The 60,948-nt window shown below is 54.4% G+C and overlaps 2 protein-coding genes and 1 long non-coding RNA gene across 5 annotated transcripts; 2 read left to right on the forward strand and 1 right to left on the reverse strand.

The window, feature by feature from the left end:
• Positions 1–10,402: 10,402 nt before the first annotated feature.
• SLC25A45 (solute carrier family 25 member 45) lies at positions 10,403–14,326 on the reverse strand. The gene is given in 6 exon segments (XM_061203633.1): positions 10,403–10,776; positions 10,779–10,856; positions 11,009–11,267; positions 13,517–13,702; positions 14,026–14,097; positions 14,287–14,326. Coding segments are annotated over 5 exon segments (717 nt in total). The 5' UTR covers positions 14,053–14,097; positions 14,287–14,326; the 3' UTR covers positions 10,403–10,609.
• Positions 14,327–22,088: 7,762 nt separating this feature from the next.
• FRMD8 (FERM domain containing 8) lies at positions 22,089–44,106 on the forward strand. 2 transcript variants are annotated; one of them, XM_061202016.1, is made up of 11 exons: positions 22,089–22,223; positions 22,528–22,612; positions 24,063–24,230; positions 26,939–27,040; positions 27,394–27,452; positions 27,582–27,748; positions 30,200–30,424; positions 32,271–32,394; positions 33,318–33,461; positions 39,498–39,702; positions 42,366–44,106. In XM_061202016.1, exons 2-11 carry the CDS (start codon positions 22,528–22,530, stop codon positions 42,482–42,484), a joined length of 1,398 nt encoding a protein of 465 aa, XP_061057999.1. In that variant the 5' UTR covers positions 22,089–22,223; the 3' UTR covers positions 42,485–44,106. The 2 variants fall into 2 exon arrangements, with proteins under 2 accessions (XP_061057999.1, XP_061058000.1); XM_061202017.1 differs by having other exon boundaries at positions 24,066–24,230.
• A 12,406-nt stretch (positions 44,107–56,512) lies between these two features.
• LOC133098821 (uncharacterized) lies at positions 56,513–60,365 on the forward strand. 2 transcript variants are annotated; one of them, XR_009702250.1, is made up of 2 exons: positions 56,513–56,859; positions 57,427–60,365. It is a non-coding gene; the product is annotated as an uncharacterized LOC133098821 (long non-coding RNA). The 2 variants fall into 2 exon arrangements; XR_009702251.1 differs by lacking the exon at positions 56,513–56,859 and adding an exon at positions 56,953–56,989.
• The last annotated feature ends 583 nt before the right edge of the window (positions 60,366–60,948 follow it).

Below are 60,948 nucleotides of genomic sequence, written 5' to 3' on the forward strand. Positions count from 1 at the left end.
GACAGAGGAGTGGGAAGGATAGTCCTGGCAAAAGGGCGGCAGGCGAGGAGGCAGCAGTCCCAAGAGAGCACGGGGAGGCCCGGGAAGCAGGAGGCGCCTGTAGCCCACCAAGCCTGGTGGTGGGGCACCCCCAAAGGGTTTCTCTCATGGTGGGGACAGGTCATTTGTGAGGTTCTAGAACACTGAGATGTGGAGGGTGGGTCAAAGACGTGAGACCTAGAGGCAGAGAAACTCCCACTGGTCCCAGTGACAGATGGGGAGGCCTGAGCCAGATCACGCACGGGAGCAGGATGGGAAGAGGATGGCTTACCTGGAAAGGACCAGGACTTTGGACGCAGACAGACTCTGGCTGCTGAGGAGTGCAGCTCCAGGCCAAAATCCTACATGAGGCCTTTCAGGCCGACCGCAGGAATCACAAGCCAGGGCGGTGTGGTTTTCTGGGGAGCATCACAGTCAAGGACTCAGACCAGCCCGGGGACCTCATTATGCGGCCTCAGCTCAGGCGCTTTCTAGGGGCTTCGCCAGCACCTCCTTACTGGGGGCGTGGGCTGAGACCCTTCCTCCTCTTTGATGTAGTACCTTTCACTCCCAGCGCTTCTCTCCCTCCCTTCCCCCACTCCCCACCCCACTCCCACAGTCCATAAAGAGGCAGGAGACCGTGTCATCTGACGCTCCCCGGTGCTGTTCCATTGGGGAAAATGGACCCCTGGGGAGCTGGTGCCTCTTTCTGCCTCTCGGACAGTAGCGGTCAGTGAGGTCAGTGAATAAAGACTGACCGTTCTTTCAGGTTGGCTCATCGTCCTCACTGACCACCTCAACACCTGGCAGCCCGACAGTGAGACAAAGGTGTGTCATTGTCCACTCACTTTTAAACAGTTCTGAAGCTGCCTGCTGGCTTTCCATTTCTGCCTAAGGTCCCAAATCATTCAGCCTTTCCTCACAGATTCTGCTTTCCTACCTGTATTCTTTTTCTTTTTTTTTTTTTTGGCTGTGCTGGGTCTTCGCTGTGGGCTTCTTTAGTTGTGGCGCACGGGCTGCAGAGCTCACAGGCTCTGTAGTTGCAGTGTGCGGGCTTAGTTGCCCCGAGGGCTGTGGGATCTTAGTTTCCCGACCAGGGCTCAAACCTGCATCCCCTGCATTGGAAGGCGGATTCTTAACCACTGGACCACCAGGGAAGTCCCACGTGTATTCATTCAAATTGTCCTTTTTCTGAAGTCATTCCAGTTCTGACATATCTCTTTTTAAATGTTGAAGCCAAAAGTTACATGATCTCTAAAGGCCTGACCAAAGCAACCGAAGGGCAGATAAGCAATCTGGTCTCAGGTGTCGTATTCCTGTTGGAGAAGCCGGATAAAGCAAAGGGTTTTCCTTCTGACTTCTTTCCAGAGCTTGTTTTTTAAAGCCACCAGTCCCCCCAAAAAAGGGAATTCCCTGGCAGTCCAATGGTTAGGACTCGGCGCTCTCTCAGCCTGGGCCCCAGGTTCGATCACTGATCAGGGAACTACGATCCCGCAAGCCGTGCAGCGCGGCCATAAAGAAAAAGCCACCAGTCATCTCTTCTTTTCTTGCATTGATATTGCGTATCGTACTTACCTTTTGGTGGGTGGCTCCATGGGCTCATTCAAGCTGTATTTACTGAACACTTTGCTTGTGGAGCAGGTCCTGTTCTGGGACCTGAAGCTAGTGTCTGAACAAGACAGAGAGGATCCTCCTCGCTAAACCCTTCCTTTCTGGTAGAGGGGATAAAGAAAAGACAAGTAAAGAAATAAACATGGTGATTTTGGACAGCAATAAGTGCCAAGATGAAAATAAAACAACCATGTCCTAGAGAGTGACTGGGAGAGGGGAATCAGGGAAATGTTGGGGGGAGTTGTGACTGGTAAGAAGGGAACACCCATTCTTCCAAAGGAAGAGTGTTTTCTGCAAAGGGAACAGCAGGTACAAATATCTAAGGTTAGAAACCGCTTGACAGGTTTAAGAAACAGAAAATGAGAGAAGACCAAGCAGAGGAGGAGGAGGGCAGAGAAGTGGGCAGGGGCCTCTGAGCTGGCAACACTTACATTTCATTGGAAGTGAGACAGGAAGATTCTTTTTTTTGGGGGGGGGGGAGAGTGGGGAGATTTAGACAAAGGAGGAACATGATATGTTTTATGTTTGAAAAAATCTAATTCTAGTTGCTGCGTGAAGAATACATGGCGAGGTAGGGAGCAAAAGTAGAAACCGGAAAACCAAGTAAGTTAGGAAGCTACTGCGGTTGGTGGGACTTCCTCATGCACTGGGCATAAGGTGTAAGGAGCCAGAGGAGGAGAAGAGGACTTCGGCTATTCCCAACAGACCTAATTTTTTTTATCAAGGTCAGGCAGTCCTATCCAATTTTGCAGGTGTTGCCACATGCAAAATGGGGGACAAAGAAATTATGTGCATTATTTCAGTTGATTTATAAGTTTCTATGTTCAGAAGGCATTCAAGGCTCCAGGGCAGCAAAGATGCATAAGACACAGTCCCTGTTCCTAAGAGGCAGAAATAATATGGGTCAGTCATGAGAATTAAACAAATTAATATTTATAAAATGTTTACTACTTGCCAGGCACTATTTTAAGCACTATATATAGGTTAGATATTATTGTTATTATTATTATTATATTCATCAGCAGCATCAGTCTTGAGAAGATGATGAACGGGATCCAGAGAGCCCCAAAGCAGAAAGATTGGTTCCCCATCTTCTTTTACCTCTGCATTGCACTCTAATTTCTCCCAATCTACCTCCCAATTCTCTTCAGCTGTGACAATTCTTTTTCTTTTTTTTTTTTTTAAATATACATAATCAGGGAATTCCCTGGTGTTCCAGTGGTTAGGACTTGGCGCTTTCACTGCTGTGGCTCGGGTTTAATCCCTGGTTAGGGAACTAAGATCCCGCAAGCTGTGCAGCACAGCCAAAAAAAAAAAAAGAAAAAAAGAAAAAAAAAATATATATAGTCATTTTTATACTGTCTTGTTTCTTCTCTTTTAATTCTTTTATATATTTAGATCTTCTGTGCACGGTTATTTTACATTCTGTATCTGATAAATCTAACATCTGAAATCTTTGGGGAGATAAATCTGTTGCTTTTGTTTCTCCTGAATTCATGGTGGCTCTTTTTTCCTTGTGGCTCTGGTCGCTTTTTTGTCGTGGGAATTTTTTTATTGGTTGCATTTAATCCCTGGAAAACCTGAAGATCCTGATTTGGGGGCGCTCCTTTAGAAAAGCCTGTAGTTACTCCTTCCAGACACAAGGTGGCACTACCATCATGATAAATTAATTTCTGGCGGGGGAAGGTGTCCCAGAGCTGAAGGACAGTGTGGTAGCAGGTACAGTGGTTCACAGGAGCCCATCTTATTCTTAATTTTTTCCCACCACAGGGAGAGGCAGTTTTCTTTGTAGGTTCCCTTTACTGGTGGGTGGAGGTTTTCTGGTCTACTCTTTCACTAAAGGTATAGCCCCTTCCAGGATCTTGACTTAATTTATGAATCTTGGGTTCAGCTACCTTAATGTCTGGGCCAAAGTCTAGTCTTCTGTGTGTTTCTTTAATCTTCAAGGTTGCAGTGTTAGCATTTGCCCCAAGGGCCGCACAGTTCCAACATGCGGTTTACACTCACTTCCTTGTTTTGAAGGGGTCTTTGGGAAGTTCCCTTACTTCTTGCAAAGTTAGCAATGGTTTTAAAATCATGTTATAATGGTTTGGAATCTAGTTGCTTTAGACACATGTAGCCCTCGTATCACTATACATGTAAATTAGTCTCCTGCAATTTCTCCTACTGTGATCGGTGCTGTAAAAATAAGTATAACATTCGATGACACGAATCCAATGAGACACTATTTAACATGTTTGCTCAAGTTATAAACCCTTTACGTGGGACTTCCCTGGTGGTGCAGTGGTTAAGAATCCGCCTGCCAACTCAGGGGACACTGGGTTGAGCCCTGGTCCGGGAAGATCCCACATAACGTGGAGCAACTAAGCCCATGTGCGCCACAACTACTGAGCCTGCGCTCTAGAGCCCACGAGCCACAACTACTGAGCCCGCATGCCACAACTACTGAAGCCCTCGTGCCTAGAGCCTGTGCTCCACAACAAACAGAAGCCACCACAATGAGAAGCCCCCACACGGCAACAAAGAGTAGCCCCCGCTCACTGCAACTAGAGAAAGTCCGTGCACAGCAACAAAGACCCAACACAGCCAATAAATAAATAAATAAATAAATGTATTAAAAAAAAAAAAACCTTTACGTGTGACCCTCAGACACCACCTCCATTTTCAACCTCAAAGCAGGTTCATTTACTATTTCCTAGCTCTCAGGGACTCCTCTCTGAGTCTCAAATAATGATGACCTCTAATAACATCTGTTAATTCCTTAAGGAATTTAACAGGCGTATTCTGAGACCCTGCTGATGTAAAAACATCTGGCTTTTTAAAATATCTTCGGCCATTTCCTGCGTGATCTTTGTTTGTCTTTCCATCCTCCTTTCCAAGAGGAGTGAGTTGTCTTCTCACTAATCATGCCACGCTTAACCCTCACCTCACTGCAGCACTGTTCTCCGGGCCCAACTAGCAGCCCTTGCCATAGGCCAGCGGAAGCAACTCAGGCCTGGGACTGCACGGCCCGAGGGGTGCCAGCCATTCTCTCTGGTTCTAATGAGGTACATAAAGAAAAGGAGCTCCAGCCCCTGCACAGATGCCTCTGGACAGAACCAGAGAGAGGAGACAGAAACCCATGCCCAGCAGTGCAAAGGCAAGCTTACAGGCGTCATTTCTGCCCCCAAAAGGATTTAATTAAAACAAAATCAAGGGCTTCCCTGGTGGCTCAGTGGTTGAGAATCTGCCTGCTAATGCAGGGAACATGGGTTCGAGCCCTGGTCTGGGAAGATCCCACATGCCGCAAAGCAACTAGGCCCGTGAGCCACAACTACTGAGCCTGCGCGTCTGGAGCCTGTGCTCCGCAACAAGAGAGGCCACGATAGTGAAGAGGCCCGTGCACCGTGATGAAGAGTGGCCCCCGCTTGCCACAACTAGAGAAAGCCCTTGCACAGAAACAAAGACCCAACACAGCCAAAAATAAAAATATTTTATAAATAAATAAATAAATAAAAGATTACTATTAAAAAAAACAAAAAAACAAAATCAAAAAAGGATTTTTAAATGTTATTCTCTTGCTAACTGGTAATGTGGTGAGAAATGACAAACTACAGAGGACCACTCTGACCTCCTGATCCCTCCTTGCCCCGTTTCTAAGAGCCACCTTCTGTTTCACATGCATACTGTTTGCTCACTTTGAACCAGCCACCAACTCCCCCGAGATGTTCCAGTAACTGCTCCCCAGCACTGCTACGTCCGGCCTAAAATCCCTGACACCATGGTGGTCCTGGACTGGCCACTGGGGCCCAAAGATGGACCAGTTGGAAGGGATCTCAGAGGAAAATGGGGCACAGAAAGGGCAGTGACTGTCTCAGACAGACCCTGTTCTTTCACACCAGGAACATAGGCTTCCTGGATCTGTGCAGGAGTGGAGGCCACCAGAACTGGAGTCTGAGTCACTTCCATCAGACTCATAACTTCCTCAGCTAGAATGGGCAGTGTATTTCTTCTATTAGAAGCATCCAGGGACTTTCCTGGTGGTCCAGTGGGTAAGACTCCGTGCTCCCAATGCAGGGGGCCCGTGTTTGATCCCTGGTGGGAGAACTAGACCCTGCATGCCGCAACTAAGAGTCTGCATACTGGAACTAAGAAGTTCACATGCCTCAATGAAGCTCCCGCGTGCTGCAACTAAGACCCAGCGCAGCCAAAATAAATAAATAAAATAAATAATAAATATTTTTTAAAAAGAAGCATCCAGAACACCATTTCTTTTTTTTTTCTTTAACATCTTTATTGGAGTATAATTGCTTTACAATGGTGTGTTAGTTTCTGCTTTATAACAAAGTGAATCAGCTATACGTATACATATATCCCTGTATCTCCTCCCTCTTGCGTCTCCCTCCTACCCTCCCTATCCCACCCCTCTAGGTGGTCACAAAGCACCGAGCTGATCTCCCTGTGCTATGCGGCTGCTTCCCACTAGCTATCTATTTTACAGTTGGTAGTATATATAAGCCCATGCCACTCTCACATCGTCCCAGCTTACCCTTCCTCCTCCCCGTGTCCTCAAGTCCATTCTCTACATCTTTATTCTCTGAATCTTTATTCCTGTCCTGCCCCTAGGTTCTTCATAACCAATTTTTTTTTTTTTTTTTAGATTCCATATATACGTGTTAGCATACGGTAATTGTTTTTCTCTTTCTGACTTACTTCACTCTGTATGACAGACTCTAGGTCTATCCACCTCACTACAAATAACTCAATTTCGTTTCTTTTTATGACTGGGTAATATTCCATTGTATATATGTGCCACATCTTCTTTATCCATTCACCTGTCGATGGACACTTAGGTTGTTTCCATGTCCTGGCTATTGTAAATAGAGCTGCAATGAACATTGTGGTACGTGACTCTTTTTGCATTATGGTTTTCTCAGGGTATATGCCCAGTAGTGGGATTGCTGGGTTGTATGGTAGTTCTATTTTTAGTTTTTTAAGGAACCTCCATACTGTTCTCCATAGTGGCTGTATCAATCTACATTCCCACCCACAGTGCAAGAAGGTTCCCTTTTCTCCACACCCTCTCCAGCATCTATTGTTTGTAGATTTTTTTTCTTTCTTTTTTTTGGCTACGTTGGGTCTTTTTTTGTTGCTGCGCGTAGGCTTTCTCTAGTTGCGGTGAGCAGGGGCTACTCTTTGTTGCGGTGCCTGGGCTTCTCATTGCGGTGGCTTCTCTTGTTGCGGAGTGCAGGCTCTAGGCGTGAGGGCTTCAGTAGTTGTGGCACACGGGCTCAGTAGTCGTGGCTCGCGGGCTCTAGAGTGCAGGCTCAGCAGTTGTGGCTCACGGGCTTAGTTGCTCCGCAGCGTGTGGGATCTTCCCAGACCAGGGCCCGAACCCGTGTCCCCTGCATTGGCAGGTGGATTCTTAACCACTGTGCCACCAGGGAAGTCCTGTTTGTAGATTTTTTGATGATGGCCATTCTGACTGGTGTGAGGTGATACCTCCTTGTAGTTTTAATTTTCATCTCTCTAATGATTAGTGATGTTGAGCATTCTTTCATGTGTTTATTGGCAAACTGTATATCTTCTTTGGAGAAATGTCTATTTAGGTCTTCTGCCCATTTTTGGATTGGGTTGTTTGTTTTTCTGATATTGAGCTACATGAGCTACTTGTAAATTTTGGAGATTAATCCTTTGTCAGTTCCTTCATTTGCAAATATTTTCTCCCATTCTGAGGGTTGTCTTTTCGTCTTGTTTATGGTTTCCTTTGCTGTGCAAAAGCTTTTAAGTTTCATTAGGTCCCATTTGTTTATTTTTGTTTTTATTTCCATTTCTCTAGGAGGTGGGTCAAAAAGGATCTTGCTGTGATTTATGTCATAGAGTGCAGAACACCATTTCTTAAACTTTAACGTGTGTAAAAGTCACAGGGAGAGCTTTGTACAATGCAGATTCCTGGGCCCCAACCTCGGAGATTCTGATTCTGTCAATCCAGGGTGGGGCCTGGGATTCTGCATTACTAACCCCCCCCCCAGGAAGTCCTCATGCTACTGCTCCATGGACCACGCTGGGATCACCCCTGACCTCGAAATGGGCAGACCCTTACCTACTGTGTTAGTTCGGGTGAAGGCTACAGAGACGTCAGAAGGCAGCAGCCCAGGGTGGACAGTCAGCTGTGCTCCCAGAGTCCCTGGGTTCCAGGCGCCTCCTGTATCCTCAGCAGTGGCCCCCAGGGGTCGCCATTTCCAGCCAACAGTCAGGAATCTCCTTTTAAGCAAGCCATGGGCAATTTGCAAGCGTCACTTTTTTTTTTTTTTAACATCTTTATTGGAATATAATTGCTTTACAATGGTGTGTTAGCTTCTGCTTTATAACAAAGTGAATCAGTTATACATATACATATGTTCCCATATCTCTTCCCTCTTGCGTCTCCCTCCCTCCCACCCTCCCTATCCCACCCCTCTAGGTGGTCACAAAGCACCGAGCTGATCTCCCTGTGCTATGCGGCTGCTTCCCACTAGCTATCTATTTTACATTTGGTAGTGTATATATGTCCATGCCACTCTTTCACTTTGTCACAGCTTACCCTTCCCCTTCCCCATGTCCTCAAGTCCATTCTCTAGTAGGTCTGTGTCTTTATTCCCGTCTTACCCCTAGGTTCTTCATGACCTTTTTTTTTTTTTTCTTAGATTCCATATATATGTGTTAGCATACAGTGTTTCTTTTTCTTTTTCTGACTTACTTCACTCTGTATGACACACTCTAGGTCCATCCACCTCACTACAAATATCTCAATTTCGTTTCTTTTTATGGCTGAGTAATATTGCATTGTACATATGTGCCACATCTTCTTTATCCATTCATCCGATGATGGACACTTAGGTTGCTTCCATGTCCTGGCTATTGTAAATAGAGCTGCAATGAACATTTTGGTATATGACTCTTTTTGCATTATGGTTTTCTCAGGGTATATGCCCAGTAGTGGGATTGCTGGGTCGTATGGTAGTTCTATTTTTAGTTTTTTAAGGAACCTCCATACTGTTCTCCATAGTGGCTGTATCAACTTACATTCCCACCAACAGTGCAAGAGTGTTCCCTTTTCTCCACACCCTCTCCAGCATTTATTGTTTCTAGATTTTTTGATGATGGCCATTCTGACCAGTGTGAGACGATATCTCATTGTAGTTTTGATTTGCATTTCTCTAATGATTAATGATGTTGAGCGTTCTTTCATGTGTTTGTTGGCAATCTGTATATCTTCTTTGGAGAAATGTCTATTTAGGTCTTCTGCCCATTTTTGGATTGGGTTGTTTTTTTGTTATTGAGCTGCATGAGCTGGCAAGCGTCACTTTTGCTCACATTTCTCTAGCAAGACCCCAAGCACAAGTTCCCACTGAGGGGAACGTAGCCTCGCTCTGCAGCCACACGCCCTGCGGCCACGCTATGACGATGGAAGAAGGGAAGAATGCCACCGTCTGTGACACACGATCCAGTAAACAAGAGCTCCGAGGAGTACGTGGGGAGGCTGATGCTGTACGTCGAGCCCGCGTGAAATTGAACTTAGGTGACTCGTGGGGGACTGTCACAAGCCCCAGGTAGAGCAGGGTAGCAGAGCAACGAGGCTCTGGAGGTGGAGGCTCAGATGCATCCAGGCGAGCTGTGTGACATACCAGCCGTGCGACCTGGGGTGGGTTACATACTGTCCCTGAGCCAAGGCCACCTCCTGCGTAAACTGTGATGATAACACTGTGATGGTTTTTATACGGAGTCCCAGTAAATGGCAGGAATTCCAGGCATTCAGGTCACCATGAGGGGGGCCCAGTTTGATCTCAGACCACATCAGGACATGAGTGGGTACAAACTCTGCTCACTTTATTGCCAATTAAGTGAACAATTTCAGCCAGTTTTTAATTCCCATTTAGCAGTTAAGACGGGTAAAGAAAACAAGTGCCATTGATGGGCAAGGCAGACACTACTGCACTGGAGACCCCGAGAGGGGCCCGGACAGGCAAACCTCTCAATGGAGACAGGGTGATTGGATTCGGGGCCAGAGGTCGGGAGTGCACTTCATTTAACAAGCACTTACTGGGCTGCTTCAAGCACTGGGCTCCGTGCTGGGAAACTTTCAGAAGTATGACCCCTGACCTCAGGGAGCACCCAGTCTAATTGGGAAGCTGAGAAGTAAACCCACAACCATAATAAAGCACAGGCGAAGGCTATGATCAAGGCATGGGGGCGAGCAGAGAGGTCTGCAAACCCCAGAGTCAGCTCTGGGCAGGAGGAGGCGAGCAGAGGAAGGGCTCCAGGAGACAGTGCTCAGCCTGGGTTGGAGCCACTCAGCCCCAGGGATGGGGGAGTCACCCTGCAGGCACTGCCCACTGCTGGCCCAGAGGGAACGGACCTTCTAGGTGGGAGGCGAGGGCACAGCTTGTTCAGGGACCTCAAGCAGGACTGGGCTGCCTGAGAACAGAGGGAGAAGCAAGCTGGGGGGAAGGGGAGGCCAGGAGGAGGGGGAGTTTGGGCTTTTTCCTGAGGGTGACGAGCCACTGAAGGATTCTGGACTAGAGGAGACCGGGCTACCCTCAAGTCATGCGGGGAGAGGCTTGAAAGGAAGTGAAGGGAGAGGCAGGTGAGGATGTGTCACCAGAATCCAGGGAGCTAGGCGGTCAGCACCAGGCAGCCAAGCAGAAGTTCTGCGAGTGTGTGGGCTGGAATGTCACCAGCGCCACTGGCTGTGAGTTTACTTCACAGACTCAGGAAGCAAAGGAGTCAAGGCACGTGCTGCTGGGAGGCCCACACCAGCCTTGGAATCTGGGTGGAGTCCAGGTCCCCAGGCCTCCTGCTCCCCGAGGCCTCTCCCCGGCCCCCTCCGCGTGCTGGAGGTGCCTTGATAAAGAGGGGCTCAGTCTCTCGCATCAGAATCACTAGCTGGTGCTTTCAACTTGGCCTCCAATCTGGGCAGGTGGGCGGTGGTCTCACTGGGGAGCTCGTCACCCAGCCAGGCTCATCCCCGGGAGTAGGTACTCGTAGCGTTGACAGGAAAGGCACGGGCACTGTTGATGCTGAGCCCCCGGAAGAAGACCCCCAGCCCTTCCCGCCGGGCGCTGCTCACCATGCAGTCCAGCAGCCCCCGGTGCAACCTTTGCCTCAGCCCCGCCATCTGCTTCCGGGCTTGATCACGTCTAAGGGGGTGGCTGTGACCCAAGAGGTGACGCCAGCAAAGCCCCCTGCCACCAGCACTGTGCCCGAGCCTGGGGTAGAGGAACTGGGGGGGAGGGGGGTCAGACTGAGGAACGAAGCATCCTCCCGCATCCGCAGGCTCCCTCCCCATCCTCCAGGGCTCAGTCCAGCTCCCCTCCCCCACTCCTCAGTGTCCTCCACCCTCTCATGCCACTTCGCTTACTGGGGTTCTGGCCATCCGGCGTGAATTGGCGACACAGCCATTCATAGGTGACGAAATAGATTCCTAGGGTGGGGTTGTCCCGCAGCATCAGGGCCCAGGCTCCCCGGAACAGCCCCCGGGGCCCCTCGGCCTGGAAGATGGAGGCCGCGCAGTGCACGGGCCCCCGGTACTGGGGTGGGGGGCTCCCTGACTTCCCCTTGGGCTCTGTCTGGTTTTGCAACCAGACTTTGATGAGGTCAAAAGGGGCCAAGCAGTAGGCCTGTAAGGAAAGAAGCATGAAGGGCCTGGGTGGAGTTTTGGACGGGAACAGTCCCTCCCTCTGATCTTAACGGGGGGAAGGCAGTGGGCAGCCAGGGCAGCATCTTCCTTCAGAATCTCGCCCGCTCTCAGCCTCTCCCACGCGCAGTGGGGGATGGGCCAGAGCCCCCTCCCTTAGCATCAGGCCCCTGACAGCAAGGGACACTGCCCCTCCCCTTGGCCGAACTTGCTAGCATGCACGCGGTGCTTAAGAAAGGGAGTTCCCTGGCAGTCCAGTGGTTAGGACTCGGCGCTTTCACTGCAGTGGCTCAGGTTCAAAAAAAAAAAAAAAGGATTCAGTCTTTCAGTCTGTGCCCACGAAACAGCAGGGGACTGACCCCTCCCCAGGGTTAAGGAGGGCACCTCAACTTCATAGATTCCCCCTTCCCCACCTCCTGCAGGACACCTCTCAGAGGCCCCTGGGTGGAGAAGTGCCTCTCGCAAACCCCCAAGCGCTAGTGTCCCAACAGAAGGTGGGTGACAGGGTGGGATCTGCGGGTCCTTGAATTTTATCACCTGGCTGGGGCAGACAGGACACAGATTCGGGGTCATGTTGGTGCTGGGGGCGTGGAGGGAGGTTGTGGGGAGGGGCCGAGGTGTGGGTCAGGGATGCAACTAGGTCAAGATCAGCTGTGAAAGTTCAGGTGAGAACTGAGGTCCAAGCTGAGGTTAGCATATCATTTATGGACTTACGTGGTTTTTGTTTTTTTTCTTTCGTGGAAGGTACACAAGTTCAGTTCCTCAGCCCTGGAGGTGGCTGATGGCGGTGGAGGCTGGCAGTTGGCTCCGGTGATCTTTAGAGGGTGGCAGTTTGCTTATTTCCTCCCCTGCAGGAAGGGCAGGGGGTTGGGGTCCCCCATGTGAGATGGTGCCCTGATGGCACCCTCCCAGCAGAGCCTGCGGGCAGTGCTGAGCTGAGGGCTGCTCCAGGGGGGTAAGCTCCTGGGGGTGAGAAAATGGCTGGGCAGGCTACGGCCCCTCCCCTCCCCATCCTGTGCCCACAGGGGCAGTGGGGACATCAGACGTTGCTGCTCTGTACAACGGTGTCAGCCTTAGCCGAGTCAGAAGCAACTTTTGTACACAAAAGAGGTTGTCATTCCCTGCCCCGTGCTACAGAGTCTTCCTCGCCACCTCCACGTGAAAATACATTTTCCGTTCCAAGACGCTGTTAACCAGAGCCGTGCGCTTGGTGGCAAACGGGGCTCCAGCTGGTCCCTGGACCCCATCCCCATCAGTGACCCGACAGGCCCCAGTTCTGCCATCTGTTCTGCTTTCCGAGGAGCCAGAGGGGAGGAGGACGGAGGAGCTGGGCCCGGCTGAGCCTAACTCAGGCCACTTAGCCTGGGGGCTCCTTCTCTTCGTTGTTTTTGTGGGGTGCAGGTCTCAGGGCTTGGGAAATATGCAGGCATGAGCCCCACACAAGGGGCAGAAGCAAAGCCAGGGCCTTTTGGGTCTCATGAATGATTAATTCATTTAATGAGCTCCTAACTCTGTCCTTTGTCCTTGCTCTCTGCCTTGGGACGTGTACAGGAGCATCAGGGCAGGTGTCGAGTAGAGGGTGACCTAGGGCCCTGGCTGGATTGTGGGATGGAGCCGGGCGCACGCCCTCTCCCTCTGAGCTCAGGCCCCCACTTAGCTGGGGATCCCCCTGCTGCCTGGAGGCCCCTCTTCCCTCCACCCCACCCCTCGAAAGCCCAGTCCTTAAGCGCTGAGAACAAAGACCAGAACCAAATGATTAGAGTCACTTAATGATTATAACACCCTGAGCCTCTCCCAGCGAGATCTGTGGACAGGCCCCGGGTGAGGCTCACAGATGGAAGCAGACCCCTCCAGAGGTGGGCAAGCCCTGCCAGCCTCAGAGGGTGGCATCAACTGCTTCTCCATCATGTCCTCTTGGCACTGTCTCCCCCCCACCCCAGCTCTCTCTACCTTTTGCCCCCTCTGTTCTCCATGACCCTCCCCTCCAGACCTGCAGCCTGGAAGGCCACAGCTCAGCCAGTCAGGGTCATGGGGAGCAGCCAGGAGCAGGCCATTCTCCCACAGCAACTCGTGTTCCCCTCGGGAAGGCCTGGGGTCTGCAGCCGTGGGTCGCCAGAGGGGGCTGGGAGGGAAAGGAGTGAACTGGCCGTCACTGTGCCTGTGCCTGTGCCTGTGACCACGAGCGCGCGCGCTTGCCCCGTGTGCGCACGTGCCCCCATGCCTCCCCCTCACCTGCAGGAACCCCCCTGCGCAGCCGGCTAGGAAGACGTGCGTATAGCTGGGCGGCTGGGCCCGCCGCTCCTGGTGGGAGGCGGCCGTCAGTGCCAGCAGGGCGTTGCTGTAGACCCCGAACAGGACAGAGCTGACCACAGCCATGCTGGCGATGGGGAAGCTCATTCCCTTGAAGAAGCCCAGGAGCTGCAGAGAGACACGGGATGCTAGCTGGGTGGGTGCTGTGGGAGCCTCACCCTTGCCCTTTCTGGGCCTGGCAGGGCCTGCTCTGGCTGGAAAGTGCTCCTGGGCCCGGCCACGGGGAGGCGGAAGCAGGCGAAGGCTGGGGGGGGCCTCGGCTCCACTTTGGGGGCATTAAGCTACTGCTCAGCTCCCCAGGGGCCCCAGATTTGGGTCTTCTTTCTCTCTTCCATGGTCAGAGTTCTGTGGGCGGGGAGGGGAGAAGGAAGCTGGCACCGACTACCCAGAGGTCTCCTGCCCCAAAGCCCCCCAAAAAGCCAGCCACCCACCGACTCGTGGCGGTAAGTCTTGACCATACAATCAACGATGCCCCGGTATGTGGTCTGGGTCTGCAGCCGCACCTGGACAGGGAGGACAGAGCAGGTGGGCAGGCTGGGCATCCTGCCCAGCTCATCCCTCGGCCCCTCTGAGCGGGATGCCAGCAGGGCAGGAGAAGCAGGAGAGAGCCTCCGTCAGCCAGGCCCTGCTCTCTCCCTGATGTCTGGTTCAGGCGACGTCTTTCATTCCTCGGGTGCCTCCCCTAGACTCACCTTTACAGTGTGAAAGGGGTGTCCCAGGACCAAGCCCAGAGCTCCTGTGGTGACAAGTAGGTGCTATGAGTGAGGACCCTCGGGCCAGGCCGAGGAAGCAAGTTTGTACCCAGAGGGGAGCGGGATTCAGGCAGCAGGAAGCGGGGCAGGGCTTGCCTGCCAGACTCCAAAGAAACACCAGCTGCCCCTTGCACCCTTCCCCACTCCAGGCACTGGGCTAGGAAGGTGTGGGGACAGGGGACAGCGGAGAGGACCCTGGTCCTGCCTGGAGGGCGCACAGGCAGAGGGGAGGAGCCAACCCCAGACGCCCAGTGTCCTCGCCCAGACCTGACACCCGAGCATCTTGCTGACTTATCTAACTGGGGGACTCCGGGGCTCCTGCCTCGCTGCCAGCTCTGCTCCCTCCTTCTGCTGTCCAGGGCAGGGCCTTGATGCCGGACCGGCCCTCCCAGCGCTCTGCCCTGCAGCCGGCAGTGCAGAGCTGGGGGCCCTTAGAGAAGTCTATTTTTTTTTTAATTAATTTTTTTTTTAATTAATTTTTTTTTTTTTTTGGCTGTGTTGGGTCTTTGTTGCTGTGAGCGGGCTTTCTCTAGTTGCGGCGAGCGGGAGCTACTCTTCCTTGCCGTGCGCAGGCTTCTCACTGTGGTGGCTTCTCTTGTTGCGGAGCACAGGCTCTACGCGTGCGGGCTTCAGTAGTTGTGGTGCACAGGCTCAGTAGTTGTTGCTCGCAAGCTCTAGAGTGCAGGCTCAGCAGTTGTGGCGCATAGGCTGAGTTGCTCCGCGGCATGTGGGATCTTCCCGGACCAGGGCTCGAACTCGTGTCCCCTGCATTGGCAGGCGGATTCTCAACCACTGAGCCACCAGGGAGGCCCCCTTAGAGGAGTCTTACTGGCACCAGGGGAGGAGGGCCCAGCCCCCAGCGTCTCCCCACCTCCTGGTCCTGCCCTACATAGCGGACGCTGGTCCCTGAGCTTTCGGTGAGGTCACAGCCCCGGGAGGCAGGTTCAGATGTCTCTTTCTGCAGAGAGAAATGTCACCCAGACGCTGGACTGGGTCCACAGCACAGCTGGCCTCAGGGTACGTTGCCAGGTAGGGCAGAGGCCCAAAGGGGAATGCAGGACAGCAGGTGAGGTCAAAGGTGAACTTCCTTTCTGAGCCCTGGAGAGTGGCTCCGGCGGTGCAGGTGCGTCTGGGAGAGCGCTCAGCATGGCACCTGGGCACTTGGCAGGTATCCAGGTTGTTGGGGCAGCCTGGGGACTGGGCAGCAACACCCGCCCACCTGCGCCTTCCTCTCCTCTCCCCTCCAGCAACTCCCAGGAGGCTCCAGGACGGCTGGCTCTGGGTGCTCCAAGGCCACCAGGACTTTGGCTTCAGCTCCTCCTATGTCACCCACCTTCCCCAGGAAATGACCCGTAATTGGGGTTACTATGACAGAAGGAAGAAAAGTGTCTCACCAGAAATCCAGCCGGCCACAAACCTCCACGGGCATTGTCTGGCAGGCGCGGGCACTGGTGGCTCCAGCAGAGGGGACGCTGGTGAAAGTGTAATTCCACCCTCCCCCTGACCCTGTACTGATAATCTGCTACTAATGTTTAACCCTGGGTGAGGGCCCAGTGCCAAGACCAGGACGGGAAGGGAGCCAACGCAGGCGGCCTGGTGGCCTGGAGCTGTGCAGAGCTTGAAATCTCACAGGGCAGGGAGGATGGCCCACGGTGGCCGGACCCGCCTTGCCGGCCAGCAATGGCCTCGCAGTGTGACTAGGCCTGGCAGCTGGGTTCAGGCGCTGGTGGGGCCCCTCCAGGGCTGCCTCAGTTAGCCAGGGTTTAAGAAGCCAGCCCGGCCCGGCCCAAGCAAGGCCCGAGGCGGTGGGGCTTGGCCACGGGGAGGCAGGCCCAGCAGGGAGGAGTGACTCACCGGGGCCCAAAGCCGCCTTCTCCAGGGGTTGTTTACGACTGACTCCCTTGCGTGTGTCAGAAACAGCCTCCCTTGCCTTCCCCCTCCCCATGCCTCTTCCCGGGGGAAGGCTGGGGACTCGGTGTATAAAGGGTAGTGTGTCTCTCTGCCTGGGGGTGACCGGGCTATGACTTCCCACTTCTCTTCGGACAACAACCCAAACTGACAGGACAGGGACCTGAATCCCTCCCTTCCTCTCTGCTTCCTTAGACCAACTTCCTCTGTCGCCAGTTCATTAAACAAGTGCTATAGCATGAATGATTTTTTTAAAATAAATTTATTTATTTATTTATTTATTTTTGGCTGCGTTGGATCTTCGTTGCTGCGCGCGGGCTTTCCCTAGTTGCGGTGAGCGGGGGCTACTCTTCGTTGCAGTGCACGGGCTTATTGCGGTGGCTTCTCTTGTTACAGAACATGGGCTCTAGGCGCGCAGGCTTCAGTAGTTGTGGCACACAGGCTCAGTAGTTGTGGCTCATGGGCTCTAGAGCACAGGCTCAGTAGTTGTGGCGCACGGGCTTAGTTCCTCTGCGGCATGTGGGATCTTCCCGGACCAGCGCGCTCGAACCCGTGTCCCCTGCATTGGCAGGCGGATTCTTAACCACTGTGCCACCAGGGAAGTCCCAGCATGAATGATTATTCCACTCACCTTCTTGCTCTGTTATGAACTGAGTATGGTTAAATACAGTTACTCTTTGTTTTGAAAATGCTATTTTGTATCATTTAAACATTTGTTGCCACTTTGCTGTACCCCAGAAACTAACACAACATTGTAAATCAACTATACTTCAATTAAGAAAAAATTCGTTGCCTCTTTTTATAAATCAGATGATTGCTCACCTGTTGTGTTTTCCGCTAAGTGTCTGGTACTTTTACTTTTCCTACTCTGTCATCTTTCTCTGCCCCAGAAGGGGGGCAGTGTACATGGAGTGGAAGCAGCACAGGCTTTGGCCTCTTCTAAACCGGGTTCCAGCCTCAGCCGCCCCGGGCAGCCGGGTGATCTGTGGCCAGGCACACACTTTGAGGTTCTCTGCTCCCATGTCATTTGGGAGGCTTGGGAGGTCATTAAAGGGGGTTTCCAGGTGTTAGTGTTGTCGACGAAAATAATCAATACACAATCTATAACAGGAATTGAAAAGAGTTTTATTTGAGCCAAACTGAGGACTATAGCCCAGAAGACAGCCTCTCAGATAACTCTGAGGGACTGCTCCGGAGAAGCATGGTTTTCAGCACAGTTTTATGTCTTGTCAGAACAAAGAACATCAAACAAGTCAGGGATACATTCCTCATGGTTTCAAAAAAACAGATCAGCACATACACAGAGAGTCAGTATGGCCTTGGCGCCTGGGAAGTGAGACTTATCATCGAAGGAGCACCAGCATTGGCGTCCCAGGAAGAGAGGCACTTAATCTTCTATTTATTATTTATTTCTTTATTTGGCTGTGCTAGGTCTTAGTTGCAGCCTGCAGCATTTTTAGTTGCAGCATGTGAACTCTTAACTGCGGCATGCGAGATTTAGTTCCCTGACCAGGGATCGAACCCGGGCCCCCTGCATGGGGAGCGTGGAGTCTTAGCCACTGGACCACCAGGGAAGTCCCTAATCTTTATTTTTAATGTGGACATTCTTTACTTCTGGTCAATGTACCCTTTTCTCTAATAATTAAAGCAGATGTACAGTGTATGTTTGATAGGCCACAAACAGGCTGTTCTAGTTAGCATCAAATTCAAGTTAACTCAGGTATAAGCCAGCATGACTTCCCCACACCTCAATATGTGAGCATTTCTTTTGTTAGTGTCCATGTTCAGGACCACATCATCCAGGGTCATGTTCCTGACTTTCTCTGGCAACTTCACATCGATTCCTATGACGTAAGGCCCGGGAGACAGCAGTGGTGGGCATGTGGTGGCAGGGTGGGATGCACACGTGCTACCGGAACATGGGGCAGGACAAGGGGGCAGACCCGTGGATGCAGGCAAGGTGCTGACTGCAGGTTTGGCTGCAAATGCGGAGAGAATGGTGCCGTACAGACGTAACACGTTCTTCACATCAACAGCCATAAAATATTCCGTCAGATTTCTGTTCTCAGAAATGTTGGGAAGTTGGGGCCTGGGGTGGGATTGAGGAGGAGGGGGTCTTCTCTCAAGGGCACGGAGATCCAGGGCTCAGGCACCACTGCCCAGAGAAAGCTATGAAGTCCCCAAACGTGTCACCAACCCCTGGAGTTGCCTTGACCCCTCCCTTTCTCTCAAGCTCACCACCATTCCGTGAGGAAACTGCATTCATATTACCTTCCAAACAGATCCCGAATCCAACCCCTCCTCACCTCCTCCACTGCTACTGCCCTGGCCCACAGCCATCATCACCTCCACTTGGATTCCTGTCCATAGCTGGCCTCCCTGCCCCCACCCTGTCCCTCCCACCCACCCACTTCCCCTTCCAGTCTGTCCTCCACAGCACTCAGATGACACAGTTGAAACTGAAGTAGACCGTGTCTCCCCCCTGCTCCACACCCTGCAATGTCCCCATCCTGCTCAGAGTCAAAACCAAAGCCTTCCAGGGACTTCCCTGGTGGTCCAGTGGTTAAGACTCCACGCTTCCACTGCAGGGGGCATGGGTTCCATCCCCGCTTGGGGAACTAAGATCCCGCAAGCCACGCGTCACCATCAAAAAAACCCCCAAAAAACAAAAAACCAAAGCCTTCCTAGGCTCCAGGTGCCCTCGAGGTGCCACCCCTACTCTCTGACTTCCTCCGGCCACCCTGGCTTCCTTCTCCTCTTCCAACAGGCTCCCGCCCCCCGGCCTTCACACGGGCTGCTCCCTCCTCCAGTCGGCCTCCTCTTGCCTGGGCTCAGACTCACCTGCGCAGCGAGCCCGCCCTAACTGGGCTGAATGCTGCCATCTGCCCCACCTGCTCAGCATTCCAGGTGTCCCTTCCCTGGTCCAACCTTTTCTTTCACTCATCACCTTCTGACACACTATGCAATTAACTTGTTGTCTGTCTGAGCAGGGATCTCTGGCTGTTTTGTCCACTAATGTTATCTTAAAGGCTTAGAACTATGTGTGGCACAGCGTAGGCAATGAAGGAGAAATGAATGAGTGGACAAGTGAGGGAACAGCATTAGTGGGCTGCCCTGCAGCCAGCCCTGGGTCTCCAATTCTCTGTCCCCATCTCCAACGGGCCCCAAAGAATGTAAAGTCCTCCAAATACCCCCAACCTGCCCCTGCAGATCTCTTACAGCTCTTAGTTTCCCATCAAATGCCCAAGGACCAGTCCTGCTGATGCGTCTCCTCTCCCACTGCTGCCAAAGCAGAACACATCCACCCCCACCACATTCTCGCGGGTGAACAGGTTCTAGGAAGCAGGGTTCCGTCTCTGACCCCTCCCCCTGGGGCTGCCCCCAAAGCCCTTCCCGAGTACTGGTCTCTCACGGAAGCTGGGCTGTTATCCTAGTTCTGCAGCTCATTGTCTCCTGAGTGATGCTGGGCAATCCCTCTGTGGGCCTTTACTGTTTGCAAAAGTAAAGGACCACCCAGCAGATTGCTAAGTCTAAGGCCTCTTGGCTCTAAAGGCCTTCAGGCTGCCCTGTCACTTCAGAATGGGTCCCACTCTCTTCTCTAATCCCACCACACCTCCCCAGCTCAAAGGAGACCCATTGTCACTCCCCAGAGGCTGGCAGAAGGGCAGCCCCACCCCTGACTAGCTCTTCTCCAATCCTCCAGCAAGTTCCACCAGCTTGACCCTCTGTCTGCCGGAGCAGAGCTCTGATCTTGACATTCTGTAGCTCACGACCTCCAAAATGGCCTCACTGGCTGCTAAACCCACCACAGCCCTACCCCTGGTGTTCATGCCCCAACCCCCAGGTGCAACCCCACCTTCCCACCTGCTGTGCTCTGATGGCCCAGGGCTTCCCTGGTGTCCTAACCATGCTCCCACACCTCCCGCTACCTGGAATGCCTTCAGGAATCTCTTCCAGCGCCGCTCCTCGCTGGATCTGGGTTCCAGTCTCCTCACCACCACCACACGTACTGCCAGACGTCAGCTTTGTTACTGAACCTTTCTGATCCTGTTTTCTCATAAAATGGAAATATAATACTCACCTCTTAACTTAGTGTGTTATAAAGATTAAAGCACTTAGAAAAGGGTCCGGCACATTGTATATGCTCCGCAAATGGCAGCTACTAGTGTTCTCATCTCCACTCCCAAGGTCCATGAGGATGACGTGAGGAAACACACGGGAAAGTACAGTAGGTGCTCAGGAATTGAGGACGCTGCTCTTCCTGCTTGTGACATTTTATAGCTCTTAAGGCAACTCTGTCATCTTATGTAGCTTTAAACATGCATCTCTCAGGACTTCCCTGGTGGTCCAGTGGTTAAGACTCTGCGCTCCCAATGCAGGGGGCCCTTGTTCCACCCCTGGCCAAGGAACTAGATCCTGCATGCCTCACGGTGCAGCCAAATAAATAAATATTTAATTAAATAAATAAACATGCATCTCTCCTGGGCTTCTTTCTCTCTCCTCTCTCCCTCCACTCCCCAGTGAAACCCCTGAGGGCAGGGGCCACGTCTCACCCAGGTCTCCATCCTCTGCCCCAGCCCAGGCCGCACACCCAGTAAGCACTCAACACACCGAACTGTGTTCACACTTCAGTCCAGCTGGTTTAGGGAGGCCACCAGGCCACTGTGGCCTGTCCCAGAGCTGAGAACCTGGAGGGAGATGCCGATTCCCACTACTCATATCTGAGCTTCCTCGAGTCCTTAGATCATGCTGGGAAGGAAAACATGATGTAATGGGCCAATCGTGGGGCAGTGTGGGTCCCGCAGGGCAGGCAAAGAGCTGTTTCAAATACTGAGGAAACTTGGACTGGGTTAGGAGCTGGAGCTGCCTTCCAATGCGCTGGAATCAGGGCAGGGCGAGCCCTCTACCTCCCACCCCCCCACCCTCCTGATCCCCCAGCCCATTGTTGTCACTTAGAACAAACAACCTCTGGCTACTCTGGCTTAGGAAGGCGCCGTATGGACCTGTTTTTCTCTCTGAGGCACCTCTACACCTCAGGCACACATGCTGGCCTTGCCAGGACATACATGTTAGTGACATGACCCTGGGGATAAGTGGTTTCACACCTGTTTCTTCGGGGCCCCAATGCCTCTCCCAGCCTGCGAACGACGCAAGGTGTCCCAGGCTGTGTGTCCAAGGTAGTGAAGGTTCACGTGACTGCTCCCTGGAATAACAGGTGTGCCCAGCCTGGATTTCTGACATGTAATCTGAGGATCTCTGGAGGTCATCGAGTACAACCTCTTCATTTTACAGAGGAGGGAACTGAGGCCTGGAGGCGAAGGGGCTTGTCCAGGATGAGCCGGGACAGGGACCCTGTCTCCTGACCACCGCGGAGAGCCTATCACCCCTCACGGCCTCGAGGCGCTGCAGTACAGGCGGCGGCTTGCGTCACCTTTACCCAACGCCCAGCACAGTGTGGCTCCATGATACGCACCCACGAAGCATCTCCCTTTTACAGGTGAGGGGACCGGCCCAAAGTCACACGCGTTTGAGCACCAGAGCTCGCGCCCCCATTCCCGATTTCCTTGAACCTTCGCCACACCCTGTTACCGGCCAACAGACGGGACCCGTGTGTGTGGGCCACTGGCCCCCCAAGTCACTCGGGTAGGTGGCGAGGCAGTTTCGCAACGCAGCCACAGGAAGCTGGAGGCGTGAGGCCGCGATAGCCGCGAGCGGGCAAGGGGCGTGAGCGCGTGGGCGGTAGACAGGGCGCGTGCGCGGCGGCTCCGAGCTCCGATTGGCTCCTGCGGGCCGGAGAGGCGGGGCCGTGTGCGGCGCTTCCTCCGCCTCTGCTTCCGCGTAGCAGCCCCGGGAGCTGGAGCCGAAGCGGGATTCAGAGTGCCGGCCGGCTGTGAGGCCGGGGCAGCAGCTGGCGGCCAGGGTCAGGGCAGGAACCTGGACTGAGGCGGCGGGCGCTGCGTATCTGCGAGGTGAGAGAGCGGCGACGCCCTGCACGGGCCCCCGCCCCGGACAGGGGTGCGCCGTGCCGTGCCTGGGCACCCCGGCGAACCGAACTTAACCCGTCTTCTGACCACCACGGCCCCGACCCCTTCCACCTGCCCCGACCTCCAGTTGGCTGAGGACTCCCACCCCTCACCCCGCTAGTCAGCACACCAGTGCCTCCAGCCCTGGTTGTTCACCTTCGTAGATCAGTTCGGGACCCCTTCCTTACTCAGTGAGAGCTTGAAGGGCTCCGGACTCTCCAGTAGCTGCTTTTTCTCTTTTCCTCTGCAGATGGACGGGACAGAAGACAATGCTGGGCAACCCGGCCTCGCTGATCGGTCCCATCGAAGCAGCGTGTCCTCCGTGGGAGCCCGAGGTGGGTCCCTGTCCCCAGTCTTCTCCCCGCTGTACCCTCCTAGGGCCCCAGCCCTGAGGAAGTGGCCCTGGCTTGTTATCTCTTTCATTGAAGAGAATCTTATTTATTAATTAACAAATAAGGTCTGTTGAGGGGTGGAAAAGTGACAAGTCAGTCCGGGGACCTGGGCTCTGTCACTGGGCTACTGGCTGAGTTGGGTACCTTTCTTGAATCTCTGTTTCCTCACTTGTAAAATCTTAGGTAGCCATGAAATTCAAACGAAATCTCATGAATGAAAAATGACATATTCACTTTCTTTGTTTGGTAAATAGCCTTTTGAAAGCAAAGATCATTATCTACATTTTATAGGAAGGAAATTGGGCCCTAGAGAGGTTAAGTGACAGGATACTGGAGCCTTCACTGTCCCAGATTTCCCTTTGAATTTCAGGCTCCTGGACATTATTGTATGATCTCTCAAGAGAGTAGCTGTTAGAGCAGGACAGACTGGGGATCCAAAAAGCACCTTCATTTGTGTTAGTGATAAACTGTACCTTTGCGTTTCACAGGCTTCATCTTATTTGATTCACAGAAGCTCGTGGTGGGGGGGCGGGGGGGGTTGGTATTAGCCGTACTTTGCACCTGAGGCATTTGACACACTGACTTACTGAAATCAGTCAACTAGCCAGAGGCCAGGCAGGATTGGAACCCGAGTATATTGGCCTCGAAGCTGAGTGCTTCTTCAATGGTACCTGTGGTTCCAGTGATGGAGATTTGAACCTGGCTGCTCTTTCAAGGGTCTCCTTTTGGGTCCAGGCTCCAAATAGGCATCCCACAGGCTGTCACAAGGGAACACTCAACTTTTTGGATTGTACTTCTGTTTAACACTGAAAGGCCATCGTGTTGAGTCCTGAGTCTTAAAGAGTCCTAAGGAAGCTGAGCCCTGGAACTTGCTTTACCCTGGGGTGGCCTTGAGAATCCTCTGTCCCCATCTTAGCTTGGGCCAGAGGGAGATAGTGATTGGCTTAAGGATAATAGCTGTCTCCCTCCCTGCTTGATTTACTAACTACTGTAACCTCAGGATGGGTTCAATCTATCTCTGCCTCAGTTCCACCTGTAGAATGTTCTCCTTCAGGGAAAAAGCACACCAGAGTCCTTGGGGCTGCCAGGGGAGTGTGTGTGGGTGCAGCAGCCAGCCCTAATTTGAACTTTTGGGGGTTACGGTGGGTCTGCGCTGGTCCCTGGGCTGGAATTGCTGGGTTTCTGGGTGGTTTGAGGGTCTTCAGTAAGTCCTAACAGACAGCACTCTTCACGGGGTCCTTTGGGGATGCTGGGGCTCTGCCTCTGGAATGTAGCCTTGGTCACCCCAAGGGGTGCAGGGTGGGGGCTGCAGCCCCAGGGCGGGGAGTGGAGGGTGCCTGGTTGGCATGCCTGGGCAGTGGGCCCAGCTGACCCTGCCTGGCCTCCATTGCAGCAGCCGACGTGCTGGTGTACCTGGCGGATGACACAGTGGTGCCCCTGGCCGTGGAGAACCTGCCCTCGCTCACTGCCCACGAGCTGCATCAGACCGTCCGTGAGGTCCTGCAGCTCCCGGATGTTGCCCTGGATGCCTTTGCGCTCTGGCTTGTCTCCCCTCTGCTGGGTAAGACTTGGTTGGCAGTGAGAAGCCCAGGCGGAAGGGCTGGAAGGGCGCTGACCGGTGGGGAAGGAGGGGGCAGCTTCTGGAACCTCTGGCCGCTATACATCAGGGGAAGGTGGGACTTGTTTGTGTCCTGGAGCTAGCCGTGGCTTTCAGGACCCAGAGCCCTGAGAGGTGGCCTGGCTCCTCTGCCCCCGTCTCTCCTTTCTTTGTGCTGGAGGCAGAGGAGGGGCCAAGCCTACCCCTCAGCCTCAGTGCTGCTGGAGCCTGAGCATCAGGAGGGGCGGGGGCGGCAGACAGGGAGGGAGGGGGCGCGTGTTCACCGAGCACGTGGTCTGTGCCACAGCCTGAGCTGGCATTTTGCAAGCAGAGTTTCACCTTATCCTCATGGCCCAGCCTGGTCACGCAGATGAAGAAATTGAGGTTTGGAGCGGTGGGACCAGTGAGTGGTGGGACCAAGATCAGAATGGAAGCCTGGGTGGACCCCAGCCAGCCTCCTTGAGCTGCATCCTGCTCCGTGGAGGCAGGGAGGAAGGTGGGACCCGGCCCAGGAAGCAGCCACCCCTGAGGATGAGACTTTTCCTGAGGGTGGGGAGGATGCGTGGGAACCCAGCTTCTCTGCAGGGGGCCTCCAGCCCTGCCTGGTTTCTGGCCCATGATCACTCTGTCCTGCCCTTTCAGGCTGAGATCCCAAGGCGGGCGGGTGGAGTGGGGATGAGGGCAGTGGGGGCCCTCCAGCCCGCAGGCCTGGGGGACATGAGGTGGGGGGGAGCAGGGAGCTCCCTGGGGCCTCAGAAGAGGGCTGCTAGCCTGCTGGCTTGGTCAGGAGAGGGGCCAGGAGAGGATGCCCCAGCTGGTGCCGGGACCAGGCATGTTTTCTGTGCTCTTTCTCCTCCCTTGTAGAGGAACAGGGGCAAGAAGGGTGTGCCTGGTCCCTGGGCCCCTAGGAGTTTGTGCCTGTGCCCTGGAGGGAGGGTGTGCCCGCTTGGTAGGAGAGGGAGTGCCTGTCTCCCCACCCCCACCCTCTAGTGGCAGCTTCCTGCCCAGCTGTCGCTCTCGCCCACCCTCTTCCTGCTGGTTCGTCTCTTTTGGCCGCTCCCCACCCAGCTCAGCTGCCCCTCCTTCACCCTTCTGGCTGCTGGTCAGGACCGCGGGCCCCTTGGCTTGTGTCTCTGGAAAGCTGGGGGTGGTTTCATGGGGCCCCTGCCCTGCCTCAGACGCCCTGTCCCTGCAGTGGGGCAGCTTATTTCCTCCCCCACTCCCTCGTCGTCGCATTCCTCCTCCCCCATCACCAGAACATGAATGGGCTGCCTGTGTGGCCAGTGGGTCACCCTGGGGCACCGCCCCATCCCAGAGGCCCCAGCACGGAGTCAGCGCCCACTTTGTTCGCAGGCTGGGTTCAGGAAGGCTGAAAGGCCACTTCAGCTTTGACTCGGGCCCTTCAGAGCTCTTGGTCCCCGCACCATGCCCGGAGTGGGTGAGGCGGTGACATAAACCCCAGGGACGGGGTGCTGTCTGCTGGAGCCGCCCTTCAAGCTGGATATTTGGGAGGGTTTGACCTTCTCCATGCCACTGTCACTCTGCATGGAAAAGGGCTCCAGGGACTGTCGGTCTCGTTGGGGTGACAGCCTCCAGGCAGGAAGGCCCCATCTGGAAGCGTGGGAAGGCAGGGTCAGCGCAGGCCTCTTCTGATAACGGGAGTCCTCTGAGCTGCTGGGGCTCAGGGGGTAAGGCTGGCTGGGGACCGTGGACAGTGTCCCGGGGTCCCAGCTAGCCAGTTACCTCATTCGTCTCGCAAGTATGTGCAGAGCAACCCGCCCACCACCTCGTGCCGGGCAGAGAGCTAGATGCTAGGGGTCCGGTGGGGAACAGGAGTGAAAGTGTCCCTGCCCTCAGGGGACTCACCGTCTAAAGTGTGCTGGGAAGGCTTGCCAGGAGCAAGTTGCCAGGAGTGCTTCCTGGTGGAGCCACTGATTCTGGTGGCAGCTGGGTGGCATGGCGTTGAGGCAGGGAGCTTGCAGGATGGAAGATCAGCTGGAGCCCAGAGCGCCCGGGGGAGATGCTGGGGTGGAGGCTGGCCGGGGAGAGGCCCAGGCAGGGCCAGGAGCAGGGGAGAACAGCCCCTTGGGCCTTTGGGCCTCAGTTACCAGCTTTGGGCTCTGCTTCCTAACGGCGGTGCTGGGGCCATCTGTACCACCGGCCCCAGCACCTTCCGTCTGCTACAGCCTCTCGGCTCCAGCCCATCCTGGGCACCGTAGGGAACAGTCAGAGACTGACTCTGCCTGGAACCTGACCCCCTCTCACTTGCTGCGTGGCTTTGTTTTTTTGAGGTCTTTTTTGTTTCTTTGGCTGAGCCATGCGGCATGCGGGATCTTAATTCCCAGACCAGGGATCGAACCCGCGCCCCCTGCAGTGGAAGCGCAGAGTCTTAACCGCTGGACTGCCAGGGAAGTCCCTGTTGTGTGACTTTGGACAAGCACCTTAACTTCTCTGAGCCTCATTTTTCTTCTCTGAGCCTCATTTTCATTGGATGAAATGAGGGTAGGGTTATTGCAGGGCAGTTGCCTTTAACCACTTGAAATGGTTTTGGACACTTCGTACCTACTTCAGTTAATATTGGTCATGACTGCGTCATCTCTGCATTGTTGTTGTTAGTGGGTGGCAGTTGCACTGGTCAGGGCTTCATGGCCACTTCCCCTGTCGTCCTGCAGAGGTGCAGCTGAAGCCCAAGCACCAGCCCTACAAGCTGGGCCGCCAGTGGCAGGATCTGCTGCTGCGATTCACCGATGCCCCGGACGATGACGTGGCCATGGGTCAGTGCTGCTGCCTGTGCGTCCCCGTCTCAGGGGCCCACCGGGGTCTGGAGCACGGACTCCGGGCCCAGCCAGGCCTCCCCTGGCAGGTGGAGCTGCCCTGGCTGAGAGGCAGGGTCGGCATCTCCCCCAGAGGAGGGAGGGGTCCCTGAGAGGAGCCCAGGAGGGGTGGGCTGGGGGGGCAGTGAGCAGCTTGAGATAAGCCACGCCCCCTGTCTCTGCACAGCCCGGGGGTTTTCTCAGTGGTGGTGGAGGAGGCTTGGGGACAGGAGACTGGGCCAGCTGGGGAGAGGGCAGAGCTGGCTGCGTGGGGCGTGGGGCGGCCGGCCGGTGACCCCCTCCTCTCTCCCCAGATGAGCCTTCCCTGCAGTTCCGGAGGAACGTGTTTTTCCCCAAACGGCGGGAGCTCCAGGTGAGGCAGGGATTCCCAGTCGGTACCACCCAGGTCTGGCGCCCTGTGTCCAGCCTCCCCTTGTCATGACCCCTGGACACTGGTGCCCCACCCAGCTGAGCCACCCCTCCCTGCCACACCGGCCTGCAGATCCACGACAAGGAGGTTCTGCGGCTGCTCTACGAGGAGGCCAAGGGCAACGTGCTGGCTGCTCGGTACCCATGTGACGTGGAGGACTGCGAGGCCCTGGGCGCCCTGGTGTGCCGCGTGCAGCTCGGGCCCTACCAGCCTGGCCAGCCCACTGCCTGTGCCCTGAGGTGAGGGCCAGCGTGACCTGAGGCAGGGGCCCGAGGTGGGGAGGGTGACCTCGGAATCCTGGTTACAAGTGGTCTTGCCAGGTCCTGGAGTCAGGAGGCCCTGACGCTGTGTGACCTTGGGTGAGTCACCCCACCTCTCTGAACCTCCTTTTCCTCGTCTGCTCTGGGCTGAGGGGCCTGGGCAGTGGGAGACGGGGGAAGTGACATCCGTGAGAGGACCCCCAGAGGTGTGTGAGGGTGGAGCCCGGCCTCCGTGTGAGGTCAGGGGGAGTTGGGCTTGTTCTTTTTGGGGGTCGCAGCCAGGGAGTGGCCAAATACTGAGTTCCAGTTGTCAGTGACAGTCTCACTTAGTCTCAAACTCCAGGGACGAGGCCCCATTTCCTGGATGCTCCAGTATGCCGGCTCTGTGCTTCCTACCCGTCTCTCTAGAAGCCGTGCTCTTTGCTGTGTGAATTGGCAGGGCTTGGGGTCGTGACGATTGAGTCTACCCTGGAAGCAGACCAGGCTGTCTCTGACCTCTGTGAACAATAATCTTGAGGTTTAGAGATATTTCCAAAGAAGATGAACTTTTTTTTTTTTAAACTGGTAACAGTTATGTAGTCTTTTTTTTCTAATTTTTTAAAAAAATTTATTTATTTTATTTATTTTTGGCTACATTGGGTCTTCGTTGCTGCGCACGGGCTTTCTCTACTTGCGGCGAGCGGGGGCTACTCTTCCTTGCGGTGCACGGGCTTCTCATTGCGGTGGCTTCTCTTGCTGCGGAGCGCTGGCTATAAGGCGCGCGGGCTTCAGTAGTTGTGGCTTGGCTCTAGAGCACAGGCTCAGTAGTTGTGGCGCACGGGCTTAGTTGCCCCACGGCATGTGAGATCTTCCCGGATCAGGGCTCGAACCCGTGTCCCCTGCATTGGCAGGCGGATTCTTGACCACTGCGCCACCAGGGAAGCCCTGAAGATGAACTTTGAACACAGCCTGTCCTAGACCCAGGGCTCCAACCCACACCAGCCCTTCAGGGTACAGTTGTGTTGGGGTGGGAGGATGCACAGAGACAGGGCCCTGTGTCGGGGCCCAGCAGGGGCCACCATGGGCTCAGTGGAGCCTGAGTGATCCCAGCTGAGCTGGCTGGAGGCTGGCAGCCGTAGAAATCCTGGCTCTCGTGATGGGCATGTCTGGTCCTATTGCAAGTGACAGCGAATCCAGCTCAGACTATTTGGACTTGAGGGACTTTGTCAAGAAATGGATGGGTCTGGGGTGATTGAGATGCAGGGGCTCCGGTTGGGTACCCCCAACCCCAAGACCCTGTCCTCACTCTGCTCGCCCAGCCCTGTGTCCTCTGGGCCAGCTCGCACTCAGACAGGCTCTTGCCTCGTGGTGGCCCGATGGCCACAATAGTTGCATGTTGGCAAGGAGAGACCTCGTCCCTCACGTGACCAGAGTCCTAAGACTCATGTGGTGACTGGGCCGAGGTCCACCCAAAGGAGACAGAGTGGCCAGGGTGCTGATTGGCTGAGGCCCAGATCCTCCCTTAGGACCTGCCATGAGCCTGCACAAACCCTGTGGACTGGGAGTGGGAAGGTGAGATTTCCAGTGATGAGTGGGCGCTGTGGCTGGAAGCAGGGATGTCGGGGGACATGATGAAGATGCCCACGGCAGCCCTGAGAAGTGGGGGCAGCCCCCTGGATGCCCCTCCTCATGCCTCTCCGGGCATCAGGGTCTTTCCTTGCGTCAGCCCTGCTGCAGGGCCAGCCATCCCTTCCCATGGCCCGGGGTGTTGGTCCTCCAGAAGCCCCCGCAGGGACCCCTCCCCTCTTCGGTGACAGTGACAACCTCGGCCATATTTGTTTGGCACCCACCACATGCCAGGCACATGCCGGCGCCCGTCCATGTGAGTAGGGATCCGTGTCCTTATTTAAACGTGGAGACATAGGCTTGGAGAGGGCGCTCACTGCTCGTAGGCTGGGCCCCGGCTGCAGTCCACCTGGAAGGGCCAGTGCCTGGCCAGAGTCAGGGGGCTGCCTGAGGGGGAAGAACAGTGCCGTTACGCCAGGATGCTTCCCGACTCTGTGTGTGTGATTGAAAATGCCCTTTCCTTCATGACCCTGTGCTGATGAGTTGTAGGTTGGTGGTTTTTTTACCTCCCTATTTGGCAGAACAGAACGTTGATAGCTCTAGGTCACTTGGACCATTTCTTGGTTGTAAAATCACTAGTTTAGAAATCGAAAACTTCCCCTGGCCACAGTCTGCTTCTGGGGTGGGCCTGGTTTCAGCTCTCATCCCGGTCTCCTGACTTCTCCTTCAGGCCTCTCATGCTGCAGGGATCTCGGCAGTGGGCTTTCTGGGGGTCCGTGTGCAGGGCGCCCCCTGCCCTCCCCACGCCCTGGGAACCTCGGCGCCTCCCCAGCCCGCAGGCACGGAGCCGTCCTCATGCTGGGCCCCGTTTTCCTTCCTCCACAGGGAGAAGCTGGACTCCTTCCTCCCTGCCCACCTCTGTAAGCGGGGCCACGGGCTCTTCGCTGCCCTCCGGGGCCGTGGGACCAAGGCCGGAACTGGCGAGCAGGGCCTGCTGAATGCCTACAGCAGGGTGAAGGAGGTGGCCGGCAGCGAGAGCGAGCACGAGGCCTCCCTCAGCCCCCACTACCGCGCCTACCTCCTCAAGTGCCACGAGCTGCCCTTCTACGGGTGAGCGGCTCCCTGGCCGCGGCCACAGCCCCAGGCCCACTGTCCCTCCCTCGCGGCCCGTGAGCCCATCTCCGTTCCCGCTGAGCTCTGTCCTCACGTGTGTCCGGATGCCAGCACCTTGGGCCCCGCGGGTCCCAGGCTAGACACTCGTCCGCCCCCTTCCCCGTCAGGGGCTAGGACACCGGACAGGTCCTCTCCTTCCTCCTGCCGCAGCCACGTGGTCCACGGACCTGCCCACCTCCCCCTCAGCCAGCCCTCATTCATGCAGGCACGTCTAGCCAATAGCTCCTGTGTGCCTACTGTGCGCCAGCACCCTCTAGGTGCTGGAGACACCTCGGTAAACAAAAGAGGGTCTACACCAGCCCGCCAAAAGGAGGTGTTGAGGAGGAGGGAGTGACCAAGCCTCAGGTGCTGCTGCTTCAAGGTCAAGTTCAACTGGTCCCGAGTGGCTGATAGTTGACCTTGGCTCCAGCATCTTGGGGGTAGCAGTGGGTGGAGGACAATGAGAAGAAGAATCAGTGAGTGTAACTAGCTCTCTCAGGAGCTGCGCTGTGAGACGGAGCCCAGAGACGGAGCAGCAGTGTGGGCGTGGGGCGGCAAAAGGTCTTTAGCTTTTATGGTGAGTGAGATGCGTGTGTGCTGATAGGATCGAATAGAGAGTGAAAAATTGAGGTGCGGGCGGGCAAGTGGCCACTCTTTGGGTTGCTTCAGTTCCTCAGCGGATTAAGAGTCCCAGCTCTGAACCGAGCCTGTGGGAGTCTTCCTGGAGTGGGAGCACCGGGCCGTGCTCGGCGCTGCTCTTGGAACTGAAGGTGGAGCGTGCTTGTCTCCAGTCCTGTCCTCGGGGCTGCAGGATTTTTTTTTTTTTTTTAATAAATTTATTTTATTTTTTTATTATTTTTGGCTGGGTTGGGTCTTCGTTGCTGCGCACGGGCTTTCTCTAGTTGCAGCGAGCGTGGGCTGCTCTTCGTTGCGGTGCGCGGGCTTCTCATTGCAGTGGTTTCTCTTGTTGCGGAGCACGGGCTCTAGGCACGTGGGCTTCAATAGTTGCAGCATGCGTGCTCTAGAGCGCAGGCTCAGTAGTTGCGGCGCACAGGCTTAGTTGCTCCGCAGCATGTGGGATCTTCCTGGACCAGGGCTGGAACCCGTGTCCCCTGCATTGGCAGGCGGATTCTTAACCACTGCGCCACCATAGACGCCCGGGGCTGCAGGATTTAACTAGGGCTCTGGCTTAGCCAGGGGTGAGGGGGCGTGTGGGCGAAGGCCCAGGGCAGCCAGAGGAGAGGAAGAGGCCGTGGCGGGGCAGAATGGAGGGGGGACAGCTCAGCGGGTGGGCGTCCCAAGGCTGATGCACCCTTTCCCTTTCTCAGTGTCGAGTCCTGAAGCTGCTTCCCTGCCTGGGCAGCCCCTGGGGGACGGTGGGCAGCGGGGCTCTCCCAGCCTCCAGCAACCACAGCCCCCAGACCCTGAGCCCTCGGGCTCCTGGCTGTTCCCTGAACGTAGCTTGCTCTGTCCCACACCCGGGCTCATGCTCTGCCCTCTGCCTGCAGTGCCCACCCTTCGCCGTGCCACCCAGTTCCTCCTCCTGCCTGTTCAAACCCTCCTGTCCTGCCTGATCAGCTCAGATGCCACTACCTCCGCGAAGCCTCCCTCTCGCCGCCCCCTCAGTTTCTCCCTCCCCTGGGGTGGGTTTCTATTTAACCTTCAGAGTCACCCAAACAGCTTAAGCTTCTCAGGTGCCTGGGACAGGGCCTGGCCAGAGCATTCCCTGGTGGGTGAACCCAGACCCTGGGCCATCTGTGCTCGCTGCTGGAGGGGACAGCCTAACACCACTTTCCCTCCCCAGGTCTGCCTTCTTCCACGGCGAGGTTGACAAGCCAGCCCAGGGCTTTTTGCACCGGGGCGGGCAAAAGCCAGTGTCTGTGGCCATCAGTCTGGAGGGCGTGCATGTCATTGACAGCAGGGAGAAGGTACCTGCTGCTCCTCCAGGGTGGGACCTGGAGTGGGGGCCTCACTGCAGAGGAAGGGAGTGGGGTCATTACCCAGGCCTTCCTGGTTCCCTCAGGCTTCTGGTTGGCCTGGAAGCAGGGTGGGCGGCCTGTCTGGCCTCCTTCCCTCAGATGTCCCTGGGGCTTCCACTGTCATCCTGGGGGCTTCCCTGGGTCTGCTGTGGGTCAGCCTTTCTGCCCAGCCTGCTAGGCAGGGCGGTGGCCGGGACAGGGGGAGGCTGCAGCTGGTGGAGAGAGGCTGGTAGGACCTGGCCGCTCTGCCTGGCCAGTGGCTGGAGACTAGCTGGTGGTTTTCCCAAAAAGCCCTGCGACTGGGAGCCCGCCTGGCTGTCTGAGTCCTGCTCCTCCTCCCCCATGTGGTGCTGGGTGTCTCGGCTGCCTGGGTAGAAGGTGGTGTCGGCAGCCTGCCCTGTGGGCCTCTCTGCACCTGGGCAGGGGTCCCTGCTAAGCCGGCAGAGAAGTTTGAGGGAGACTTCTGGTTGTCCCCAGAGAGGGATCCCAGCCCTTGCTGGGCATCTGTGCCCCAACATGCCAGGCCCAGATCCGGCCTCCTGCTGAGATGCTAACCAGCTGATCTCAGGGGAAAGGTCTCCCCTCCCCACCTTCCTTCCCCCGAGTCACTGCCCCAGCTGTCAGGAGCTTGACCCGCTGATGAGAAGTGCGTGGTTTAGGGGGTCTCATGCTCCCTGGACCACAGCCTCCTTTGAGGGTCTGATGGAAGCGGGGCGGCTTCTCCTGAGAGAAGCTCACACCTGAGCTTAGGCTCAGCCTTGGAGGTAAATAGCCTGGCCAGGTGTATCCTCCTGGTGATGCCCGCGTGGGACGGGGCAGGGGAGCAGGCCTCTGCCCAGAGGAGTCCAGGCTCTGTGTCTCCCGCTGGCCAGCACGTCCTGCTGGGCCTGCGCTTCCAGGAGCTGTCGTGGGACCACACCTCTCCCGAGGAGGAAGAGTCTGCCCTGTGGCTGGAGTTCGACGGGGACAGCGAGGGCACGCCGGTCAACAAGCTCCTCAAGGTCTACTCCAAGCAGGTAGTGGTGGTGCTGCCTGCGCCGGGGCTGGGGATGGGGCTCGGGGGTCCCAGAGGCTGAGTGGGAGGCTCCAGGCTGGGTGGCAAGGAGCTGAGAGGGCTGCTGAGGGCCTGGGGACCAGGCGGCCGGCTCCTGCTGACCGGGAGCCACCCTTGTGCGTTTGGAAGGCCTGGCCAGCTGGCGGGGCAGCTGCCGTCCCGGCAGTGGTTGGTGGAGGGCTGCCCGGTGCTGTGTGACCAGCCCGCACTGGCTCCCTCGGTCCTTGAGCCCCCGGTGAGCGGGGCTCTCAGGTGACAAGCAGGCGTGGAATGGCTGAGACCCCTCTTTGCCTTTGTTTCACTTTCATCCGTTCGGCACCTGGTCTTCCCACCGGAACCTTCATCCCCACCCCTTCCCCTCCCACCCTGGTTTCTCCGGGAGGGCCCTTCCAGGCCTCAGGGCCTCGTTGCTCTCCGCCCCAAGCACAGAGACGGGCTCCAGGGACTCCTGTGAAAGCACGTGCCCCCTCCTGCCGCCACCTCGGGCCCCCCGGCCCGCCACAGCCAGGCTTCTCCCGTTGCTCCCTCTGCGCCTTCCTTCCCACCCCTGCATCCACTGCTCCAACCCCAGCAGCCTCTGCCCTGCCACACCCGCTACCCGGGTGCCTGCCCTCGCTCCTGCAGGCTCCTCCCGCCTCCTGCCTTTCTCCCCCGGTCTCCCCTGCTGGGCCTCCTCTCCAGGGCCTCGCAAGGGAGTTCTCTCCCTGTCCTAGCTCTTCCCTCTCTCGTCTTTGAACACTCGGCCGTCGCAACCTTTATGCTGGTGACATCATATTTTCTACATCACTCTTAGTTCCCCGATCAGGGATCAAACCCATGCCCCCTGCAGTGGAAGCGCGGAGTCCTAACCACTGGACCGCCAAGGAATTCCGTAGACTTCTTTTTTAAGTAAACATTTTATTGAATTATAATATACATGCAGAAAAGTGCCCAACTCTTTTTTTTTTTAATATATAAATCTATTTATTTATTTATTTATTTTTGGCTGCGTTGGGTCCTGGTTGCTGTGCGCGGGCTTTCTTTAGATGCGGCAAGAGGGGACTACTCTTCGTTGTGGCGCGCGGGCTTCTCATTGCGGTGGCTTCCCTTGTTGAGCACGGGCTCTAGGCGTGCGGGCTTCAGTAGTTGTGGCACGTGGGCTCAGTAGTTGTGGCTCACGGGCTCTAGAGCACAGGCTTAGTAGTTGTGGCACACGGGCTTAGTTGCTCCTTGGCATGTGGGATCTTCCCGGACCAAGGCTCGAACCCGTGTCCCCTGCATTGGCAGGCGGATTCTTAACCACTGCACCACCAGCGAAGCCCCCGACCTCTTAATCTCAGCAAATTTCCCCAAAGAAACCCATGTAACACCTTTCAGATTAAGAAAGACCCCTTGAGCCCCCTCCCAGCCCTGCCCCCACCAAGGGACCTCCGCATCCTGACTTGTGTCACCCCAGAGTCATTCTGCCTGGTTTTGAGCCTTAGGGCAGTGGGTTCCCACAGTGTGTTCTGTTCTGCCCGGTGTCTTGCGCTCAGCCCTGTGTCTGTGAGCTCCGTCCTCGTCCCCACTGCAGGTGGCAGCGCTTTGGTTTTTCATGCGGCTCTCGGGTGTTCCCACATGTGAATTTGTTAGTGTTGACTTTTCCATACCATTGCGGACGGGCACTTGGGTCTCCAGTTCGGGACTGTTGCAGACAACGCTGCGTGATCGGTGTTGGACATGTCCTCTGTGTGCGCGCCCAGGTGCGCTCCCAGGAGCCGACAGGCCGGGTCGCAGGCAGGCGCCGTGCTCGGCGCTCGCCCACGGTGGCCGGATGCTGGCTGCTCCAGTAGTTAGTATTGTCATCTTGAACGTTTAGCCAGTCTGGTGGGTGAGGAGGGGTATCTCCTTGTGTTTTCTTCCTTTATTATTTAGTCAACTTTATTGAGGTATAATTTACAATAAGAGTGAGCTTTAACACGTTCGCACACCCTCGTAACCACTGCCACCACAGGCAAGCTATGGAGCCGCTTATTTGCCATCCGTGTATCTTCCTAGAGGTGAAATGTCTATTCACATCTTTTGCCCATTTTTTAATTGGCATTATTTCCATCACCCCCAGATCTCCCTGTGGTTTTAATTGGCCACACACACACACACACACACACACACACACACACACACACACACACTAATGAGGCTGAGCGTCTTTTACGTGTGTATCCACCATCTGGATATCCTGTTTGTTGAAGTCTTTTGCCAATTTCTCTTTGGGGTTGTGCTTTTCTTTTTTTTTAATTGTTTTGTACATTTCGCTTCTGATTTAAGACTCATCTCTTCACCTGCTACTTGACACCTCCCCTTAGCTATCCCTAGAGTTTAGCTTTCTCCAGAATGTCATATAAACACATGCATCATATTTACCCAGGAGAAATGGAGATATATGTCCACACAAGACTTATACTAAGATATTCATAGCAGCTTCGTTTGTCATAACCAAAGAATTGGAAACAGCATAAATGTCTGTCAACTGGTAGATAGATAAACAAATAGTGGTCCAACCCTACAGTATATATACTGTATGCAGCCTTTTGACGCTGGCCTCTTTCACTAAGCTTCATGCTCCTGAGATTCATCCACATTTCGTGGTATAACAGTTCGTTCCTTTTGATTGATGAATAGTATTCCATTGTATGGATACACTACAGGTCAGCTCTTCACCCACTTGTTTGGGTTGTTTCCAGTTTGGGGCTTTTGTGAATAAAGCTGCTCTAAACATTTGTGTACAGGCTATTGTGTGGGTGCTTGCCTTCATTTCTCTTGCATAAATACCTAGGAATGGGATTACTGGATTGTATGATAAACATATGATCAGCTTTACTAGAAACTACCAAATGGTTTTCCAAAGTGACTGTACCATTTTGTCATCCCACCAGCAATGTCTGAGAGTTCCAGTAGCTCCGCCTCCTTGCCCAGCACTTGGTGTTGTCAGTTTTTGTTTGTTTGTTTGCCATTCTAATAACTGTATGGTAGTGATAAGTCATTGTGGTTTTAATTTGCATTTTCATAATGACTAATGATGTTGATCATCCATCCGTGTGTTCATTTGCTATCCATTGGTCTTCTTTGATGGAATGTCTGTTCAAATCATTTGTCCATTTTTCTTTTTTTTTAGTTTTTTTTTTTAACATCTTTGTTGGAGTATAATTGCTTCACCATGGTGTGCCAGTTTCCGCTCTACAACAAAGTGAATCAGCTATACATACACATATATCCCCATATCTCCTCCCTCTTGCGTCTCCCTCCCACCCTCCCTATCCCACCCCTCTAGGTGGTCACAAAGCACTGAGCTGATCTCCCTGTGCTATGCGGCTGCTTCCCACTAGCTATCTATTTTACATTTGGTAGTATATATAAGTCCATGCCACTCTCACTTCGTCCCAGCTTACCCTTCCTCCTCCCCGTGTCCTCAAGTCCATTCTCTACATCTTTATTCTCTGAATCTTTATTCCTGTCCTGCCCCTGGGTTCTTCATAACCAATTTTTTTTTTTTTTTTTTTTAGATTCCATATATATGTGTTAGCATACGGTAATTGTTTTTCTTTTTCTGACTAACTTCACTCTGTATGACAGACTCTAGGTCCATCCACCTCACTACAAATAACTCAATTTCGTTTCTTTTTATGACTGGGTAATATTCCATTGTATATATGTGCCACATCTTCTTTATCCATTCACCTGTCGATGGACACTTAGGTTGTTTCCATGTCCTGGCTATTGTAAATAGAGCTGCAATGAACACTGTGGTACATGACTCTTTTTGCATTATGGTTTTCTCAGGGTATATGCCCGGTCGTGGGATTGCTGGGTCATATGGTAGTTCTATTCTTAGTTTTTTAAGGAGCCTCCATACTGTTCTCCATAGTGGCTGCATCAATTTACATTCCCACCAACAGTGCAAGAGGATTCCCTTTGTCCATTTTTTTTTCCTTTGTCCATTTTTAAAATTGGGTTATTTGTTTTCTTACCGAGCTGTAAGAGTTCATTATATATTCTGCCTACGAGTCCCTTAGCTGATACATATTTTGCAAATGTCTTCTTTCAGTCTATAACTTGATTTTTTTTCCTAAAAAATGTCTTTTAAAAAGATGTTCTTAAATCTTCCAGTCCATTTATTTTATATCTCCATTTATTTGTCTTTGATTTCTTTCACTAACATTTTATGGTTTTCAGCATACAAGTCTTGTGCATCTTTTATTAGATTTATCTCCCCCTCCCCCGTTTTTGGTGCTACCAGAGATGGTACTATTTTTAATTTCAATTTCCAGTTATTCATTGTGGTGTATAGAAATGCAGCTGATTCTCTTACCATATATCCTTTCATCCTGTAACCCTGTTAAACTCACTCACTATTTCTAGTATCTTTTTTGCAGATTCTTTGTGATTTTCTGTGTGGACAGTTACATTGTCTATGAACGGGGACAGTTGTATTCTAACTTTCCAGTCTGTATGCCTCTCAGTTGTCTTGGCTGATAGCACTGCCTCGGATCCCCGTTAACGGTGGTGAGTAGGTGTGAGCAGACATCCTTGACTTGAGGGGAAAGCATTCGGTCTTTTTTTTTTTTTAGAAATTTATTTATTTATTTTTGGCTGTGTTGGGTCTTTGTTGCTGCTTGCGGGCTTTCTCTAGTTGCGGTGAGCCGGGACTACTCTTCGTTGTGGTGCGTGGGCTTCTCATTGCGGTGGCTTCTCTTGTTGCGGAGCGCGGGCTCCAAGCGTGCGGGCTTCAGTAGTTGTGGCACGTGGGCTCTAGAGTGCAGGCTCAGCAGTTGTGGCTCACGGGCTTAGTTGCTTTGCGGCATGTGGGATCTTCCCGGACCAGGGCTCGAACCCGTGTCCCCTGCATTGGCAGGCGGATTCTTAACCACTGCACCACCAGGGAAGCCCAAGCATTCAGTCTTGCTCTGAGTAAGTGTGGTTGTTAGCTGTGCATTTTTCATAGACTCCCGTCATCAGGTTAAGGAAGTTCCCGTCCGTTTCTAGTTTGCTGAGTTTTATCCCGAATGGATATTTCATTTTGTCGGATGTGGCTGAGGTATAATGGCAGCGTCCCCGAACCTCAGGAGCATCAAGCAGTGTTAGAGAAACTCAGAGGGCTCAGGGCCTGTCCCCACCGGCTGCCCGCTGCCCAGCGCCCCTCTCAGCTCAGCGCAGTTCCCTCAGGGAGGAGAGGAGGCCGGTGTGGAGCCCGGACCCGCCTGTGCACGGTTTCCTGCCCTGCTCCTCCTGCGCAGGGCGGCTTGTGTGGCTCTGGGGAGGCCTCGGGCCACCCCGTCGGGCAGGTGGGCACCGGCTGCCCCCTTGGCCTCTGACCCTGCTCCCCAGCGGGTTCTCTTCTTAGGACACGAGGCAGGCATGTGTCCACCTCAGTCCCTGCTGTGTCCTGCCGCCTGCAGCGGGGTGACACTTCATAAACACATGCTGCCTAAGCGACACCACCTGCTGGCAGCTTTCTGTCTGTGGGTCTGCGATCCCCTGCCATCCCCACCATATGGTGCCCAGACCTTGCCCGCTGACATCTGGTCACATCACCTTTTATGTCAACATGCGTAATGTTTCCAGTTTGTTGAGAAGACGTCACTTTAGAAGAATGTGCCCAGAGGGATCCGCCTTCCCCACCCGGTGACCTCACCACCGCCTTCTCCTTGGCTGCGGGTTCTTCTCTCAGCAAACACACATGCCGAGAGCCCTGCCCTCCTGCTCCCTCCCGACCTGCGCCTTCTAACTGCGTTCCTTCTTTCCCACCCCATCTCTGACCCCTGAAGTCCCCCGACATGGGAGGCCTCCCCTGCCCCTGGCCCACAGAGCACACCCCCCCCCTTCCTTCCTTGCGTAAAGGGTGTTGGTTTCCTCACTGCCTCCCCCACCAGAGGGCAGGGGGCTGTGGGTTCGGTTCATCTGGCTCTGCAGCAGGTAGGGAGAGGTGGGCCTGGGCCAGGGCTCCCCCCCAGGCCTCACGCCGGCCCCCTCTCCCCCCCAGGCCGAACTGATGAGCAGCCTCATCGAGTACTGCATCGAGCTGAGCCAGGCCGCGGAGCCCGCCGCCCCCCAGGAGAGTGCGGCCTGCGCTGCCTCGGCCCCTGGCAACTCACCACCCGCCACTCAACGCCCCCAGCTGCGGAGGCAGGGCAGCGTGGTGTGCAGCCGGATCCAGTATCTCTCCACCATCGACTACGTGGAGGAGGGTGAGTGACCGCCTCGCGGTGTACATGTGTACCTACACGCGTGCACACGCACGCCACTGGGAGCTCTGGAGGGTAGGGAGCTGGGGAGCAATTCCAGACCCGGTGAGTTAGCCCCCAGCGGCAGGACCTGGATTGGGGGGTGGGGGGCAGGCTGGGCACCAGTGTCCCATCGTCTGAGCTCTGCGACAGGGAATCTGAGGCCTCCGGGGCTCCGGCAGGAAGAGCCCTTCTCCATCCCTTCTCACTGCTGCGTCCGCAGACGTGTCGAGATGTGAAAAACTAGAAACTACCGGTGTCTGTTATTAAAGGTGTGGGTACAGGAACGATGGGCCCACACCCTGTGGGATCAGTGCAGCTGGTAAAGATGCCATACGTACCCTAGTGCACTGTGGTGTCTTGGATCGAGTCCCAGAACAGACAGCGGACATTGTGGAAGAACAGGTGAAATCCACAGGTTTGCAGCTTAGTTAATAAAGCTGTACCAGTGTTCTTAGTTATGACACGGACCGTGGTAACAGACGGACCGTGCTAACACAGGAGAGGCTTATGAGGATATGCAGGAACTCTATGTATTATCTTTGCAACTTTTCTGTAAGTCTAGAATTATTCCAGAATAAAAAGGGTTTTTTTTGGGGTTTTTTTGGTTTTCAAATGGCAAGATGTTCACAAAATAGCACTGAGTAGAAAAAACCAGGTACTAGGAGAAAATCAGGTACGAGTACTAGGTACTAGGTGCTCATTAGCATGCGAAACGGCGTCCACGTGCACAAGGAGGGAGAGACCCCTCTGCAGCCATCTGTAACTCTGCTGTAACTTTCCTTTTTTATTCGTGCTTCTTTCTGGCATTTAAATTTTTACAAGCATGTCATTTTTATCATCGGAAAAAGCAAAATAATTTATAATTTTTCTCTGACACACTTGTTACCACAGTTGCTGTCTTCCTCTCCTAGTGAGCTCAGCCCCTTCCCCCCCATCCCCTGTCGTTGGACATCATAGTTACAGTTGACCCTTGAACAACACCGGTTTGCGCTGCGCAGATCCACTTACACACGGGTCTTTTTCAGTAGTAAATACTGTAGTACTACACAATCCATGGTTGGTGGATAAGGAGGAACCACGGATATACGAAGGGCCAACTATAAGTTATACTCAGATTTTCGACTGCGCAGAGGGTTGGCATTGTCCGAGGGCTGACTGTATTTCTAGTTCTCAGCTACTACAAACAACATACCTGTAGCCAAATCCTTACCTGGAATCTGAACTGTTTCCTCAGGATAAATTCCTAGAAATGGGGTTGCTGGGTCAAAGCGTGTGCCCACTGTACCCGTCCCAGGAGAAAAGGAGGCACCTGCCTTCCCCACCCTCACCCACGATGGGTGTTATCGTCCTGAGGGGCAGAGAACTCATTGGAGTTGGGGTTTGGATGCTGGTGAAGTGGGATCATTTTTACATGCTTGATCACGTACAGTTTCTTCATGCATTACTGTTCATTTCTGTTGCCTATTTTTCTTTTGTTGCTTGATTTTTTTAATTAACGTCTTACGTTAATATGGTGTATTTGTTAGAATTCATGAACCGATATGATGCAGTATTATTAACTAAAGTCCTTAGTTTTAACCTAACGTCCTTTTTCAGTCCCAGGGTCCCATCCAGGACACCACACTACATTTGGTTATCATGTCTCCTTAGGCTCCTCTTGGCTGTGACAGGTTACTCAGACTTTCCTTGTTTTTTGATGACCTTGACAGTCTTGAGGCGTACTTGTCGGGGATATCGTAGGATGCCCCTTTATTGGAATTTCTCTTATGATTTTCTCATTATTAGACGGGGTTATGGGTTTGGGGGAGGAAGATCACAGAGGTAACCTGCCATTTTTACTAGATCATATCAAAGGTACCTTATCAACATGATTTATGACTGTTGATATTAACCTTGATCACCTGGCTTGAAATTTTTAACTTTTAATTAGTCTTTTTAGGGACTTCCCTGGCGGTCCAGTGGTTAGGACTCCAGGCTTCCACTGCTGGGGCCCTGGTTGGGGAACTAAGATCCCGCAAGCCTCGTAGTGAGGCCAAAAAAAGGAAGTCTTTTTATCTCATTGAGGGTTACCTTCAGCCAGTAGTATATGTTACAGGTATTTTGTGGTTTTGGTCTGTTCTTTTTTTCTTCTTCTTTTTTTTTTTTGTAATTGAATTATAGTTGACATACAATATATTATATATTGTGATATATATAGTGATTTTGACAAACATAGTGATTCAGTATTTTTATATGTTACGAAATGATCATAAGTCTAGTTACCATCTGTCACCATACAGAGTTATTACAATATTATTGACCATGTTCCGTATGCTGTATATTACATCCCTGTGACTTACAGCTGGAAGTTTGTACACCTCTCTGGTCTCTTCTTGAACAGGTGTAGACAGCACAGCAGGCCCAGCATCAAACGCAAACCCTGGTGGCCTCTGATTTGGAGGCTGGCCACCCACCCCACGTGTCCTGTCGCTGGTGGGAGAGCTGGGGCGGGGCTGAGGCTCACAAAGCCGGCAGGAGTGAAGAGGGGAGCTCTTTCTGACCAGGCTCCAGAAGGGGCTCCCCTGGGGCTGGGCCCCCTTCCCGGGGAGCCCTCCCCTCAGTGCGTCTCTCTTGCTCCCTGACAGGCGAGCGGATCAAGCGGGTGAAACCGAAGCGCAGCACGTCCTTCTTCAGCCGGCAACACTCCCTGGGCCAGGGGAGCTACACCGTGGTGCAGCCCACCGAGAGCCTGGAGCAGGGCTGAGGGCCGCAGTGCCTGGCAGGAGGGCATGGGGGCAGCCCCCGGGCCTGGCCCAGCATCATGCTACCTGAGGGGGAGTGCTGGGAGGAGGGCAGCCTCGGCGTGTGGACAAGTCACTTCTGTACCCGGGACGCAGAGCCAGCTGGGGGCTACTGCAGGGTCCCTCCTGCAGCCTGCCTGCCCTCCCTCCGGACGCCAGGCCCCGCTGCAGTCTCAGGACGAATCTGACCAGGTTCTGGCCGCCCCCTCCCACCCAGGGACTCGCCTTTGTGCCCCTCTCAAAACGGACAGTATCCCCTGCCCTGAAGTCCCCGCTGGAGGCAGGTGTCCCCACTGGAGGAGGAATAGGGCTCAGGACACTTGGGCGTACTGTGTGTCTTTGGTCTTTCCCCTGGACTTTGGTGACCACATCCCCGCATTCCTTCCGCTGCATTCCAGCCCACACCACCAGGCTGGGACGTGGCCCTGCGGGGAGAGGGCAGGGGACCTCCCTGGATTGAAACACAGCAGGAACAGAGAAGGTGAGGCCTCCACCAAGCCCTCCCCGGCTGGATGGAACTGGATGGCCCCTGCGCCCCTCACTCAGGCCTCTCTTGCGGGCGGGAGACACTCTGACCAGAAGGAAAGTGTGCTTGCTCATCTTTGGTGACGTCACTGTGCTGGGAGCTGGCTGTCCTGTGGACCAACAAGTCCACTGGACCCACACTCCACACGCGGAGGAGCTCCCAAACCCCCTTGGGCTGCAGGTTTTAGTTTTGATCTTTCTTTGTCTGCTTCCGTTCCATGAAGCTGTGAACTTGGGCAACTCACAAGGATGCTGCCGCCGGCCTCGGAGCCGCTGGCGCTCCTTCCAGGATGGCGCTGTGGTTTCACCCGGCCTGAGCCAGGGGGCCGGCCCATGCCCAGGAAGCCCCAGGACGGGAGTGGTCTCCTCCTTCCCGAGGACCTTGTAGGGAGGCTGGATGTGGCCTGGGCATGCCTCTTCCCACACCCACCTGCCTTCCCCCAGATGAGCTGGCCTCGGGGAGGGCCTCCCAGCCCTCGGGCTCCTCCGTGGTAGGTCCCTGGCTTTCATGAGTGCTTCCTGGGACTTGAGGCAGTCCCAGCTCAGCACAGGCTTTGCTTTGTCTTCCCTTCCCAGGGGGAGAATGTGGGAGAGGAAATGTGAATCTCTTGTCTCCGGATTTCCAGTCATCTCCTTCTCCCTTTGGTGACTCTTGAACACTCCAGATGTTTCGAGGTGGCTTGCCTTTCAGCAGTAGGGACTTTGTTATCTGTCATCATAAATAGGCGTCTCCAGTCTCTTGGAATGTCCTAGCTAAAGGACATCTCATCTCTCCTCCTGGAGTCCCTCCCTGGCTCCCAGCCCTCTGGTTATCTTATCCCACTCACTGTTTTGATGCCAGGTGAATTCTTATCTGATGGGTTGAGGGGCCTGAGGGTGTGTGTGTGTGTACACACAGATAACTTGTTTTGACTCTTCAGCCTCTTTTTCCTATTTTCTTAGCATCCATTGTGCCTTAACTTTTTCTGCCTGCCCTTTCGGGCAAAGCAGTATTTTACTAAATGTCCTTTGAATATTCTTATCCCTTCGTATCATGTGACTTATTAATAATAAAATCAATTTCCAGCAAATTTTGGGGGTGGTTTATGATATGAAATAACGAGAGTGTGTTAATTACAGCCTGGGAGTTAATTATAGGCTGTGTATTTGCTTTTCATCAAATATGCATGAAGGGATGCAGCCTGCTGGGCTTGCCAAGCTAGACACAGTTGGAGAACCCAGAGTAAAGCTTTTTAGTCTCAGCGGTTGGTGAGGGACTCCCAAGGTGGGAAGGTCCAAGAGGGCTTTTGGGGTTCTTGGTGGGAACCAAGGTGACAGCTCTGCAGGGAGCAGGGGAACGAGGAGCTGGCGGTGGGCAGGCAGACGCTTTGTCCCTGTCCAGTGAACCCAACTGGCCCAGCCTGCTGGACGCTGTGCTGTCAGCTCGCACCTCACACTCTGGGCTTGGGACCCAGGGCCCAGTCTGGATGCCAGTGCCTCAGGGGAGAGGCCAGAGAACCCAGGAGGTCTGGGGGGTTCTCCTGCCAGCCCTGAGGTCTCCTCGTGCCCCGGGCCTGGCCAGGAGGCAGTCTGTTTCCCACAGGTGCTGTTGGCGGGTGGGCACGGGACAGCACAAGACCCACACACCAGAGCACTGGGAGCCCCGCAGGAGGCAACAGTGGTGACTGTGGGCTTGGGCCCTGGAGGGTGGGCACTGTTTGGGGGCTTGGGGTTCACACTGAACATTTCAGGAGCTGGAAGGAGCAAGCCACGTGTCCCGGTAATAGTGCGGTTCCAGGACTAGGGCCCCTCCCCTTGGGCGTCTGTGACAGTGAATGGGGTCCTCTGCGTGGCATGGGCAGCAGGACACCACGCTCGTGGGCACTTACATGAGGCATCTTGAGCCTTTTCTTCTTGATGGGAATGATACTAGTACCCACCTCCTAGGGTTTTTGGGGTGCTTCAGGGTCTGGTGTTGACAGGCACTCGATAGGCATTAGCTATTTTCATCATCTCTAAAAGTCCTGTATCTGGAAAGCTGGGTGGGAGAACGGGATCCACCTGAGAGGCCAGGCCCTGCCGATGGCACACACACCCCCGCTGTGGTGGGGAAGGGAGCGCCGACTGCCTGGGGCCTGGCAGGCCTGGAGCCCTTCCTCTCACCCAGGCCCCTCTGCCCTCGCCACCTGCGCTAGTTTCCTAGGGCTGGTGTAGCAAATGACCACGACCTTTTATTTTATTTTTTTGGCCGCTTGCGGGATCTTAGTTCCCTGACCAGGGATTGAACCCGGGTCCACAGCAGTGAAAGCTCCGAGTCCTAACCACTGGACCGCCAGGGAATTCCCAACCATGGTCTTCTAAAACAACACACAGTGGGGACTTCCCTGGCAGTCTAGTGGTTGAGACTTCCCCTTCCAATGCATGGGGTGTGGGTTCGATCCCTGGTTGGGGAGCTGGGATCCCACATGCCTCATGGCTGGGAAGCCAAAACATAAAACAGAGGCAATGTTGTAGTAAATTCAATAAAGACTTTTAAAATGGTCCACATCAAAAAAATAAATAAATAAATATTTTAAAAAATAAGTAAAACAACACACACGAAATTCCCTGGTGGTCCAGTGATTAGGACTCCATGCTTTCACTGCCGAGGGCTGGGGTTCTATCCCCGGTCAGGGAAGTAAGATCCCACAAGCCATCTGCTGTGGCCAAAAAAGTAAATAAATAAATAAAAATAAAACAACCCACATTCAGGATCTCACAGTTCTGGACGTCATAGTCTGAAATGAGTCTCCCTGGGCTGAGATCAAGGTGTCGGCAGGGCTGCATTCCTTCTGGAGGCTGCGCGGAGAATCCATTTCCTTTGCTCGTGGCCCCTTCCAACATCTTCAAAGCCAGTCATGTAACCTAACATTCATAGGGTCCGGGGTTAGGACGCAGACATCTTGGGGGGCCTTTTTCTGTCCACCACACCACCTTCTCTGCCATGGGCCCCCCTGCTTTGTGCTCCAGGCAGCGATGCTTGCCTCTTCTCTGCCCGGCTCTGACAAGGCCTCCCTGCGCTGTGGCCTGGTTGTCAGGTGAGAAGGAGCGGCTGCCAGTCTGTGCGAAGGCTCAGCAGACTCAGGGACCCCCTCCCAGGGCCGTGGAGGCACTTCTGCTCCAGGCTGGCCTCTCTGTGGCTAGCTCCGCCCAGGCCTCCTCCCCAGGACCACCGCCCAGTCTCCCCCTAGTTCTGCAGGTGTTTCATGGGCATAAACTCAGAACGTGTCTCTCCCACCCCACAGGTGCACACCATTTCAGTCACCAGCGGGCTCTCCTCCACAGAAGGGCCTTGGTGCTCTCCTGTGCCCACCAGGCTGGCAGAAGGAGAGAAGGGGGGCACTGCCCACCCAGACCACCTCACTGTGCTTGTCGTTCCCCTGCCCCGCCCCCTTCTCCTAGGCTCAGTTCAGCCTTCACTGCTCCTGGCGTGCCGGCCACGGCCATTGCTCCAGGTGCAGCTGGAGAGAGACCGGCCAACCCCTGGAGACCCCGCCTTGTGTCCTGGAGGGGGACGTGCACACGCGAAGATGGAGAGGCCTCTTGGTTCTCTGAGGGCCGGGAGCCCATGATCCCAATTCCATGCACCCGTGAGATGGCCAAAGGGGACAGGGCAGGGAGCCCCGCTGGGAACCAGATCCTGGTGGGCAAACTGGCTCTGCGTGGCCAGCAGGGTGGGTCCTGCAAGGTCCCCTGGGAGTCAGCTTCCTGGTCTGTGACGCGCTCTGCCCCCTCCCTTCCATGCAGGTGGGGCGTTTTCCCACTGCCTCCCCATGGGCACCAAGGTCGGGCCCTGGTTTACCCATCCCCACGAGGCAGCACTGGCCCAAATCCAGGCTCCGTCGCAGCGGGTGCTCAGCAATGTGGACAGAACAGTGAGGGCAGCAGCATCAACTCCGGGCCTCCCTCCCCCACCCTCTGCACACAGACACGGGCCTGCCTGGGGCTGAGTCACCTGGACTGAATGAAGTTCAAGCTTCAGGGCCCTTTCTTTGGCAGGAGTCCCTTCTGAGTCCCTGGGAGGGCCTAGCAGTGTGTTCTATGGTTTTGTAAAATTTTTGAAAAAGTAGGATTTAAATAATTTTTTTTTTTTTTGGCCACGCCAAGTGGCTTGTGGGATCTTAGTTCCCTGACCAGGGATTGAACCCGGGCGCCTGGCAGTGAAAGCGCTGAATCCTAACCACTGGACTGCCAGGGAATTCCCTAAATAATTATTTTTTTTAAAGGGGGCCCCTAAAATAATAATTATTATTTTTTTAAATATATATATATATATATATTTTTTTTAATTTATTTTTGGCTGTGCTGGGTCTTCGTTTCTGTGCGAGGGCTTTCTCTAGTTGCAGCAAGCGGGGGCCACTCTTCATCACGGTGTGCGGGCCTCTCACTATCGTGGCCTCTCTTGTTGCGGAGCACAGGCTCCAGACGCGCAGGCTCAGTAGTTGTGGCTCACGGGCCTTGTTGCTCCGCGGCATGTGGGATCTTCCCAGACCAGGGCTCGAACCCGTGTCCCCTGCACTGGCAGGCAGATTCTCAACCACTGCGCCACCAGGGAAGGCCCCCTAAAATTATTTAAGCTTCAGGCCGTACAAGTCCTGGATTGGTCCCTGCCCACCAGACACACTGGCTCCACTTGTTTCTAGAACATGCCCTGCAATCTCCCCGCTCTGGGCCTTTGCTCTCCAACTGCCTCCCCATCTTGGCTTCTCAGCACACCCAGCCCATTCCTTTCACCCTGGCCTGTGAGACTGGACGGCTGTCCTCCCCTGGGAACAGACTGGTCACTCAGTCACCCTATTTATTGTTGTCTCCTCTGTCCCTGCTGTGCAGCCTTTGGTGAGTTACATCACGTTTCTGGGCCTCCATTCCCTCATCTCTACACCGGGGTGGCACTACCTACTTCTTCAGGCTAGTGGCAGAGGTATGATGCCTGTCTAATGGTTTCTTCTCCCACCCCCCAAGGGCAGAGTGCGGTGCTCTCACACATGTGCAAATGAGAGGCAGGCACCTGGTTTCCAGAGGCGGGGAAAGTGGTCCGCAGGGTCAGCAGCCCCTCCCACCGTTGTGGGGCCACAGGTCAGCTCTCTGACCTCAGTTTCTTCATCTGTGAAATGGAGACAATCACCCCTGCTTTCCAAGGTTGTGGGTGACATTGGGTGACAGACGTGAAAGCATCTGCGGCCTGCATGGCTGCCTCTGTGTGTGATTCTGTCAAGTTCATTCAGTCACTGATCCCTTAAGACCCGCCTCGCGCCAGGGCTCATTTTCATGCACCCTTCGTTCCCTCCTACATGAGTTTCCTGGAGCTGCCATGACAAAGCACCTCAAACTGGGGGCTGAGAACAAGACATTTATTGTCTCAGGTTCTGGAGGCTACAAGTGCAAAGCAAAGATGTTGGTTGGCAGGGCCACGCTCCCTCTGAAAGCTGTAGGGGAATCCTTCCTTGTTCCTTCCAAGCTTCTGGCGCTTTGCTGGCAATCTTTGGCCTTCCTTGGCTTGCAGCTGCATAAATCCAATCTCTGCCTTCATCATCACATGGCTCCTCCCTGTGTGTCCGTCTTCACGCGGGGTGTGTCTGTCTTTTGGGGGTTGGGGGGTATCGTATTAGTTTGCTGGGCTGCTGTAATAAAGCACCACAGACCGCGTGAACAGAAATCTATTTTCTGTCTTTGGGGCTAGAAGTCCGAGATCAAGGTGTCGGCAGGGTTGATTCCTTCTGAGGCCTCTCTCCTTGGCTTGCAGATGGCCGTCTTCTCCCTGTGTCATCACATGGTCTTCCCTCTGTGTGTGTCTGTGTCATAATCTCCTCTTCTTATAAGGATGCCAGTCATGTTGGATCAGGGGCCCACCTTACTCTACTTTGTCTTAACTACATCTGCAAGGACCCTATTTCCAACTCAGGTCATAGTCTGAGGTCCTGAGGGTTAGGACTTCAACTTTTTTTTTTTTTTGGTGGGGAGGATACAATTCAATCCAAAATACCACCCTAATGGTTTATTGTCTTGGTCTTCTTTGGGGCTTTTGAGAAGCAGTAGTGGCCTACCCCAGCCAGCCTGGCACATACAGCTTGGCTTAGCCAGCACCTGGCTCCAGTGGCCCCCCAGACCAGAAGAGGCCCAGCCAAGGCTGCCCATGGAGGTTGGGGCAGTGGGACAGGGTCTTCCCGGCCCCCAGACACCCCCTAACTTTTCAGGTAGCAGAGATCACTAGGACAATCAACACAGGCAATCCCATTGTCCCTTCTGAGGCTGGGGCATTTCTGGGTCATCCTCCACCACTTACAGCCTCTGGGACACTCCTGTATGCCTTCCCATTTCTGGCCTCTCTGGGCTAGCTGGGTACAGGCAGCCCTGGCCACACTGCAGCTCACCAGGAGGCCAGTTCAGATCCATCCACAGGAGGAGGGCTTCCTGCTTTGAGCTGCAGTGGCCCAGCAGCATGCTGACACATGGAGAGATCCACAGGAGGCCAGAGGCCCTACTCGATTCAGAAAGGCTACAGCTGGGCAACCAAGGAAGCTTACATGCTCAATCTGAAAAGATATAAGGCTCAAGAGACAAGATCATATAAAGCTGGGAAGGAGTGGGCTGGAGTGACCGTGCCAGGGAAGTCTGACATGTGTTAGTGAGTGACAAGGATTCTACATGCCCTTGCACAGGGAGTTGCAGAATTAATGACCAAGTTGCCCAAGAGGATGTCAGCTCAGAGTTCAGTCAGCTTTTCAGGGGACACTGGGGATGGGAACACAAAGGACCAGGAAATCAAGCCACTTTGCACATACATGATAGCCCTGATAGATGAGCCGGCCACACCCAACACAAGACAAAGGGAACAGACCACAGATGGGGTGGCAGTCAGTGATCAGGGAAGGCTTCCTGGAGGAGGGGGCCTGAAAGGTTCAGTAGGATAGAGACAAGTGGAGCAAAGTGAGAAGGTAAGGGGGCAGGGCAGTGGAGCCAAGCAAAGCCTGGCTGTGACCTTGATGCTGACGGACACTGAAAGCTCTGAGCCAAGGAAGGACAGATTCTCACTGCTCCTCCTTCTTCCAGGCCAGAAGGATGCCTTAGAGCCACCTGGCCCTTTCTCCCTGCCCAAATCAGCCCATTTCAGAGAAGACAGGCAGGCTACCCAACATCACCCAGAACTGGGGTGTTGGGGCCGGGCCTGGGTCAGAACTTCAGTTTTAGGCAGTAAGTCTGGTGCCCCAGGTCCCCTGCTTTTCTGGCCCCCACCAGTTGACAATTCCGGGCGGAGGGTTGGGGGGTGGTGTTTGGAGGGGAGTTGGCCACGGTCACTGTCTGTAGGGTGCTGGTCCAGCTGTGGCCGGCAGGGGGCAGTTGAGCCCGCCCTTTCCTCCTCCAGCCCAGCTGCAGAGGTGGAGCCTGCACTTCCTGTCCAGATCTACACAGCCTGGAACCCAGGGCAGAATCTGGGGTCCTTGGGTCTGGCGCTGCATGCCCACCCCCTCTCAGAGTGGGACCCCTGGCTGCCACCTTCCTCTGGTCCATGATCGGGGTTCCTAGACCTCCAAGAGCACCAGAAAGAGGGTTTTCCCCCTGTGGTCTCCAGTTGGTGAGGGGACCCCATTTTCCAAAGATCAGGATGCATGTCCCAAAAACAGATTCTGCTTTGGAATTTTTTTTTGGTTTTTTGTGAAATGAAAATCGAGTCAAAATATTTAAAACAAGGGCTATATGGGGGAATCCGGGAAGTGGGGTGGGCACACCCTGGGGCTAGTCATCTCCCCCCCCCCACCCGGCTCCACCGCTTGCCCACAGGAGCTGACTGTCCCAAGCCCCTGCCCGCCAGGCGCCCCGCTTCCCAGCAGTCCCGCCCTCTCTCAGCACCTCCTCCCCTCCCCCACCCATACTGAGTTCTTCAGCTGTTTTATTTTATTTTATTTAAAATTATTTATTTATTTATTTTTGGCTGCGTTGGGTCTTCATTGCTGCACGTGCGCACGGGCTTTCTCTAGTTGCGTGAGCGGGGGCTACTCTTCGTTGTGGTATGCGTGCTTCTCATTGCGGTGGCCTCTCTTGTTGCGGAGCACGGGCTCTAGGTGCGCGGGCTTCAGTAGTTGTGGCGCGTGGGCTCAGCAGTTGTGGCTCTTGGGCTCTAGAGCGCAGGCTCAGTAGTTGTGGCACACGGGCTTAGTTGCTCCGTGACATGTGGGATCTTCCTGGACCAGGACTCGAACCCGTGTCCCCTGCATTGGCAGGCGGATTCTCAACCACTGCGCCACCAGGGAAGTCCTCTCCAGCTATTCTAAACTACTTGTCAAAGGTATAATTTGCAAGTGGGAGAATAATAGTCCCAGCTCTTCCCAGGATTTCTGTGTCCCCTGCCCATTTGACCTTTGCATTTGCCGGGTGGGCCATGACTGCTGACTCTCTGGGTCAGTAAGAGCACAGGCCTCCCTCCGAGCATTAAGGTCAGCAGCCTCCAGGGGCAGAAGGACCACTCGGAGGGGTTCGCTCTGCCCACAGAAGCCACGGCACCACACACACATCTCTCGCGGATGCCACTCAGGCAGGCCAAGGGGAGTCAGAACAGAAAAGTCTCCTTCAGAGGTTCAAGGCCAGTCTGAACAACCAGCGCTCCAGTGGGGTCACGTGGCGGAGAAACAGGCTCGGGCATGAAGACGTTTCCATCCACGCGGATGCAGCGGAAGCGGGCCCCGGCAGTGGGGGAGGCAGGCGGGCCCAGGAGACAGAGAGTGTTTCCTGGGGGGCTGTGCAGCCTTAGGCGTGGGAGGTGGCGCACGTCAGCACCACCGGGCTCCTCAGCCAGAGGAGCTGTGGCCGGGATTCCTGATGGGTAGGGCTTGGGGCGAGGCCGGCAAGATGGACGCAGGCCGAAGGGTGGGGCCTACAAAAGCTGGGGCCTGCTTAGTCTGCAACAGGGAGGCTGGCCAAGGAGGTCTGGGGGCCACTGGTGGGGCAACGCTTGTGGGACCAGCTCCCTCATTCCACAGGCCTTCCCTCGGCTAGGGGCGGGGGGCTGGGGAGTGAGGACACAAGCGCTCGGGTGGTGGAGGGGGATAAGTGGGTCCGGTGCGCACGTAGGGGCAGGGGCTTCAGGACACAGGGAGGTGACCATGAGACAGTGAAGGTGCTGGCAGGAGGGCAGTGTGAGCTCCAGGCAGGAGGCCAGCTGGGACAAGGCTCAGGGACAAGGGGGGTGGGGTAGGAGGGCTGGGGCACCAAGGGCCTGATGCCCTTGTACGGGGCAGGGAGTCCCAAAGACCAGATGCAGGAGACTGACACCATCAAAGTGATTTCCTGGAGGCAAGGCCCGAGGCCCGAGGCCTGGCCCTAAGCGCAGGGGGGCTCGCGGTTGGAGCTGCAGCAGTGACTAGGTAAGGGCTTCAGGAACCCAGAGCCCACAGGCCCTGCGACCCCCAGAGGAGGCATGGGTCACATGTGTGAGAAGCCCTCTCCTAACTCAGGATACCCTCACTGCTCCTCCCCTCTCCTTTTGACACACATGGACCCCAAAAATGAGAGCATGAAATGCAGGTGGGCTGGCCCACTTCCTCCTCTGCTTTATAAACCAGGGCCTGGGGAGTATCCACCCTGACGCCCTCTCCCTCGAATGCCTCCTGCCAGCGTCGGCCGAGAGACGCTCCCCTGGTTTTTTTAGCTGCGCCAGACACTTCGTGTGAGCTGCTGGGCCCAGGCCACAGGGAGCAGCGCCTCCCCTTTCTCCTCCTCTCCAGACCTGGGAGTCCAGGGCTGGACAGGCCCCCAGATCTGGGCCTGTCATTGAGTTTGTGGGCCTGCTGCTGACCTGAGAACTCATTTCCTTCCTTCAATCAGTCCAGAAACATCACAAATATTTACTGAGAGCCTCACAGTGGATAGTGACCTTTACTGTAATATTGATAATTGTTTGGTCAACACATTGATGGAGGTCTGCTCCATGCCAGGGCCATTTCAGGGACTGCTGGACACAGAGATCCGGGGGAGGACAAAACAGACAGAAACCCCTCACTTGAGCTCAAGTCCCAGTTGGGCAGGATTGGGGGGGCTCAATGAGAAGGTGACCTCTGAGCAGAGGCCAGAAGGAGCTGAGGGGGGGCTGGGCCAGGAGGCCACTGGGTGAAGCGCTTTCAGGCAGATCAGTATTCATCAGAATTATGAAGTGAGAACAACAAGGAAAGCACGCTGGGGGAGGTTAAGGGCCTGCCAGGGTCATGCTGCAAGGTGGGGTGGGGGGACCTGGCCAGAGCCCAGGCTGAGGCCCTGCTTCCTGCCAAGGCAGGAGAGGCCAGTGGGCGCTGGGCAGGGAGTTCCTGTTTGTTGTTCCTGCTGGGCTGCTGTGAGGTGAGCCAAGGCAGGAAGGGCTCTCAGCCAGCACGCGGTGACTATGCAGTTCCTCACCCAGGCTCACCCAGGCCCTGAAACCAGGGGCCTCAGGGCTCAGAAGGAAAAGGCTTCAGACAAGAGTCTCCTGTGAGTGGAGAGCCCAAGGTGATCCAGGAGGCCACGGTTCTGGAACTGGACCTGTGGGGATGGCGGCAGGGCTCTGGCACATTCTCTAGTGGCAGCAGCAATACTGTCATCCTTCTACCCATCTTGAACTTGAAGTATCACCTCTTTCTCACTCTTCCTTTTTTTTTTTTGGTTGTGCTGTGCAGCTTATGGGGTCTTGGTTTCCTGACCATGGATTGAACCCGTGCCCCCTTCTGTGGAAGTACAGAGTCCTAACCACCGGACCGCCAGGGAAGTCCCTCACCCCTCTTCTTCTGTCTCCTGGGTCCTTTCTCGGGCTGATGTGAGTTCGGAAACAACAGAGCTGAGCTAGCTTCAGAACAAGAATGGGAGGTGACCATGGCTGTGAGAAAAGGCTTGGAGCCTGGGTCCTGACCCTGAAATCTGGATGTTGCCCAAGGGGTCCTTCCTCTCCTCCTTACCCCTCCAACCCTGAGCCCTTAAGTAGGCTGCCCAGGAACGAGCAGGCTTCTGCCACCCACCTGGGTGGGGCAGACCTGTCACCACCCAGCCCCACCCAGGGAACCAAGGTCCTCTTGTTTACTGCTGTTTACCGGAACAGCTTGTTTTGATCTAGAAAAATCTGCTGACGCACTGGCTGCCCTGCCCTCCCCGTCAGGGTGGATGTATTTTTAGCCCCATTTGCAGAGGAAGAGGCAGAACCCAAGCCCCACATTTATCCACCTTACTGTGAGTACTGCCTTGGCCCCTTCAGGCAGGACAGAGAGGTCCCTGTGTGGTTTTCTACCCTCATCTCTCCTCAAACACATTCCATCTCCAAAGAACTCCGAGGCCAGGAGAAACTGAAACCAGGACCCGCTGAAACTGTGCCATTTTGTCCTTGAAAATGGAGTCGGGCCCCTCCAGACACAAGGGCACAAAGCAGGGCCTTAGTTCCTTTTGTGTTGGGACTCCTAAGCTTTGTAGTATCCTAATGCTTTGTGTGTTGCTAATTCCACTTACTCCTGCTCTAAATCTAAGATAGTTTGCTTCTGGAATTTGGGAATAATATGTGTGAATGCGGAAGGTTATTAGACCAGGTAGAGAACAGCAAGCTGAGACATCAAGTTGGGCCTGGGAAGCTGACACACAGCAACGACCAGCTCCTCTCAGGCGCCGCCGTGTAGATAAATAAAGTGCTGAGCCCACAGTCTGGCACAGTGACACAGCAGAGAAGGCACTTGCTTGATATTACACACACCTCCCGGCCTTTCTAGAACACTCTGACAAGCAATTCCCTCTTTCCACACTGTTCTTTCAGGCCAAGTCTTCCCCACCCCTAGCAATGTTGCCAGTACAAGACGGATGAGGCAGATCTTGGGGAAAAGTGAGCTGCCAGAATCTTTCCCTGGCAGGAGAGGGCAGCTGAGCAGCCCTGTGAACAATCCTGGGCTTGCCACGTACTCGACGTTCTGTGACAAGGGTCACAGGAGAGTCACCAGTTTTCCAAGGACTCAGGGAGGGTGCCCCAGCTGGGCCCGGCCCTGCCTGCAGATGCCATCTCGTAGAGGCAGGGGAAAAAACCTGCCCCAGTTTCCCCCTTGCTGCCAAGGGAGCCTGTTGTCACAGGCGGGTTTGTTTGGGGTGTGGGTGGTTATCCTGCGAGGAGACAAGCCCTTCTCAGTTGTTCGGCACCACTGTCCTTCCAGCTGTGCGCAGGGGGCCAGGGCTGAGAGGAGGCCCCGGGGGGGTCTGGGGCTGTGGCTCCTCCTCCCTCTGGTCCCACACTGGCAAGGGAGACGCCAACGACCCATTTCAAAATGGGTCGCCTTGGTGGAGGGGACAAGAGCTCACCGGTTTGCTTTTGCCTCCGCTTTGGGAGACCCAGGTTGGAGGCCTGCTCCACGTGGGCAGCCAGCGAACAGTGCCCCCAGCAGCCACCAGACGGGCTCCCTGAGGACCATCACAGGCTGTAAACTGACCTGGATCAACTAGTTTTTCCCCCCAAATGTCCTTTTTCCCCACCTCCCAATCCAAAAGGAAAGCAGGTTGAATATCTATACTCTTTCGGCCTTGTTGCCACCACGCGATTACACGTATTGTTTTCTGCACAAACAAGATCTTGCTTTTCACTGCCTTGCATCTGCCTTTTCCCATTTAATACGTAATGAATAATCATCAAGTATTCTTACCCAGCAGGGACTTTTCTGAGGAAATACTTAAAGCCTCCAAGCCCCTGGTAACAAAGAATAACAAAGCCAGGACAGACGCCCCTCAAGCTACCAAGCAGCAACGCGGTGGCTTAACTTTTTTTTTTAATTTATTTTTGGATGCGTTGGGTCTTGGTTGCTGCACACGGGCTTTCTCTAGTTGCGGCGAGCAGGGGCTACTCTGCGCTGCGGTGTGCAGGCTTCTCATTGCGGTGGCTTCTCTTGTTGCGGAACATAGGCCCTAGGCGCGTGGGCTTCAGTAGTTGTGGCAGGTGGGCTCAGTAGTTGTGGTGCACAGGCTTAGTTGCTCCGCAGCATGTGGGATCTTCCCGGATCAGGGCTCGAACCCGTGTCCCCTGCACTGGCAGGCGGATTCTTAACCACTGCGCCACCAGGGAAGCCTGGGGCTTAACTTTTTAATTAAGTTTTAAAATTAAAAATCACAGCAAGTTTTCTTAACCAGAGACACTACGCACAGTTACGGGTGCGGCTCCCCGTAGGAATGTCCCTGGATCCAGCCCCGCGGAGCTCGGGCCGCCCCGGGCCGCCCCGGGCCGCCCCACCCCCACCCCCACCCCCACCCCCACCCCCACCCCCACGCCCCACCGCAACCGGCGCGCCTCAGCACTGACATCACAGGCGCTCACGAGGCCCAGCCGACGCCCGAGGAGTCACGCGCCTCCACCCCACCCCCACCCCGCCGCGGGGAGTGATGCGCCCTCTGCAGAGATCCCTCCGCCGCCGCCTGGAATTTTCCAGACGCTCTGCCGGCCCTTCTTTCGGGCTGCTTCTGGGCGGGGTGACCTGAGGCGACCCCAGAAGTTCCCTTCGACTCGAGAGAACCGCCCCAGCCCGCCTCCGCCATCTAGCCCCCCCTCTCCAGGACCGGGATGCCTCCCCACCCCTGGCACCATCACCGGCCGAAAAGAGGACTTACCCCCCCCCTCCCCGTTGGAATCCGCCTCCCCAAGTGACCTTGACATCTGTCGTCGATCTCAGGAAGCACTTGCTAAGGAGAGTGGGGGAGAATCCGAGAAGGTGGACACCCCGGAAGAACGGGAGCCGCCCCGAATCGTCTCCTTGGCCAGGGTCGGGGAGGGACTTTTTTTCCGGTGGCAGTGGAGGAGTCGTCCCGTTGAGCAATGCCCCGGGTAACGCGGCCCAGCCTATAAAAGCAAAAGTTGTGGCCCGTCCAGCAGGAGTTAGCGACAGGGAGGGCCGGGGTGGGGCTGGGTGTAGTTTTGGGGGAGGAGGTGGCCAGTTTAGGGTCTCAGGGGACAGGTGGGGGAGATGGCAGAGTTAGATGGGACTGGGGGGGTGGGGGGTGCCAGGAGAAGGAAGGTTAAAGGGGAGACTAGATGTTGGGGGAACTGTGCGGGGAAGAGCTGCGTCGGAAGTGCCCACAGTAACCCGGGGGGAGGACAACACCCCAGGCCTGGCTGTCGCAGCTGCCTGCTGGAGAAGGGGAGCCTGACCTCCAGGAGGGCGCCGCTCCTGTGTAGGCTGAGCGGCCCCCAGTGCCCTGGTTTGTATGGAAGGAGGAAGGCAGAGAGACAGGAGGAGGAGGCTGATGGTCTCGCGGCCCTTGCTGGAGGCACACTTGGGCAGTCGACGCCCTGAAAATGAGCAGGAAGGAAGGCAGTGGGGTACAGGGACGCAGATGGGCAGGGAGGGCAGAACTTGAACATGTCAATACCAGCAGCCCCCTTTTTTTCCAGACAGAGGGTTGTGAACCCGCCTGGGGATGAGGCCTGGTGTTGTGGAAACTGAACTTAGCTTCGCGGGGCTGACAGTTCTGGCCCAGGGTGGTATGTAATTCTGGCTCGGCCTGGGACAGGGTCCAGCCAGGCCCAGCTGGGTGGAACCCAGGTCTGGGTGTGAGGGTGGTCTAGGGAGTGATGGAGGTCAGGTGCCATCCTGAGCGGTTACTGGTATGGCGCCTCGTGTACCTGACAGGCGGGAGCTGTAGGCAGACAAAATTGACGCCCACTTTATTTTCCAGGTGGCAGTGCACCCCTTTGGACTTTTCCTCTAGGTTCCATGCTTACCTCTTCTGTGACCTCACTCTGCCCCTCCTCCTCCCTCTAACTCTCTCGAGGTTACCCCTTCACTTAAAACGTTGCTTCTGGTAATCTGGTAAGCCGGGAACGTTGCTGGAGTCCCTGCCGGAGTCGGTATTGTCGGTAATCCTGAAGGAGGAGAGGCGTCCCCAGCGGAGACTCTGGGTGGGCGGGTTGGTCTTGCTTGCCGGTGGAGAGGGTGGGGATTGAAGGTGCACCCTTGGGTGGGCCCACAGCGATGGTACCAGCTGAAAGCTACAAAAATGCTTCATAGACCGTGGTTTGTTACTATAGTGTTCATCATGGCGAGCTGATGGCACCAGGAGAATGGAGCCCCTGGCCAGTGTGAGTCGTAGCAGTGCAGGAGGGGAGACCCTGGAGGAGGAGAGAGCCCGCCTAAATTGATGTCTACAGATTGAATTTCCAGAGGCTTAGGAGGAGGAGGAGTTCTCCAATGTCCTGTTTCCAGGCCTTGCTCAGGAAGCCCTGTATTCATTCAGGAGACCATCCTTTAAGGTTTTCAGATGAGCTTATGAGGGGGCAATCTTTAAAAGTCCAAAGCAGATGCATCCGGGGCCTTCAGCAGATGTGTTGCTTTGAGCGTGTAATCCAGGAGCAGCGATCTCTGGGCACGTGAATGCCAGCAGGCACCTCTCCTGTTCTGGGGTGGAGGTTTTCAGATGCTGCATCTTCTAAATTCAGCCTCCTGTTGTACTAGTTCTGTGCTACGAACCTTGCTTCCAGAGGACTCTTAAGCTGTAGAACATTTTAACGCGATGCCACAACACATGAGTGCTGCCTTGTAGATGGAGGTTGCAGATGGATCCCGGTGACCCTCTCATCTACCCGCCTGCTTTCCTGTGCATTGGTCGGAGGAATTCTTAGTGTGATGATAATCTGTGTGTTGGGAAAGTGTTCAAGATTGAAATGCCTTAGGCAAATACTTAAGTGAGCCAACTGGCAAATTGAGGGGGTCATTGTACTGTGCTGGAGGTACGAGTTGGTCATGCCCAAATTGTGGTAGAAATGGCAGGTCTAGTTTGGGCATTCCTACTAAGAAGGGAGTGGTCAGGGTACCCATAGTGATCTTTGATTCATCTTGCTCTATGTACTTTTTAACTTCAATTTTACTTGATTAGATTTCAGAGTAATCTTAGTGTTCAAATGGGAGGACCCTGAGGTGAGGGGTGGTGGGGAGGGAAAAGCCTGCCGCAGGTGCTGGGAGGGGTGGGCGTGAAGAAAGGGAGAAGGGGGGAGGGTTGTGGTTAGGTGTGGGTTGTAGAGGGTGGGAGTGGTAGGGAATGTGGGTTGAAGGGAATTCTCTGGAGAAAAGATCAGTAGGCAGAGCTTTGGGGAATTATATAGAGCTCATGGGCGAAGAAAATACTAGTTAATAGTAAATTGTTAATGCTAGTTAAATTGTTGCTTGGAAGCACAAAAAAAAAGTTGCTTGGAAACTTTCTAAAATGCTTAGAACTCTGCTAAGTGCAGGAGAAAAAGCAAAATTGTTTTGCTTTGCTGCAAGATGGGGAAGACTGAAAAGGTAACTGAAGACCTGGTCATTGGTGATTTGAAAGATTGGTGTCGGAAACTTGCATCAGCAGGTTAACATCCTTCACTGCTTTCAAGCTTAAGTGGTTTATCTGGAGGTGTGTGGTATTTGGGAGAGGTCTTCGAAAAGACTTTAAATACCCATATTGTGGGCTTTTAAAGTAAGCTTGAGATTTTGGAGTGCACTTAAGATGGTGAGATGTACTCTTCTGGGTTTGCAACATTTTTATTCACTGAGGTTTTGCAGTTGAAAACTTGAGCAAAGTGAAAATGCAATGATTTCTAAAGGAATTTTGTGTTACTTCCTGCCTTATAAGCACATCTCTTTTTTTCTTTGTGATGAGTATTAGAAACAGCAAGAGTTTTTAGTTTTCGTCGTCATTTTAACAAGGAGAACTTAATGACTTTTTGTGATCACTGTAAAATTACTGTAATATTTGGTAGCAAACAATCCATGTAGGCTTGCTAAGGTTACAGTTAGTAATCCACTGTATCTTTAGTTTGAATGTTTTTGTTTTTTAAGTGATAACCGTACTAGAGGGGAAACTATCGACCAAAATCTGTTTGGGAAATAAGCAAAACTGGGGATGGGGAGGTGCTTTATTACTAGATTATGGTCTGTGAAAATTCAGGGAAAGATCTGAATCCTTTGTGATAAAGTAATACCAGTGGTTTTTTTATCATGTCCCTCTTCCCATTGAATTTCACTTTGAAAATTTTAAATCCCCAATATTTATGACACTTGGGATCTTTCTGGGTTCTCTTTTTAATGTTTAAAAATATGTTGACATGATAGTTCAGTTCTTAACCCGTGATTTGGGCATGATACAGTAACTGTCCTTGGAATTTAAAGAATACTAGTCATGCATGTATGGGGAAATGTGTTCCGGTAAGCTGTTGTGAAATTGAAACTGTAAAAGTAGGAGGAAAAAGTACTTTTATGTTGCTCTGTATGGGAAGAACCAGTCTTGTTACACCATGTATGTGACTACTAATCGTTTTTCTTCCCCTTTACAGCATGAATAAAGGTTTGAGTTCTAAACTCATTAGAATTGTTTGTATTGCTATGTTATATTTTTTCAACCCTGATCTTGTCTGTCTATCAAGTTGCCTTCATAAAGAGGCTGTGGAGTTAGGTGCCCACCAGCAAGCTGCCTGTGTGGGGCTCACGGCCCTGCCAAGAGTGGGCACCGCTGATCTTGTTTGTGTATCAAGTTGCCTTCATAATGAAGTTGAACGTACCTTCATATTGTAGATTTAGGCCTAGATTCACTAAAGTAGCTCCAGATTGAGGGTATTGAGTGGAGTGTGGTAACCTCAAACAACTGGTACATCCTGAATGGCCTGTAGTCTGGTAGGTGGGGAGGGGCTCTGCTCACTGGGAGCGTGTGATGGTTGCGCAGAATGTGATGTCAAACCACCAAGCCAATGAAGGTCAGTGTCAAGGTGGGGGAGTACTTCGTAACATCCTGGAATTTTACCTGGCTATAGTTCCAAATGGTATTGTCAAAAAGGGGACCGCTTTATTCCTGTTTGCTTGGAGGAAACAAGCTAAATAGAACGGACATGTAATATGTATTTGACGTATTTGTGGCCTTTGGGAGGCTGGAATGTATCTGGGATTTGGGT

Source organism: Eubalaena glacialis, chromosome 10, assembly GCF_028564815.1.
Source record: "Eubalaena glacialis isolate mEubGla1 chromosome 10, mEubGla1.1.hap2.+ XY, whole genome shotgun sequence".
NCBI classification, from domain to species: domain Eukaryota; kingdom Metazoa; phylum Chordata; class Mammalia; order Artiodactyla; family Balaenidae; genus Eubalaena; species Eubalaena glacialis.

Coding starts and splice junctions, on each gene's coding strand:
- FRMD8 (XM_061202016.1), top strand. CDS start 22,528: ATGGACGGGACAGAAGACAATGCTGGGCAACCCGGCCTCGCTGATCGG. Junction 22,613..24,062: donor GTCCTCCGTGGGAGCCCGAG/GTGGGTCCCTGT, acceptor CCTCCATTGCAG/CAGCCGACGTGCTGGTGTAC. Junction 24,231..26,938: donor GCTTGTCTCCCCTCTGCTGG/GTAAGACTTGGT, acceptor GTCGTCCTGCAG/AGGTGCAGCTGAAGCCCAAG.